General features: G+C 50.4%; 3 protein-coding genes across 3 annotated transcripts in view; 2 read left to right on the forward strand and 1 right to left on the reverse strand.

Moving 5' to 3' along the window:
• Positions 1–8,236: 8,236 nt before the first annotated feature.
• XKR5 (XK related 5) lies at positions 8,237–16,996 on the forward strand (the record flags this gene model as incomplete). Its single annotated transcript, XM_080342885.1, has 8 exons — positions 8,237–8,585; positions 9,808–9,991; positions 10,076–10,257; positions 11,915–12,124; positions 12,245–12,414; positions 13,488–13,599; positions 15,404–16,134; positions 16,991–16,996. The coding sequence occupies exons 1-8, from the start codon at positions 8,528–8,530 to the stop codon at positions 16,994–16,996; spliced, it is 1,653 nt and encodes a 550-aa protein (XP_080199011.1). The 5' UTR covers positions 8,237–8,527.
• Positions 16,997–22,914: 5,918 nt separating this feature from the next.
• TRAM2 (translocation associated membrane protein 2) lies at positions 22,915–45,852 on the forward strand (the record flags this gene model as incomplete). Its single annotated transcript, XM_080342464.1, has 11 exons — positions 22,915–23,034; positions 33,252–33,315; positions 36,561–36,670; positions 37,194–37,310; positions 40,239–40,297; positions 41,074–41,158; positions 41,296–41,366; positions 43,213–43,317; positions 43,446–43,604; positions 44,990–45,150; positions 45,779–45,852. 11 exons carry the CDS (start codon positions 22,915–22,917, stop codon positions 45,850–45,852), a joined length of 1,125 nt encoding a protein of 374 aa, XP_080198590.1.
• Positions 45,853–51,325: 5,473 nt separating this feature from the next.
• EFHC1 (EF-hand domain containing 1) overlaps positions 51,326–70,055 on the reverse strand; it is a gene marked incomplete at both ends in the record, with an annotated part of 19,975 nt that continues 1,245 nt past the window's right edge. The window contains 10 exons of the mRNA XM_080342926.1: positions 51,326–51,397; positions 53,686–53,902; positions 55,320–55,467; positions 56,068–56,281; positions 58,109–58,249; positions 59,014–59,234; positions 59,554–59,746; positions 60,856–61,005; positions 63,069–63,356; positions 64,788–65,009. Coding sequence (XP_080199052.1) covers positions 51,326–51,397; positions 53,686–53,902; positions 55,320–55,467; positions 56,068–56,281; positions 58,109–58,249; positions 59,014–59,234; positions 59,554–59,746; positions 60,856–61,005; positions 63,069–63,356; positions 64,788–65,009 — 1,866 coding nt within the window. The remainder of the gene's footprint in view (positions 51,398–53,685; positions 53,903–55,319; positions 55,468–56,067; positions 56,282–58,108; positions 58,250–59,013; positions 59,235–59,553; positions 59,747–60,855; positions 61,006–63,068; positions 63,357–64,787; positions 65,010–70,055) is intronic.

The following is a 70,055-nucleotide window of genomic DNA, read 5'->3' on the forward strand; positions in this document are numbered from 1 at the left end:
GCTGGAAAAGTCCTTGGGTCAGTGTCAGCCACCCCGATGCATCAAGACGAAGAAGCAGAGCTTGGCTTTATGCTGCCTCTGGAGGGTGGTGAAGGATGCTTGATCTCCACAGCCTTCTGGTGGCCAATCAGACAATCTCCACAGCTTTGGGGAGCATCGGGGAGGCCCAATGAGTCCTCTCTGTTACCATCCTCCTATGAAGAACTGAGGTATTGCTTTCAAACTATTGCAGCATCGCTTTGGGAAATGTGCCGAGCTGCACACAAACCGCCTTGGGCCACCTCCATTTGTGCAACATCATCTGCAGCAGCTCGGTCAAGATTTCTGTGCCATATAACCTGTGCGTATCAGCTGAGGCTTGGTGGTGGTTAATTTCCAGAATGATAAAAAGGGCTCTAGAGGCTGCCTGGATGGTCATTCTGTCCGGCTTGTTTGGAAGCTGATGCTGTGTAATGGAAAATGGGAGATAGTGGGTTCTGGTGGGATTTACCCATCAGATGTCCACAGGTACCTTTTGAAGACATGCCTCTCATTCACAACTTCTGGTGGCCACGGTATAGAAAAAAATCATAAAACTGAAGCTATCTTGAAGTCGTGTGGTTCAGGTAGCCTTAAATCATAGAATACGACATTGGAAGGGACCACAAGAATCATCTAATCCAACCTTTCTTGGAAAAAGCACACTCTAGACAAGATGGTCCAGTACCCTGTCCAGATGAATCTTTGAAGTTGGAGAATCAACCACTTTCCTGGGGAGATTATTCAAACGGCTGATTGTTCTCATGGTAAAAAATTTCCCTCCTGTGTCTAATCGGAATGTCCCCAGGAGTAACTTGTACTCATTGCCCATCATCTTTTCCATGTGACTCCTTGTGAAAAAGGAGTTTTCATCTTCTTTGTAGCTACCATTGAAATACTGCAACATGGTGCTGAGGTCCCTCCTAAGCTTCTCAAGGCTGAACAAGCCTAGTTCTCTCGGCCTTTCCTCATGTCTTGTGGTTAAGCATGAGCATCCCCAGTTGTTGTTACTCAATTTAACTGTTATTTGAGCACAGAAGTAGTTACTACTTGACGGCCGTATCTCTACTAGGGAGCTAATCTGCACCAGCTTTATCTCCAGGCCAAAAAGCAGAGTCTGAACATGTCCATACTATTAAACTCAGCCTCCAGCATGGACTGGCTTCACCTCAATTGGTGCGAATTGTCTCTGGTGTCTCACAACTTTTAGGCTGCATCTGGAACCTGTAGAGAGAGCACAAGACCCAAGTTTGTGCCAAGAACAGCTCTATGGCTAAATTGTGGAAAGATGTCACGCTTAAGCTTGACTTTACTTTTGTAACTTGAAAAGTTCTTATTTTTTTAAAAAAAACCAAAGAAGTAAATTTTAATATCATGTCAACCAGTCATTTGAGGGATGTGCAATGATTTCTAGCTCTCGGTATTAATTCTCCCTTCTTCAGCAACACACTTTAGGTTTCGATAAGGGTAGTTATGTGTATCTGAGTGTTATTAATTAACTAGCCAGTTGTTTCATTTACCAAATAAATCCCGGACGGGATTTTTCCTTAAATGCCCACGACTCGCTGGTGGGGGCGCACTGCCTCTATCTTTCTGCAAAGGTTTCTTGGTCATTCCTTAGAAATGTGAAAAATACGTCGCCATAAAATGAAAAATAACCATCAGCAAGAATTAGGTTTAAAAGAACTGCACTAAATGGGAAGTTAGGGTTTATCTGGAAGTTCAGAAACAGGGTTAACAAGTTGCCATTAATATTAATTACATCACTTCTGCTGTTGGAAAGGAAAGTTTGGACAGGTCTGTCTATTTTGATTAAGAACATGAAAAAGATCTGCAATAGGCATTGGTAGGAAAAAAAAAAAAAAAGACAAAGTAAAACAAAAATCTAATAGTTATGAGTAAAAAAGAAAAAAGGAAAATATGTTTGTTTGTTTGTTTGTTTGTTTAACTTTTGCACCCAAAGATTTTCAGTACTAAGCACCTGCACTGTATATTAGACATTTTAAGCCACATATATTTATGGAAATCAGTACTAGAACCATCCCAACAACATGGCATTTTAAATCTTCTTTTTCATTTTCCCACATGCTGGGACCTGTATTTCAAGGACTAGGTGTAAGGACTATATGGCTTGGATGGTCCCAATACCATCTTCCTGGAAAGGACCTGCAAGGCTATTCTCAACAAACTGGGTGGTCAGACAATCTTCTGTGCTTGAGCACAGCAATGTCATCAGGTACAGAGGGACAAAAGGCAAAGAAAGGTGGTTTTTGGGTGCCTCAGGGGACCCCAAAATGTGTGTCTGACGCAATGGTACAAATGCACCTTCCATGTTCCGCAATGCCCACAGGCAGAGCTTGGCCGCCAGCTCAGCGGCAGATACATAGGTTGTGCAACCCTGTGTTAGAGGAGATGAATCCATCCCTGGTGTCTTACAGCCCAGCCTCCTGGACTTCTGAGACATTGCCAGAGCTGAGGAGAAAGCAATCTCTGCCTCACAAACCTGGGGATCATTTTCCAGTGTGCTTCTTGGGTAGATGGGAAAGCCACCTTCAAGTTTCTGGTGCCCATCAGGTTTAGTCCCTGGGAACATTTGGCCATGGGCTATCAAGAAGAGGAAGGCTGGGAGATCAGCACCGTTTCCTTTTGGTGAGTCTTCCCATGCTCAGCCATGGACGTGTTTTGTTCTCCATGATGTTGGAAGTTGGTGCAACGATTTCCACAAAGTTTCTCCTGATTTACACCTCTCAGCATAGTGAGGTGCAGAATGCGGTCTTAAAGTGTAGGAGAAGTTGCTCTGGTTACACTTGCATTTTAACCTGAATGCATTTGCTCCAGATTTCTCTCCAAAGGCAGATTTATAGACCTTGAGGCCAACTAAGCTGTGGTTAGAGCTTTCTGTGCTGCCTGCCTCGAGCTCATTTCTGCACCTACAAAAGCATGAAGCAATAGCTTAGGTCTTGTGAACGATTAGTCTGTCAATGCTCAGGTGTCACAGTTGGCAAAACAGGGACTTATTGGAGTAACAATTCCGTAAAGCAAAGCCAACTGGTGAAAGACGCTCCAGAGAGCAAATGAATTAATTTAATAGCTAATGAACTGAGTGTGGGAAGGATTTCAGCCACCCAACGAAAGCCAAAGCCCATGGAGGTTTGTATCAATGGGCACCCAACTTGTAGAGGTTGAGGGACATGTGAGCAATCCCAGAGGAGTGTCTCCCAGAGATTTCTTCATGAGAAAGATCTCCGCACCCAAAGTTCTTGCTGCCACCTTTGCATGGTCATTACCTCCAAGCAGGCCAGGCCAAGAGCTCTTCCAGGGACTGCACATTTGGGGTCACAGCTTGTAACTGTGCGGAAAAATGGTTTAGAGATTCAGTGCTTGGAATTAAACACAGCAGTCAGCAGGATATTCACAGAATCCCAGAATGTCAGAGGTTGGAAGGCACCTAGAAAGCTCATCCAGTGCAATCCCCTCATGGAGCAAGAACACCCAGATGAGGTTACACAGGAAGGTGTCCAGACGGGTTGGAATGTCTGCAGAGAAGGAGACTCCACAACCTCCCTGGGCAGCCTGGGCCAGACTCTGACACCCTCACTGGGAAGAAGTTTCTTCTCAAATTTAAGTGGAACCTCTTGTGTTCCAGTTTGAACCCGTTACCCTTTGTCCTATCACTGGCTGTCATCCAGAAGAGCCTGGCTCCATCCTCCTGACACTCACCCTTTCCATATTGATCACCATGAATGAGTCACCCCTCAGTGTCCTCTTGTCCAGCTCCAGAGCCCCAGCTCCCTCAGCCTTTCCTCGCACGGGAGATGCTCCACTCCCTTCAGTATCTTTATTGCCACTGGTCTAGCTCCAGACACTGAGAACCCTCCCTTGCCTGGCTCTGGATGCTGTTTTTCCTCCTTCTTTGCAACCCCTTTCCATGTCTTATCTTGGCTTCTCTTTGCCTTCTCTTTTCAGGTAGAACCTATCAATTTGTGCACTTTCCATGGGCAAGTCCTCTTGTTTTGCCTCAGCATCCATAACTGCAAAATTAGGGATGTGGCAGGGATATCCTTGCCCATCATTTGACTACCTATTTAAGGACTTGCTGTCTGTGAATTTGTCTAACCCTTTTTGGGCCTGATGGTACTTTCCACCTGCACAGCATCCTATGTCAGCAATGCCCAGAAATTGTCAGTGCTCAGAAATTTTATCTTTATACAGTCTTTAGTACCTTGCCAGGGACAGTGGAGTGCACTGAGCTACAGCCATACCCCTGCTAAGTGCCTTCCTACTCCTCATCAAGGATTTCCCTGATGGATTCCTGCTTCCCATGTGTCCTGGTTTTGTTAAAAACAAGTTTCTCTTTTAGTGAATTTGCCTGTCAGCTAAAGCTTTCAGATTAGCTGCGTTTTCCTGGAAACCAGATATATGTTTTGGTAAACACAGCAATGGAATGTGAGGTTATTGATAAGGATGGATGCACATCTAGTGAGAGGGGCAATGAGAAACAGGTGAGCAGAAACTGACCAACGGAGTATAACATCCCATTCACGTGATAATTCATATAAAAGGGAGATCACAAGGATCTCGTCCCTTTTCCTTATGGCAACATTAGGAGAGGACCTTGCGAGTCGTCCCTGCGAACTGAGGCCAGTGACAGACTGAATCCAGTTCCATTGGCTGCAGAATACAGTCCAGGACTTTGGCTACTGGCTCTGCAGATGCCGGGACTTTCAAGATTGCTTTTGTGTATTTTGTATTATTTTCTCTATTTTATCAGCAGCATTAGTAAAACCTTTTTAATATTTCCAACTCTCTTCTCTCTGTCCTTCTTTCCCTCTCGATTGCCTGTAATTAGTGGGAAGCGGGGTGAGGGGTTAGCAATACATCTGCCACGGGTTTTATTGTCACCTCGCAATCAAAACCTCGACACCACGCATTTACAGAAATTTCTACTACCTGTTCAAGTCTCTGTTGCAAAGGGATCTTCACTTCACCTTTTAGCCCTCTTTCCTACTTGAATCTGACCTCCACGTTTCATGGGAGTTGCCGTTCTCTGTTTGCTCACCGCTGAGCTCTTCCCTGCCAGAGCCTCCCTGCGCTTGCCCTTCAAGCCCTGCAGGGGTTTTTCTTAGACCTCTTTGTTTTCTTTCCCAGCCAAAGCAAATATTTTACTGCGGTTTCTCGCACAGCCCCTGTAACAGCTTGCAGGCTGCTTTCAGGCTTCTTGCTCCTCTATGCTGCTCTTTTTGGTGCTGTTCTTTCTTCCTCTTTTCTCTTTTTTTGTGATTAAATATTCACGTGTTGAACGCATGTGGTCCCACAACATGGTTAAGTCTAATTGTACTGTGGTCACTTTTACAGAGCAGATCTCACAAGCAACTTCTGAATTAGGTCCTTTTGCACCCCTCACAACCTCTTCAAATTACGAAGGCACTTCCAACTCAGTACAGTCTTGACTGGATGCTATTTCCTACTTTAAGCATATCTGAGCATGTCTTAATCATGCAAAGGGGTGTTTCCTAAGCTCATCGACTGCCTCGGCTTTAAAGGTAAGTCTGCACTAGCAAATAGAACAAATCAGAGGTTTATTATTAACAGCATCCTAGGACAACACATGGTGTCATCCTTTCCCAATGGACAGCACTGGATGCTGTTGTGTTTCTTCTACACCAAAAGCTTCTCCAATCCTATGAGGCTGCATGTTCTAAAACACCCCTCCATTACTTTATGCTGTGCTGCATATATATAATGCATGGCATTTAACACACAGATTCATTTTCATCCCCCAAACACTCCCTAGTTTAAAAGTAATAAAAATATCACTGTCTTCATTTTGCAGATAAAAGAAACAGGTATATCTAGAGAAAAGGAATTCTTCAGCCATCCAGGTTAGGGATTATAGCTACATTTCCACCTTTCCAATGGAGTGAATCTTCCTGAGTTCTGTGTATAAGAGATTTCTTTCCACACTTGACCCACAATGGTCATGACACGGCTGTTCAGATTTCTGGGATGTGATGGCCAGCAGTCATGCCCTACACCAAAAATCGATCGTCCCCAATTGTCGGTCACAATTAAGAATGATTTTGCATGCTATTTCATTAATGATGCCCACATTTGTTTTCAAAGGGGATAAATGATTTAGGATGTCAAAGAACAAATCCCAAGATCTTGCTCCTCCTCCTGACACTTCAACATCCTGCACTCCAGTTTCTGCACCGGTGCAATGCGAGTAGCATCTCCTGCATCACCTATAAACCACTTGATTTCCTAATTCCAATGATTACACAGGAGTCTCACCGAAAGCCAGCCCCATGAAAACCACAGCAACTTCTTGGCATACCAACAAATCCCTGCGTTTTGCTGTTGTTATTTTTTATTCCTGAACTAAAAGGGTGAAAATTAATCCTGGGTGGGAGAGCTTGGCTAAATCACAACAGCAGGTACCTTCTGTTTCCTTGGCTACAAGCCTCGGTTCACCCATACAAAGGACCTTCAAATCCCCAGATGGAAGGAATGATTAAGGTTCAAATAGCAGCTTTGAGCTCACGGAGCTTGATTATTATTAAAAGGTTTTATTTTTCCTTTGGCGGTGGCAATGTGCTGTGCAATAATGTCACCTGCAGTGCACTTGCAGGACTAGATGTGCCTGGAGAAGCTGCGGCACCAAAAGCCGATGAGATATTTTCAGTGATGCCCAATGATAGGATGAGGCGCAATGGGCACAGAGAACCATGGAAACTGAGCTTTCATGTTTCAAAAACTCCCTGCTCTGCGACTCAGTGGAACGAGGGAGAAATTTTGCTCCTATTAAGGAACAGAATCCAGGTTTAGTTCGCAGGGTTGTAAAGAAACTCAGTAAAATTTCAAAGAACATGCATAAAATGCATAAAATGCATAAAATCCCTGAAGCACACTTCCATCCTACAAACATTTGGGAGCTTCCTGCATGATTTTGCAAAAGCAACGACAAAACCTTAGGTGATATTTGGGCTTCATTATAACAGCCTGCCATGGCCTTTCCTGAGGGTTTATTTTCTAGAGAGTTTATGATTTCCAGGGGACGAAGGCTGCAGGGCTGGAAAGAGGGAAAAAAGCAGATAGGGCACGTTTGTGCACAAACAAGCGCAGCTGCAACCAACAGCGGTTGGGATCTCATTTCATAAAGGTTTCATTTCCTAGGGGGGAGAGGAAAAAAAATAACTGAATTAATTTGTGGCTCCCTGCACATCGTGTCCTGACTGCCACCTGGTGCTCGGCCCTGCGGTGGGTGCACATCACTTGGGCATCGCACAAGGGGACATCGGATGGGCTTGTGCAAGTGCAAAAGGAACTGGAGAACATCAGCAGGGGCTTGTGCAGGTGTGTAAAAAACTGGGGAACGTCTGGGGGGGCTTGTGAAAGTATGCAAGAAACTGGGGAATATTGGGAGGGGCTTGTCCAAGTGTACAAGGAACTGGGGAACATCTGGAGGGGCTTGTGCAAATGCATAAGGAACTGGAGAACATCACCAGGGGCTTTGTGCAAGTGTGCAAGAAACTGGGGAACATAGAGATGGACTTCTGCAAGCATGCAAGAAGCTGGGGAACATCAGGAGGGGCTTGTGCAAGTGTGCAAGAAACTGGGGAACATTGAGAGGGGCTTGTGCAAGTGCACAAGGAAGTGGGGAACATCTGGAGGGGCTTGTGCAAATGCACAAGAACTGGGGCACATCTGGATGGATTTTTAGAAGTGTGCAAGAAACTGGGGAACATCGAGAGGGGCTTGTGCAAAATGCACAAGAAACTGGGGAACATCTGGATGGATTTTTGCAAGCACGCAAGAAACTGGGGGACATTGGGAGGGCCTTGTGCAAGTGTGCTAGAAACTGGGGAACACCAGGATGGACTTTTGCAAGTGAACAAGGAACTGGGGAAGATTGGGACTGCTTGTGCAAATACACAAGTAACTAGGGAACATCAGGACAGACGTTTGCAAGTGTGCAAGAAGTTGGGGGACATTGGGACGTGCTTGTGCAAATGCACAAGTAACTAGGGAACATCAGGACAAGTTTTTGCAAGTGTGCAAGGAACCGGGGAAGATGGGGACAAGCTTGTGCAAATGCACAAGAAACTGGGGAACATCAAGAGAGACTTTTGCAAGTGCACAAGAAACTGGGGAACATCAAGAGAGACTTTTGCAAGTGCACAAGGAACTGGGGAGGATCAGGACGTGCTTGTGCAAATGCACAAGGAACTGGGGAACATGAGGACAGGTTTGTGCAAATGCACAACAACTGGGGGATACTGGGGCGGGCTGCTGCAACCGCACGGTAATTTCGGAGGTCTCGGCAACGTGACGTCAGCTCGCCTTGGCGGGAAAGAAGCGGGGCGGGGGGGGAACTGGGGAGGTGCCGGTGGGGCTGGGCGGGAGGCGCCGGCTGGCGACTCCTTCTTCCTCCTCCTCCTCCTCCTCCTCCTCCTCCTCCTCCTCCTTCTCCTCCTCCTCCTCCTCCTCCTCCAAAGAGGTGCGCAGGATGCGCGGGGCTCTCCCGGCGCTGTGCTTGGCGCTGCTGGCGGCGGAGCGCGGAGCGGGTGAGTGAGCGCGCAGGATGCGCGGGGCGGTGCGCGGGGCTGCGCACAGGGGGACGCGGCGCGGGGGCAGCCGCCCAGGGGCACCCACGGGTCCCTGCGCCCCCCGCGGAGGGGAAGGTGCGCGGGGCTGCGCCCCCGAGACACGGGCGGCATTGCGCGGGCTTTCCGCATCCGCGCACACCCCAGCCATTGTCTGCGTTTGATTGGAAACATCAGAGTTGGACCCGATGGTCCTTGTGGGTCCCTTCCAACTCAGGACGTTCTATGATTCTATTTTGTTATTGTTATATTATTATAAATTATTTTATTGTATATTTATTTATATTTTATTGTATATTATTTTATTTTCATTTTATTTATATTTTAATTTTAATCATATTTTTATTTGATTGCTTCATCTTACATTTTCTATTCTATTTTTTTAATTATTATTATTTTCTATTTCATTCTATATCATTTTATTATTTTTTTTATTCTATCGTATTTCAGTTTTTTAATGTTATTTTAATTCATTTGGAGTATGAGCCCTTGTCCATGCTCTTTCAGTTATCAGAGCCCATCTTTGGGCCAGGCCTCTGGGCTCTGGCTCTGCCTCAGCTGACAGAGCCATCTGTCACCAGCAGCCCCAGATAAGCCGGGACTAGGGCTGTGAACACCCTGGTTGGCTGGGAGGTGAATTTGTGGGGGTTGTGGGCAGCACCTTCTGGCTGCAGCATCTGCAGTTGTGTGTCCAGCTCTGAGCTCCCCAGTTGAAGAAGGACAAGGAATTACTGGAGGGAGTCCAGTGGAGGGACACAAAGATGCTGAGGGGTCTGGAGCATCTTTGTGATGAGGAGACTGAGAGAGCTGGGGCTGTTAAGCTGGACAAGAGAAGCTGAGAGGGATGTGATCAATGGATCAGTATCTCAGGGTGGGTGCCAAGAGGATGGACCAGACTCTGTTCAGTGGTGCCCAATGCCAGGGTGAGGGGCAACGGGCACAGACTGAAACACAGGAGGCTGCATGTGAACATGAGCAGAAACTTGTTTGCTGGGAGGTGCCAGAGCCTGGCCCAGGCTGCCCAGAGCGAGTGTGGAGTCTCCTGCTCTGAGACATTCAAACCCACCCGGACCCACCTGTGTGATCTGCTCTGTGACCCTGCGTGAGCAGCTGGGTTGGACTAGGTGATCTCCAGAGGTCCCTTCAACCCCAACCATTCTGTGGTCCCTCTGCCGTTCCCCAGGGCTCTGCACCATCATCCACTACCTTGTCCGTGGACAGCTGGGCTGGTTCGGGCTGACCGTCGCCTGCATCATTCCTGGCTATGCCGCTCAGCTCCTCAGCATCCTCTGGTTCAGGACAGACGGCCACCAATGCACCTGCTGGCTCCTGGTGCTCCACCTGCTTCAGCTGGGCCTCTGGAAACGGTGAGAAATGCTCCCCGTGGTCCACCAGCTCCCCCCAAACCTGTGGAAACTGGGGTGGCCGTCCCGTCACAGTGACGTTTGCAGGTACTGGGATGTTTTACGGGCAGCGGTGAAAGCAGGTAATGGTTTCGGTGCCGGGGCGGTGCTGATGGCACTCGGGGACGTGTGCGTGCTGCGGCTGCTGGAAGCACTGCTGCGGACCCTGCCTCACCTCCTGCTGCAGGCCTACGGTGTCCTGGCCGTCCACACAGCCACTGTCATCCCTGGTGAGTGACGAGTTCCCGAGAGCGTGTTCTAGGTGTGGGGGGGGTACGTTTGGGTGGGGGATGCGTGTGCCCACGCGGTGCAGGGCGGGCTCTGCATGGAGGAGCAGAGTGCAAAGGGTGGAGAGACCCGGTTCAAAGCAGCAGGGACAAATGTGGCTTAAACATAATTTTGGTTGGGAGAGAACTCTAAGATCATCAAGTCCAACCATTAACCTCACACTGGCACTAACCCATGTCCCTGAGAACCTCATCTCCATCTTTTAAACCCCTCCAGGGATGGTGACTCCAGCACTGCCCTGGGCAGCCTGTTCCAATGCCCCACAGCCCTTTGGGGAAGAAATTGTTCCCCACATCCAACCTCAACCTCCCCTGGCGCAACTTGAGGCCGTTTCCTCTGCTCCTGGCGCTTGTTCCTGGGGAGCAGAGCCCGACCCCCCCTGGCTCCAAGCTCCTTTCAGGCAGTTCAGAGATCAGAAGGTCTCCCCTCAGCTCCTGTTCTCCAGCTGAACCCCCCAGGTCCCTCAGCCGCTCCCATCACACTTGTGCTCCAGCCCCTCACCAGCTCCGTTCCCTTCTCTCAACTCGCTCCAGCAAGATCTGCTTGAACGCAGTGGAGTCTGAGCTATCCATGGCTTTCCCTGCCCTGTATGGTCACTCCCTGCAGCATATAAGGACCTCCACAGCAGATATTGTCTTGGTTGGATTTTAACCCAACACATGTTCCTGTTGATGGTCCAGCCCTAATCACAGTGCAGTGCTGAGCATTTAGGATTTGGGGGTTGCTTCATACAAAAGGGAATCATTCAGCCGTGTTGTGCAAAGGGAGAAGTTGCGTGTGGGATCACAGTGAGCGAAGGTCACACTCGAGTCAGTGTCAGTCCCTGGTCTAATCGCAGTGACCAGAGATGGAGCGGTCTTGCCACTGCAGAGCTTTGCCCGTAGCACAGTGCGGTCAGAGGATTTAAGCCAAGCATGAAAAGGGGACCATATTTAGCAGGAATTGGTTTAAATATTCCCAGCTGTCAGGACAGCGAGGTTTCTGGCTTGTATGGAGGTGCCGTCTTAGCAACAGGTCCTTAACACTGAGTTCTGCATCCAGGTCTGGGTCCTCAGCACAGGACACACATGGAGCTGCTGGAGAGGGGTCAGAGGAGCCCCAGGAATGATCCGAGGCTGGAACAGCTCTGCTGGGAGGACAGGCTGAGAGAGTTGGGGTGTTCAGATGGAGAAGAGAAGCACCGGGGAGACCTTACTGTGGCCTTTCTGGACTTAAAAGGGGCTGATAAGAAAGATGAGGACAGACTTTTGAGCAGGGCCTGTTGTGATAGGACAAGGGGTGATGGTTTTAAACTAAAGGAGGGAGATTGAGGCCAGACATGAGGAAGAAATTATTTGCACTGAAGGTGGTGAGAGCCTGTCCCAGGTTGGCCAGAGAGGTGGTGGATGAACCATCCCTGGAGACATCCCAGGCCAGGCTGGATGGGGCTCTGAGCAACCTGAGCTGGTGAAGGTGTCCCTACTCATGGCAGGGGTGGCACTGGGGGAGCAGAGAAGGTCCCTTCCAACACAAACCATTCTATGATTCCATGATTCTATATGGTCCTACAATGCCATTGCACATCCTTCAGAGCATCCAGCTGCCCGTGTTCCCATGCAGGTGTCAGCGCGGGGATGTCCCTGCTGTCCTTTGCTTGGGCTTTGGTTTCCTACAGCTGCTTCACCTGCCTGATGAAACCCGGTCACCTCTGCCCGCCAGCCACCGCCATCCTCTGCCTGCTGCTCTGGAGAACAGGGATGCTGGCGACCAGGGTCCTGGCCCTGGTGCTTTTTGCCAGGCTCTATTCCCTCTGGGTTTTTGCTGTGGCCGGTAAGACCTGTGATCATCTTCTCCATCACCCATGTTGCTGTCAACCCTCAAGATGCTCCTGGAGCACTTTGCAGCCTTCCCCTGGGACAGCTTTGCCCTTTTGATCCCTTCCCCTTGCAGGTGCCCACTGGCTGCTCATGTCCTTCTGGCTGGTGGCCCAGCAGACGGACATCGTGGCCCAGCCCTGGCGCTGGAGGCTGTTCAATTGCCTGCTGGGAGCCGTATACATCTTCTGCTACATCAATGTTCGGCCGGGTCCCTCCAAGCACAGGATGGCCGTGTTTTATACAGTAAGTACCCAGAGTATTCGGTATTCCACATGGGTGCGTCTGCCTGGCCCATGTTGGCCAGAGGTGGTAGATGAACCATCCCTGGAGACATCCCAGGCCAGGCTGGACGGGGCTCTGAGCAACCTGAGCTGGTGAAGATGTCCCTGCTTATGGCAGGGGTGGCACTGGGGGAGCTTGGCAGGTCCCTTCAACCCAAACTATTCTATGACGCACCTCCTATGCTGGCTTTATTTTCATGGCAGCAGCCATACAATGTTTTAATAATGTTAAGCACCTGTGCTGCTCTTACAGAGTTATTTTTCATGGTAAAAAAAGGTCAAGACCTTGTGGAAAATTCAGTTCAGCAACCTTTATGTTTTAATTTATAAGTGTCGAGGTTTGATTGCAGGGTGACAATAAACCCGTGGCAGATGTATTATTAACCTCCTCTCTCCCCTTCCCACTAAGGACAGGTGATCAGGACAGAAAGAAGGACAGAGAGAAGAGAGTTGGAAAAATTAAAAATGTTTTACTAATGCTACTTATAAAATAGAGAAAATAATACAAAATATACAAAACCAATCTTGAAAGTCCCGGCAACTGCATGGCCGGCAACCAAAGTCCTGGACTGGACTCTCCAGCCAATGGAACTGGATTCAGTCTGTCACTGGCCTCAGTTCGCAGGGACGACTTGCAAGGTCCTCTCCTAATGTCGCCATAAGGAAAATGGACAAGATTCTCGTGATCTCCCTTTTATATGAATTATCACGTGAATGGGATGTTATACTCCGTTGGTCAGTTTCTGCTCACCTGTTTCTCGTTGCCCCTCTTGGAGATGTGCATCAATTCATTATCAATAACCTCACATTCCATTGTTATGTCTATCAAAACATGTATCTGGCTTTTCAGGAAAATGAATCTAATATGGAAGCTTTAGCTGACAGGCAAATTCACTAAAAGAGAAACTTGTTTTTAACAAAACCAGGACAATAAGTTAAGTGCAACACAAATCAGCAAAATCTAGAAACTGGGTGAAACACATCTAAAGCCATTGGAAGCATAAAAGTGACAGCTCTCTTCCCTCTGCTCTGCAGATCATGCTGGTGGAAAATACCATCCTGCTGCTTCTGGCCACCCGGTTCCTGCAGACAGAGCTGAGGAGCAGCCTATGCGTGACCGGGGCCGTCATGGCAGGGTCTGTCATAGGTGAGATCCGCTGCTTTATAGAGCCTGGATTGTGTGTTTTGAGAGTAGCTCCAGTAAATGAGCATCATTGGTTAAGCTGCATCAGTCTACTTGCTTTATTTCTTCCAGCTTAAGCATCTGAATGCACTTGATACATATAAATCCACTTTGAGTTTCATTGCTTCATCATTTCTCAAAGGCGCATCCCTGAAGAGGGCGGCTTGCAGAAATGATTAAGGCGTCTCCAACTGGCTCAAGTGCTGCTGCCAAACACAATATATGCAATTTTGAAGCACATCTTGGTGCTTGGCGATGGGTGCAGGCAGTGGTACAACGCAGGGGATCGCTGCAGGGAAACATCTTCATTTGAGCATATATTGAGGATTTATGGAGGTGGCTTGTGATTGATGAACCAGCACTGGGTATGTTTTGGAAATACACTGGTGCAGGACCATGCAGAACAACAGCAGCTTTCTCCTACTCTGTTTTCTTTCAAAGATCAGGGCTGCTTTTGTAAACAGCAATATTTTTTGTGTCCATGCAGAGGATTTTTTGATACATGATGGAGAACATGCTCCGTATGTTGCCCATACCCTACTCTACTCCATTGTGCATCTCCCCAGACTAGTTGCATGCAGATCAGCCGTGTTCACAACAGGGCACTTTTTGGCTGAAAAAGGAGCAATTCCTTTGTCCTTGAACAAATTTAGGACAGAAATAGAAAGATATCTTAAAATCCTGCTACATTCCCTTCTGGAGAAGAGAAGCTGAGAGGGATCTGATCAATGGGATCAATATCAATGATCTCCAGAGGTCCCTACAACCAAACCAGGCTGGGATTCTGTGATTTAATGGCTGGAGGTTTGGGATGCTGTGAGATGGGATGGATTCCTGCATCACACACCTCTCTGCCCTGTCTGCTGTCACTCAGCGCACCCATCAGTCTGTGAATCAATCTAGATTATTAGTAAATCCAGCCTTGAGACTGCTCAGCACTCCCTTACCCAAAAGCTGCTCGGGTGGGATTTTTGCATCCCTAAAAATGTTTAACAAGGTGTGCTGCTCGGACATCTGAGGCTCAGCAGCGTCTCTGCAGAGAGCCTCTTGATCTGGAGGTGGCAGCGGGGTTCTGGTTTCTCCTCCAGACCTCACTGAAATGCTGCAGGGACTCGTCCTCTTACAAGGAATTAACAATTAACTAATGAACACTTAAAGAACTAACACTTAAAGACCTCAAGAGCCAACAGAGAGCTAACCCTTAACCCACGTCACTATTGCCTAGCCTTGCTTAGCTTTGTGTAACTTATTGTACAAGAAACAGGAGTTCACTGACGCCTTGCAAAGATAAGAAACCTTGGGTGCATTCTTGGTTCATCATTGGGTGAACTAGATAACAGAAACTCGGGCACAGAACAGGAGATACGCCAGTTTAACCAACCCAGCAGTCTGAGTCAAACCAGCTCATCACACTGGACCAAAGGTGCTGTGTATAGAGAAGAGGACCCAGGTTCACAGTCGCTGAGCAGCTGAAACCAGGAGGAGCTGGAGGTGGAGACCATGGCAATGGGCTCCTGAGCTCATTGTAATAAGAACCGCCTTCTCGGGGACAGGTTATGACTATGTACAGGCGTTCCTAGAACTTTCATGAATATGTAACACTTTACTGCATTTAACCAAGCTCACGGCTACTGAAAATTTACACACGTCCTGGGTGGAGTTATCCCCCGTGTGTCCGGCACTGTAATACACACCTTCTTTACAACCTCAAGGGTTGTAAGGTCATTTCCATGCCTCAGTCCCTTGACACCTTTCTGCTCTTTTCCAGGTGCCGCAGCTCTGGTGGTTTATTACATCCTGCTCCATCCCAAGTCCAGCGAGATCTGGAAGAGCTTCCTGGACACAACCTGCAGCGCTGCGGCTGCTGGTGGTGACGAGGCTGCTGGAGACGGCTCCAAATTGGGGCAGAATTTGGGAATTTCGGGAGATGGAGAGTCCTCGGCAGGGGGAGGGACCACGGCAGATCCCAAAAACGGGCACAGCTCGTCGCTCCTGCAATTCAGAGGGTGTGTGGAGGACAGCTGGACAAACCATCACCACTGGCTGCTGGTAAAGCTGGCCTTGAAGACAGGAGATATATCCACCATCAACGCAGCTTTTGGAGACGGTGGCATGGGAGAGGTTTATCCTGGAGGATGGGTGATGGGGAAACTCACCTGCATTGAGCCTGGGGCAAACCTTTCCCTGCCCACAAGGGAAATGGGTCCTCGGGGTGTTGAATCTGGTGTGACTGATGAGAAATCGCAGGTGACGGGGGATGGAGAAGGCAGCAAACCCGGTGCTACGAGAACAGCGGGGCAGGACAGAGCAGGGCAGGAGCCTGGTTTTCACCCAGCTGTATCATTTCCCAGAAGCTTCTCCTTGGATGAACCTGAGGGCTCCTCTATATATTTCAGTGCAAAAAGCATCGCCTCACCCAACACGGGGACAGAAAAAGCAACATGCATGGCCCTGGTGCAAAGGGACAATGAAGCCCAGGCTCCTCCAGGCTGCCTGGGAGTCGGACAATGGGATTCACTCCTCGGGATCACGAGCATCAGCCCAATCTTGGGCACTTGCACCCACAAGCATCCACCGAGCAGCTCTTCCCTGGGTACCCCCAAAGAGGGGTTGGAGCCTGTGGGGTCAGAGGGTGCCCCCGTGGGGTGGCATCAACCTTGGGACATCCATCCTTGTGGCACACGAGGGACTGTGGTGAGGAGCAAGCTGAGGCCGCCATGCTTCACCTCCACCCCAAAGGCTGCCCCCCATAGCCCGCAGCGGGGATGGGGGGAGACGGGACAGGGGACAGACCTGGCTGAATTGCTGGAATGACATTGGAAATAGCTATGTTGTCACCTTAGGTCAGTGCTGGGGTGACCATCTCATCCATAGGGTACGGCAGGAGATGGTGGGATGTTAACGCTGGCCATGGAAACCATCTCCCTGGTGCCATCTGCCACCGGGCAGATGTCCTTCCATCGCTAGGTGTCACGGTCCATTCCGTGATGGACTCATGATGGTTCATTTCCCTTGAGCTCAAAGTGAAAAATTAAGGTGACCAAAATGCCAAGGGGTTATAATTCAATCAAACAGTGTTACTTTATTGTTTTGCCTGTAAAGCGGCACGCGATAAAGTAGAGAAAAAGGAAAAGAAAAAGAAAAGGGGGAAAGAGGGCTGGTTACCACCACTGGTCCAAGGGCGTCCCTATGGTCCCAGGTCCCCAACAGCATCCTGACAGCCCTGTGTTGTGATCCGGGATCCTCTGGTGGGGAGAACTCAACGGTGTCCATTTGGGAGTCATCTCTTGTGCTTCCTCACCTCCCCTCACTCCCACTGATTGAGGCCAATCTCCGCCTTTGTTTCGCAATCCAGGCTTAACTGCGCAGGCTCGAAGAGTCCCCACTTCGCTTGCCAGAGCCGGCCTCGCATTCAGGGGTCTCTTTCAGGTCCATTGGGTGACCTCAAGACCCTTGTCGAGCCCCTGCACATGCCCTTCTTCATTGGCCTTTGTAACAGGCGGGAGATGGGGGCAAATTTGGCCGAAGCAGTAGGTGAAAATCCATCTTCTGGACAGCAGCTCTTGTCCCCGGGTCGGAGAGACCCGTGCAACACAATTCTTCTCCCCAGGGCTCTCTCCAAGTCATTGTCCATCTGTTCTTGATGGCAATGTTCAGGCAGATACTGTTCTTCGGACGGACTCCTACACTAGGACATCACCTTCCCTCCTGGTGCCTCTTCTACTTGCAGCTTTGGAAAGGCCCTGACGTCTTAAAAAAATCTCAAAACTCCAGATATATGTATTTATTCAACTTATTTATGTAACAGTCCTGCTAGCCAGCTGTGGCACGCTGCCTTTTGTATATTGGTGATGACATCTTGAAGCGTGTTCTTCAACAGGCGCCTGTTCGAACTGCTGGTGTGTCCCAGTGTGGAGATGGGGCTGCTGCCTCCAGGGGCTGCAAGGAGTCTTCTTATGGCAAAAAAAGTACCGAAACCAGCAAACTAATGAGTTTTACCTTCATGTACCCTTCCTTCTGGGCAGAATAAGCCTTAAAGTGAGGCTCAGTGGTGCTTGATTTATGTTTCCCCTGCCAGGTTCATCTTGAGAGCTTTACAAACTCAATTTGCTGGGGCCACGTAGGAGCTCAGACCCTCTTCATTTTGCAGACCACAACCTCAGGACCCTGAGTTGTAACCAAGAGCCACATCCTCCTTGCTTGTCCACCATCCTGCTTCCTCAGGTGGCCTTTTCTGCCTCTTCCTTGTCTCCTTCCACCCAGCTGCAGATAATCCAGAGCTGTCTGGATGCTCCCTCCTAAATTTAACCTCGAGCCAAATCTGCATAGTCCCACCACCATAAAATCCCCATTTATTTATATCGCAAATTAAAAGCCTCAGTACTGTGGTCTCAGAAATACTTAATCATAGAATCACAGAATCATTTTGGTTGGAAGAGACACTCAAGGTCATCAAGTCCAACCATTAACCCAACTCCCGCACTAACTCATGTCCCTGAGAACCTTATCTGTATGTCTGTTCAGCCCCTCCAGGGATGGTGACTCCACCACTGCCCTGGGCAGCCTGTTCCGATGCCCAACAGCCCTTTGGGGAAGAGTATTTTCGTAATATCCAATCTAAACTTCCCCTGGCACAACTTGAGGCCATTTCCTCTTGTCCTGTCACTTGCTGCTTAGGAGAAGAGACCAACACTCTTCTTATGGTTCACAGAACCATAGAATAGTTGGAGTCGGAAGGGACTTCGTGGCCACCTGGGCACTCACTGGCTCATGTTCAGCTGCTGTCACCAACACCCCCAGGTCCTTTTCCACTGGGCAGCTTTCCAACCACTCTTCCCTGAACCTGTAGAGTTCATGGGGTTGTTGTGGTGCCTCCATGCAGTCTGGCTGGATGTGGGTTTGTGCACGGGACACGTCTTTACATGTCGATTGAGGTCCCATCAGCTGGGTTCACTGGGAGCTCGTGGCTGCCAGCTGGTGCACATCTGGCTGCAGCCTCCAGCTGTTGTCCTGCTGCAGGACTTGATGTCAAGAGGATGGAGCCAGGCTCAGTGACAAACAGTGATAGGACAAGGGGTAATGGCTACAAACTGGAAAACAGGAGGTTCCACTTAAATACGAGAAGAAACTTCTTCCCAATGAGGGTGTCAGAGCCTGGCCCAGGCTGCCCAGGGAGGTTGTGGAGTCTCCTTCTCTGCAGACATTCCAACCCGCCTGGACACCTTCCTGTGTAACCTCATCTGGGTGTTCCCGCTCCATGGGGGGATTGCACTGGATGAGCTTTCCAGGTCCCTTCCAATCCCCGACATTCTGTGATTCTGTGATCCTGTGGTGATGCCACCTGGTGGGAAAGGCAGCATGAAGGACAGGCATGCCGTGATTTATTGAAAGAAACCTTCCATGTAGCATTGACTGCTCAGGACTCATCCAGTCAGATGTTTCTTCTAAGTTGATCTCCGCAGCAAAAACCTGGTTGGTGCCGTTTTCAGCGTGAAGTTGCTTTTCAAGGTGGTGAAAGCTCCATGTCTCCCTTTGGACCCCATTGTGCTGGGACCGGGCTCTGCAGGGACAATCGCAGCAGCTTTTCCAGGCGCTCCTCTCTCTGCGTCACACAGAAGGCAGCAGAGCTGCTGCAGCATTACATAAATTTTTATCTAATTTGTTTTTTCTATTTTGATAATATATAACACCACTTAAAAAAAAAAAAAAACAACAAACTAGCCTTTGCTGTGTCTGTGTCTTGTGCCAGGGGTGCAGATAAGCCTGTAAGGTCCTCTCTGGACCTCACTGTAGGGGATGGTGGACCTTGATCTCCTGCTTTGCAAGAGAACCACTGGGTGTGACGGCTGGATGTGACATGTTTGCAACCCCATTTTCCTGTGTTCTTAAATTTTCTACCCGTTCCTGCTCTACCCACTGTTTGTGTCATTGAGCAGGGTTTTTCCCTTTCTCCAGCTGGACAATGTGCAAAGAAAGGACACAAATATGAAAGGTACGAGGCTCGATATCTCCTTCCTTGACCCAGAGTGATGCTGAACCAGGTGGTGGCTGCTCACCCATCCCCAGACCATGACCAACTAAGTCTAGGACAAGAAAGTCCTTTCCCTCCCTGAGGAGGATGCCAGAACCCAGGAGTTTGTGAAGGACCCAGGAGTTTGGGAGAGACGCAGAATTTCGGGAGGCACCCAGGAGATCGGGAAGGACCCAGGATTTCGGGAGTGACCCAGAAGTTTGAGAACGACTCCTTTTCCTCGCGCTCCCTGTGTTCAATCCCAGCACTGAACCACAGGTCTCCAGCTGTAGAAATGACTGATATTTAATTAAGGGCAATTGGAGCAGGGGCAGTGTCCAGCTGCAAATCAGGGCTGCAGATACCCCTCACCACCGTTCCTGGCTCTGCGGGGGAGCTCAATATGCTCCAGTGACATGGTGCACACGCAGATATTTTCCCCATGCTGCCAGACTGCAGCAGTGACGCTGGAGCAGGATTTTCTCCCCATAGCTCCTTGTCCTTCAGCCAGCAGAGGGAGATGCTGCTCAAAGCCACAAAACAGACGCTTGCTCCAGAGGTTGTGCAGCCACCCAGTGCTGCAGATATGTGAGGAGCGGGATGCTCAGGACACATTCTGCTGCAGCATCACAGATGGGAGCTGGTGGAAGCGTAACAGGGGCTCTGGGATCCTGGAGGTGGCTAATATACAATCATAGATTCATAGAATAGTTTGTGTTGAAGGGACATTCACAGCTCCCCCAGTGCCACCCCTGCCATGAGCAGGGACATCTTCACCAGCTCAGGTTGCTCAGAGCCCCGTCCAGCCTGGCCTGGGATGTCTCCAGGGATGGTTCATCCACCACCTCTCTGCCCAACCTGGGACAGTGCTTTACCACTCACATTCTAAACAATTTCTTCCTCATGTCTGGCCTGAATCCTCCCTCTTAAGTTTAAAACCATCACCCCTTGTCCTGTTGCAACAGGCCAAACATTCTCTCCAGCTCCAAGACGATATAACCCCCCCAAAACTTAACCAGAAAATATTTAACCAAAAAAACACCTTTTCACTTCCAAAAATATTGAAACGCAAGACTTGGATATTACAGAAAATATAAATATTTGCTCTGGGTTTGTTGTTATTTGCTTGTTTTTTCCAAGCTGAAACTCTGGATATTTTTTTTCCCCCAGTTTTGATTTGTCTCAAATCCATTTTTGGTGTCTTTAGTGTTCTTGTAAACGCTGCATCTCTGTACCCATTGCTCAAAGGCTGAACAATAACATGGAGGGGGGTGTTGCGGAGGGTTAACATGGCTAATCAGGACTTGCCTAATAAGAAGAAGTGCTTAACGAGAACGCAGGGACTGCGCTGTGCTGGGTTTGGCTGGGAAAAGGCTTCGTGTTCCCAACACCAGATTTGGGACGACTGGGTTCCCTCGGAGTAGCGTTTCTGTCCCTCTCGTGCGTCCTCCCCCTGGCCACGGGATGAGATCTGTGGGTGTGAGGGATCCATGGGGATCCAGGGATGCTGGAGATCCCGCAAGCCAAAGGATCCAGTGTTTTTGTTTGAAGGGAGGTTTTTAAAGCAAAAGCCTTGGGGAGCTTTGGGGGGCTTTTTTAGGGACCCACATGAGATGTGTGTTTGAGAAGGGGATGGGATGGGGAGGGTGCCCCCCACATCTGGGGAGGGAGATGTAGGGTCCAGCACTGGGGCTGTGGGTGTGGGTGGGGGGTGCAGAGGTAGATGAGTGTCAGGGTGGGCACGAGGCGGTGGGTGCAAATGTAGGTGGGCACCCAGACATTAGTGATAAGTGGGTGCAGGTTTGGGTGGACACCCAGAACATGTGCAGTAGGTCAGTGCAGATGCAGGTGGGCATCCAGATGTGTGAGAGAGGTGGGCACAGATGTGGGTGGGTGTCCAGATGTGAGAGGTGGGTGCAGATGTGTGTGGGCACCCAGACATGCGCACTAGGTGGGTGCAGATATATGTAGGCATCCAGAAGTGCATGGTAGGTGGGTGCAGACATGAGCGGGCATCCAGATGTGTAGGATAGGTGGGCACAGGTGTGGGGGGTGTCTGGACATGCATGGGAGGTCAGCTGACGATGTTGGTGTGTGCCTGAACATGCACGGTAAGTAAGCACAGATGTGGCTGGGCATCCAGATGTGTGAGAGAGGTGAGGTGCAGATGTGGGTTGGCATCCAGACATGCACAGTAGGTGGGTACAGAGGCAGGTGTACATCCAGATGTGCAAGGTAGGTGGGTGCAGATGTAGGTGGGTGTCTGCACATGCACAGTAGGTGGGCACAGATGCTGGTGGGCACCCAGACATTCACAGTAAGTTGGTGCAGATGCGGGTGGGCTCCCAGACACACACAGTGGGTGGGTGCAGTTGCGGGTGGGCACCCAGATACACATGGTGGGTGGGTGCAGATGCAGGTGTGCACCTAATACGCGCAGTGGGTGGGTGCACCGCTGCTGTGTGCAGCCGGGAGGTGGCTGCCGAGGCTGCCGTGTCCGCAGCCCCGTGCGTGGGGCGCGGGTGTCCCGGTTGGGGGGGCGGTGTCCCGGCTGGCGGGCCGGGGTCCCGGTTGGGGGGCCGGTGTCCCGGTTGGTGGGGCGGGGTCCCGGTTGGCGGGGGAGGGTTCCCGGTTGGCGGGGCGGGGTCCTGGTTGGGGAGGCGGGTTCCCGGTTGGAGAGGGTGGGGTCCCGGTTGGCGGGGGAGGGGTCTCGGTTGAGGGGGCGGGGTCCTGGTTGGCCGGGGCGGGGCGGGGTCCCGGTTAGCGAGGCAGGATCCCGGTTGGCGGGGGAGGGGTCCTGGTTGGGGAGGGGGTGTCGCGGTGTCCCGGTAGGAGGGGCGGGGTCCCGGTTGAGACGGCGGTGTCCCGGCTGGCGGTGGCGGTGTCCCGGTTGGCGGGGCAGGGTTCCGGTTGACGGTGTCCCGGTTGGCCGGGGCGAGGCGAGGTCCCGGCCGGCGGGCGCGGGGGTCCCGGTTGGGGGGGGAGGTGGGGGGGGTCCCGGTTGGCGGGGCGGTGTCCCGGCTGGCGGTGTCCCGGCTGGCGGTGTCCCGGTAGGCGGGGGTCCCGGTTGGCGGGGCGGTGTCCCGGCTGGCGGTGTCCCGGTAGGCGGGGTCCCCGCTTGGCGGGGCGGTGTCCCGGCTGGCGGGGAGGGGCCGGGGCGGGGCCATGCGGGCGGCGCCTGCGCGGGGCCGCGGCGGCTCGGCGAAGTTCCGCGGGCCCGGGTAAGTTTTCGGCGGGGTGCCTCCGCTGCGCTCGGGTCCGACCCGGCCATGGCGTTCCGCCGGCGGGCCAAGAGCCACCCGCTGTTCAGCCAGGAGTTCCTGATCCACAACCACGCCGACATCGGCTTCTGCCTGGTGCTCAGCGTCCTCATCGCGCTCATGTTCGAGGTGAGACCCCCCGCCGCCCCTCCTGCACAGCGCTCCCGGGACCGGCTCTTTGTGTCCCCGCCGCTGCGGTCCGTGCGCCCCAAACTTTGGTGCCCCCCCCCCCCCCCCACAAGCGCTGCTTTGGCTCAGGGGGTGTCCAGGGCGCTGCACCCCAGCGAGGTGACCCCGTCCCGCTCGGGGTGCGGGGGGTGCCACCCCATTCATTCCCTCTCTCTCTTCCATCAGCAAAGAGGCGTCTCCCCAAGAAAAAGAAATCTCAGCACAGTGCTGGTTCTTGGGGCGACACATCCTTCTGCCCCCCCAGCCCTGCCCGGGGTGGGAAGGGAGAGCACAGGGGGTGCTGAACCCCCTTTTTCTGCACACCCTCCACCACTTTTGGGACGGTCTGTGCCCCGCGCCACTTCCCGAGCACCCAGGGGTGCAGGGAGAAGTCAAACCCTCGCTGATACTTCCAGCTACTGCAAAGGGGGGGGTGTGTGTGTCTTTTTTTCCCCCCCTTTTTTTTGAATATCAGCCGTTTTCCAGGTATTTTCTCCGCAGCACCGTGGGTCGAGCACCCGGGGGGGCTCCTGGGCCTCGTCCGGACGCCAGTGGCTCCTTGGCCGTTCCCCATCGCGCTCCATCCCCAGATGCAGCCTCTGCTCCCCCCCGGGAAAGCTTCGCCCAGCCGGGCCGTCCCAGTTCCGTGCGAACCGTGTCGGGAATGCCGCTCTCCCCTTCTCCGGCTCCTTCTCCCCCGCTTGCTCTTTTCCTTTCCTCGTTCCTGGGGGGGAGATGGGGAGGGTTGGAGGCCACCAGCACCACCACGGAGCTTCGCTTGGGCTCGGGGGCACCTCGGCCGGATCGGACCCCCCTCGTTTCCCCCGCACAAACCCTCCCCTGGAGCGCAGTGCCACGTTTCAAAGCGAATCCGGATGGGAAAGGGGCGGCCGGGGGAGGAAAAACTCCTTCTGCAGCAAATCGCGGGAGGAGGAAACCCAGTTCCTTAACACCCTCCTGGTCGCACCCCTCTTTTTTATTCATACCCCCCGAGCCTTCTTTTTTTTCCTTTTTTCTGCAAATGCATTGAATACACAGGTCGCTTCTAGTGCACAAAGCCCCTTTGATACCCTTATGCATGTATATATATTTATTTAAGGGTCAGAAAAGTTTCGAAACGAACCCGAAAGGGCCAGCTGTGTTCCAAAACCACATGCAAATGCTGCGAAGTTGGGCTGCAAGTTTCCTAGTCGTGCTTTAAAATAAAACAAGTCGCTGAGGTTGTGTCTCTCTGGCTAGGTTTGTCCCCACAGCTGGTTTTGCGGGGTGCTGGTGCCTGTGGTTGTGTGCGGGGAACCCCCATCCTGGTGAGGTGGTACCCAGGATTTTGGTTGACATGATGCTCAGAGGCTGTTTTTGAAATGCAATGTGTTTAAACCCCACCGTGGAGGTAGCAGCAGGGATGGTTTGGTGGCGTTTCTCATTTTTTTAACAATGTCTTTTAATTAAATCTCTGGTTGTTGAGAGGGAGCAATTTCCTGGATTCAGGGGATGGTGCTCGTCATGGATGGGTTTTGGCACTCCTCCCTCTTCATCATCCAGCTGCATCCCTGTTGGGCAGCATCTGCCCCTTTGCATGGAGTTTGGGACAACACTTTTGGTCCTTGTGTATTTTTTTAAATCATTATTTTATTTATTCCTTCTGCTTTCTTTCTCCCTGGAGGGGGAGTCAACCTCTGCTCTTCCCCAGGCTTCCAAACCACCCATGCCCACCTGTACCACCTCTGTGGTGAGTATTGGTGGCAGCTTGGGTATTTCTGCCTTTTGATGCGTTTTCGGCACCTCGTCTGCCCTACTGGGCAGGACGTGTCTGTCCCTTCTCCTCATCCTGATCCCCACTGTACTGCTAGGCTCCCACCTTTCCCAACGGCCATGGAGACGCGGAAACGGCCGAATCCTGCTCACAATGGGCTGTTTCCTGCAGGGGAGGTTTCTTTGGGGAGGCGCAGATTGGATTTTTAACCTTTTCCCAGGCAGTCCATGGCAGTTTTCTCCAGCGCTGCACTCGTGGGGATGCTTGAGGGGCCACCACGGGTCTGTCCCTCTGTCGCGGTCCATTCGGTGATGGACTCATTGACCTTGATCTCAAAGTGCAACTTCGAGACCGACTCTTACACCCTGCCCAAGCACGGCACGAGATGCACCCTGAGCATCCTTTTGGGTGCTCAACCTCCTCCCCATCCAAACCGATCAATGGGCTCCATCCGCCAGCCCAGTAATTTCTCCGCAGCGTAGAGCGGGTACCGGTCACGATGGAGTTACCAGTCACAATGGAGTTACCATTCACACCTTATTTGATGCCCGACATTATTCGACGCGCCGTTAGCACCGCGCCGGCTCCAGGGAGGGGATGTGGGGGCACGTTGTGTGAAGCTGCTCGCAGGTGTTATGGGCATGTTGGACTCGATTATTTGAGTGTTGTGCATGTTTTAGGTGTTGCTCGTGGTGGGAAGCCCACTGCTTCATAGAATACAGAAAGTCCTGAGTTGGAGGGACTCAAGGATCAGTGTCGAGGTTTTGATTGCGGGGTGACAATAAAACTGTCGCAGATGTATCGTTAACCCCCTCTGCCCCCTTCCCACTAATTACAGGTGATTGGGACAGAAAGAAGGACAGAGAGAAGAGAGTTGGAAAAATTAAAAACATTTTACTAACGCTGCTGATAAAATAGAGGAAAATAGTACAAAATACACAAAACCGATCTTGAAAGTCCCGGCAACTGCAGAGCCAGCAGCCGAAGTCCTGGACTGGACTCTGCAGCCAACCGGAGCTGGATTCAGTCTGTCACTGGCCTCAGTTCACAGGGTAACTCGCAAGGTCCTCTCCTAATGTCGCCATAAGGAAAAGGGACGAGATCCTCATGTCTCCCACTTTTATATGAAGTATTCACGTGAATGGGATGTTGTGCTCCATTGGTCAGTTTCTGGTCACCTGTTTCTCGTTGCCCCTCTTGCGAGATGTGCATCCATCCTTATCATAACCCTGGATTCCATTGCTGTGTCTACCAAAATGTGTATCTGGTTTTCCAGGAAAATGCAGCTAATACGGAAGCTTTAGCTGACAGGCAAATTCACTAAAAGAGAAACTTGTTTTTAACAAAACCAGGACAATCATCAAGTTGAAATCTTGCCCACCTCTCTGGCAAACCTGGACCAGGCTCTCACCACCATCAGTGTAAAAAAAAATGTTCCTCATGTCTGGCCTGAATCTCCCTCTTTTAGTTTAAAACCATCCCCCCTTGTCCTGTTTTCTGCCTTCCCATGTGAAACAGGTGCTCACGATCCCCACTCAGAAGTCACTTTGCATATCATCGTCTACCCTCTTTGCAGAAGAATGAAGCCAAGCTTAGGCTGGGTTTAACCTGCAGCTGCCTGGTCGCCTGTGTCAGATTGATCCGCCTCCGTGCGGGTTGAGTTTGGGATGACCTCGCTGGTTTTGGGTTTTCTGCATTAGATGGGGTCTGCTGTTGTGACCTGTGTATGATGGGGAAGCTGAGGCTCAGTCTTCTCCTTTATGCCAGAACTGGCTGTGACAAAACAGGCGCCAGGTCCTGATGTCTATGCATGGAGTGATGGGAATAAAGTTATAAAATATTATATTATAAGAGTTGCCGTGCCCTTGCTGGGCTTTCCTCTTTACGCCGAGCCCGGTGGTGAGTCACGATCTCCCAAACCCCACGTTGTGACACTCAAACGAAGGCAGCTGACGAATGAGCTGCTATTTCCAGGCTTCCTGCTAAATATATTTTCCCCTCCCTGCTCTCCTCTGTAGCACTCTGCAAAAATTACAGCCTTCCCATCGCTAACGAGGGACAACAAGTTGTGTTTCTGCCTCCCCCAGGTCTCTGCCAGATGTGGAAGCCGAGGTGTGTGAGCAGCTTGAGGGCCCGATAGTTCAGGGAGAGCATGGGGGGGAAGAAAACAAGCAGAATTTAGGTTTGCTTTGAAAAAGCGAATAAACAAGGTGGTGATAATTGCGTAGCGCTGGGGGACGAGCGGAGGGGCTGTTTGCTTTTAAGGGCTTTGGTCCAAAGTTTGGCCTTCAGTTTACTTATAGGGCCTGTGTCAATCCATACCGTGCATCGACGGGTTTTTCTTTCGGTGAACACTCCGGCTGGTGGGGGAAAAAGCAAAAACCCGAGTTGTGAGAAAAGCCTTCGGACAGCGTTTTATCTTCAATTAGAGTTGTTTTTCAAGCCCTGGAGATGTTTTCGCGGCTCAGACGGCAGAAACTCCCCCAAGCCTCCCCTGCTTCCTTCCTCCGAAGCTGTTTTAACCCAGGCAGGACCACGGGGGCACCGAGCGGGGGGAAAACAGCACAAATCCTGCAAATCTCACTGGGCTGAGGCTTTAGGGAAGGGAATTGGGTTTCTGAGAGTGACCTGGTACCCCTGGGAAGGATGCTCAAAAATGAGCCCTCGCTCCTGAAAACATCAGGGGTTGAGAGGTGCAGCGGGTGGGTTTTGGGGGAGACGTTATGCCGGGATTGGACTAAATGACCTTTGAAGATCCCTTCCCGTCCAAACCGTACTATGATTCTAAAAGCCACTTGCATGCCTGCAAAAGTGGAATTGGGACTTTGGTTTGGACTCTTATGTAGTGGGGAAAGGAAAACAGCATCTTCTAAAGAGATTGAGGGGAACTTGGCTGTTTTGTAGTAGGCAACAAACTCCAAGCTGATAGGGGTGTGAATTTTTCCGGTCGGTGCGTTATTGGGGAGCAGAGAGAAAGCTGGAGATAAAGGGGGAAAACCAGCAGCTTGAGGAGTTGGCCTCACAGCATAACCAAAAAGTGTAATAATATCTGGAGAGCCCCACTTGTGTCCCTGCCTGCAGCAGCTTTTCCTGGCGCTTCCTTTCCTGTACCAGCACCTTGTATTGGAGCAAACAGACAGCAAGCATCTTGTGCCTCTGAATGATCCCCATGTTGCTCTTCCCATTGCAAACTTCTCCTCAATGTGAGCTCTAAAGCTTTGCTGTTCCCGGTGCTCGTGGCTCCTTCCCAAGCCGAGAAAACCTGGTTTCTGCTGGAGGTGCCGTTGCTGGAGGTTGTGGTTCAGGTGTGTCCTGTTAAGCTGCTCCGTGATGGTTCTGTCTCTATACGCTATGCAGGGCTCTATAGCACTGGTGTATAGCATCTCTAATCCTGGGGTCATTTCTGAGCCCCTCACGCCAATAAAGCCCTTGAGGTGCTGGAGCAAGTTGAGAGAAGGGAACGGAGCTGGTGAGGGGCTGGAGCACAAGTGTGATGGGTTTAGATTGGGTATTAGGAAAAAATTCTTCCCCAAAGGGCTGTGGGGCATTGGAACAGGCTGCCCAGGGCAGTGGTGGAGTCACCATCCCTGGAGGGTTGAACAGACACACAGATGAGGTTCTCAGGGACGTGGTTTAGTGCCAGTGTTATAATGGTTGGACTTGATCTTGAGGGTCTCTTCCAACCAAAATGATTCTGTGAAACAGCAATGGGTGCACTGAGGGTGCTCGCGTTGACAGGATGGAGGGGATGCTGTCGTGGTTACTGCTGCAGTGTGGCATTATGGAGCCTGATGTTCACGTGATGGAATTCAGCTATGACCTTGGTAAAGTCACTTATCCCTCCACAGGTCAGGGTCGTGTTGTGAGCAACATCAAAAGGATGCAAGTCCCTCTGTGGGTCTGCAGGTTGTCCTTGACCTTCAAGGCTGGAAAGATGTCACTGGTGTCCTTCACCTCCAAGGATGAAGGGATGTCACCTTTGTCCTGCTCAAGCTGGTTTCTCCTGTAGGTTTCATGCTCCATCAGCCTTGGCCACTGGGAACCACAGCTCTTTTCCTATCTGAACTGAGATGTCCTCACAGTGGTTGCAAGGAGGTAGAGGTGACAAGGGTTTGCGGTGTGATCAGGACCATGGTGGGTCTCAGAGGACAGAGCTAAGCTGGACAATGAGTGTGCTGATCTGGATTTCTCATGCAATTGCAATGAAGAAAGCGTGGAGGTGTAAAAACGCTCACAAAATGAGATGCAACCAGTTGTTTGAGGCCTTGAAAGCCCATCTGAAGATGCTGCCTTGGCCATTGAAGTCCTGCTGGTGCCCACAGGAGTGTGTGTGGGAATGATATCCCGCACGTGTTCCAGTGTTTCCATGGTCAGTGTGAACATCTCCTGATCTCTTGCAGGAGAAACGATGCCTTTGATACCTGAGAGGAGATGTAAGGTGTGTGAGATGTCTGGAGGTGGATGAGGAACCCAAGGGTTCAGATTTGGGCCCTGGAGATGCTGCTGTGGCCCTTAGTGAAGGGCTGCAGGTGTGTGCTGGGGCCTCATCCATCAGATGGAGTAGAGAGGTAGTTTGTCTTTGGAAACTGGTCTGTCAGGAGCCTGTCTGCATCCAGGCAGTCACATTTATCTTAGGCTGTAAAACATTTTACGCAAGCTTTAGGAAACAACCCACTGCCTCTCTAACGAAAGGTGGAGGAGAGCAGAGGTGGCCCCGGAGCTCCTGGTGGCCAGTGGGAAGCAAAGGCAGATCACAGAATCCCAGAATGTGAGGGGTTGGAAGGGCCCTGGAAAGCTCATGCAGTGCAATCCCCCCATGGAGCAGGAACACCCAGATGAGGTTACACAGGAAGGTGTCCAGGCAGGTTGGAATGTCTGCAGAGAAGGAGACTCCACAACCATCCTGGGCAGCCTGGTCCAGGCTCTGACACCCTCACTGGGAAGAAGTTTCTTCTCATATTTAAGTGGAACCTCTTGTGTTCCAGTTTGAACCCGTTACCCTTTGTCCTGTCACTGGCTGTCACCCAGAAGAGCCTGGCTCCATCCTCCTGACACTCCCCCTTTCCATCTTGATCCCCAGGAATGAGTCCCCCCTCAGTGTCCTCTTGTCCAGCTCCAGAGTCCCAGCTCCCTCAGCCTTTCCTCACACGGGAGATGCTCCACTCCCTTCAGCATCTTGGTGGCTGCGCTGGACTCTCTGCAGCAGTTCCCTGTCCTGCTGGAACTGAGGGGCCACAACTGGACACAAGATTCCAGGTGTGGTCTCCCCAGAGCAGAGCAGAGGGGCAGGAGAACCTCTCTGACCTACTGACCACCCCCTTCTAACCCACCCCAGGTACCATTGGCTTCCTGGCCACAAGGGCCCAGTGCTGGCTCATGGTCATCCTGCTGTCCCCAGGACCCCCAGGTCCCTTTCCCCTACACTGCTCTCCAACAGGTCATTCCCCAAATTACACTGGAACCTGGGGTTGTTCCTGCCCAGATGTAAGACTCTACACTTTCCATGGTTATATTTCATCAAATTTTTCCCCATGTGGAGATGGGACAAAACATTGGTTGACCTTTGAGCGGATAGGGGAAACCTTCCTGCCAGGCCCTCTAGGTAAGAAGAACAGGAGAGTCCTTGCAAGCCATGTTGGGGCTGAGCACCGTGAGGGAATTTCTCCACACCCAGAGATGCTCCAGGGTCATTTTCTCAGACCCACAAGTGTGGCTTGTGGCCTGTCCAGCGGGTTAGGAGACTTCTCCTGGAGGTGATCTCTTGTTTCCAGCCGTCAGCCAGGATGTAAAACTGAGGCACGGAGATGACCTTACAACCCTTGAGGTTGTAAAGAAGGTGTGTAGTACAGCGCCGGACACACAGGGGATAACTCTGCCCAAGTCCTGTGTAAATTTTCAGTAGCTGTGAGCTTGGTTAAATGCGGTGAAGTGTTACATATTCATGAAAGTTCTAGGAACGCCTGTACATATTCATAACCTGTCCCCAAGAAGGCGGTTCTTATTACAATGAGTTCAAGAGCTCATTGCCATGGTCTCCATCGCCGGCTCCACCTGGTTGCAGCTGTGCAGTGATCGTGACCCTGCGTCCTCTTCTCTGTGCACGGCACCTTTGGTCAGTGTGATGAGTTGGTTGGACTCAGACTGCTGAGTTGGTTAAACTGGCGTATCTCCTGTGCCCAAGTTTCTGTTATCTAGCTCACCCCAGGATGCACCAAGGATGCACCCAAGGATTATTATCTTTGCAAGGCGTCAGCAAGCTCCTGTTTCTCGTACAATAAGTTACACAAAGCGAAGCAAGGCTAGGCAATAGTGATGTGGGTTAAGGGTTAGCTCACTGTTGGCTCTTGAAGTCTTTAAGTGTTAGTTCTTTCAGTGTTAATTAGTTAATTGTTAATTCCCTGTATCAAAACCTTCAGCACCTGCCGCCGTCAGCGCATCCCGACGCGTCCGCCTGTCCCTGCGGCATTGTGTGGTTGTTTCATTCCCTGCGCTGGCTTGTGAGGAGGTTTGGATGTAAAGTCCAGGTCTGGTTGTGCTGTACTGCTCTGGGATGAAGCAACTTCGCTTTTCGTAGCCAGCCAGGTTGGCAGGAGCTCAGTGTCTCCCTAAGGCAGCGTGAGGCCGGGCGATGCGCCTTGTCCATTACAGCCGCAAACGCTGCCTGTGGTCAGTTACCCAGTGCCAGCTCAGACCTCAGCACTGTGAATCTGCCGCTTTCGCCACCACTGAAGAGGCTTGCAGACCTCACCAGCCTAAGGTCAGAACACAGTGAGAGACAGAACAATTTGGTAGGGAGGAAAGAAGGCAGCAACTATATTAAAAGTGAACGTTTCTTTCCAGTGGAAAAGCTAGACTGAATTTTTTAGATTGGAAAGGTAATGAGATACTGTAGCAATAAAGGAAGGCAATAGTGCATATAGCAGGATGGAAAGTTGTACTGTGCACTGGGTGAACACACGTTTTGTCAGTGCAATTGCTGCAGAAGGAACAGATCTTCCTTTTCCTTCCACAACAGTAAGGGCCCAAAGGCAGGACATACAGTGAGCTTCTATTTCTCAAGGGAAGTCGGCAGAGCGCTTCTCACATCTCCATTCCTCCACAAACAGAGCACAACAGATGGGATTTCTTTATTTAAGTGGAAAACAATAATAATAATCCTTAAAGATCATGAGAACAGGCTGCGGAGTTTGCTGTTGTCCAGCGGAGCCACCGGCTGGTTGCTGAGCGCTCGCGGGGGTGGACGGGAGCACTTGGCAAAACCCCCGTGTCCCCTGGCAGCTCCATCCTGCAGCACGTGCAGCAATATTTCCAGCTGTGGTTTTCATAGCTCTGAAACAGTCGCAGCTCCGACTGCGTGAAATGCAGCTCATCTCCATCAGTGTTTGATGGGCATGCGAGTTTTTTGCGGGGGCTGGTTCTTAGGAAGCTGGGTGTGTGCAAAACGTTGGGAGGGTGGCTGAGGAGCTGTCGGAAAGGTAAAAATCTCTTATGATCAGCTGCCGGTGCAGGGTAGGATGGGATGGGGGCATGGACAGAGGTTGACATCAGGTGTTTTGCTGTGGACCCAGCTCAGAGTGTCATCAGTCTCAGAGATGCTGCTTTGGGGTGTCCTGGAGATGCAGCAAGATGGGATCATGGAGTCATAGAAGAGATTGGGTTGGGAGGGACCCTCAAAGCTTATGGGATCCCACCCCTGCCATGAGCAGGGACATCTTCACCAGCCCAGGTTGCTCAGAGCCCCGTCCAGCCTGGCCTGGGATGTCTCTAGGAATGGTTCATCCACCACCTCTCTGGCCAACCTGGGATAGTGTGTGGTCTCTAGAGGGGTCCAGCTTCACCCATCCCAGGGCTCTTATTACTAGAAGCATCTCTGCAAAAGTGCAGGGGCTAAATACAAAACCTATGGGGCTTCGAAGCCACCGAGCTCGCTCAGGTGCTGGATGTTGTCATTTCTACCCACCCCGAGCTCCCGGAGTGAATGGAAATGAGGGATGGTTTTAATTAACACAAAGGTCTCTCTGGGCCATGCTCCCAGTGTCCCCCAAACAGCAGGTCACTTGTGACGATGGTCCATGCCATGGAGGGATGATCACCCCAAGGCAGAGCAGGGACCTTCCCCTGTCACTTTGCCTGGTGACGATGGTCCATGCCATGGAGGGATGCTCACCCTGAGCATCAGCTTAACTGGTGGCTTTTCCAGCTGCATTGCTTTTCCAGGTTTCTCCCTCTTTTATCCACCCCTTTCTCCTCAAACCCCAAGTCCCTTTGGGCACACTGCTTCCCTAGCAATCCCCTTGCTGAAAGGCACATCTCCCTGGATGCTTTGCCTTTCCCAGCGATGTCAGAAAGGGGAATAAATAGTGGCAGAGGAATGAATTTAACAACTGATTTTCATTTTTTTCTCTCCTCTGTGTGTCTTTGCCAGGTTACAGCCAAGACTGCCTTCCTGTTTATCTTACCTCAGTATAACGTCAGCGTGCCTACAGCAGGTAAGAGATGCTGAGATAGAAGGGGGAAAAGTGAAGTTTGAGAGGCTCAGAGCATTCTGGTTGTGTCTGCCAGTGCTTTTTTAGGGTTTCCTGCAGTGGTCAGGCCGCTTGGTGTGATTTGCAGGGCAAGGATTCTCCTCCAAACCTGGTCCGCGGGATCAGATGGCCCGATTGCACGTCCTGATTGCTCTGTACCCTGCCCGGGAGCAGGAGGGATTTAACTCTTTGTAAGTGGCGGGAGCCATGCAGGTGATTGCTGTCTCACTCTGTTTATCAGGGATGGGACAAGGTGAGAGTGCAGAGATGCAGGTGGTGCACAGCATCCCTGCTGGAAGCAGCTTGTGGTCCTGATGCATATGGAGAATAATTCAAGGAGACTCCGTGCTGCTGCAGGTCCAAGCCCGATGGACCAGAGGATGTGCCCCAGTTTGTATTTTGGGTTCTAGTTGCTCTGTTCCTAGCCGAGAGCCCCTCCAGGACGGGCAGAAATCTGGGCACTGGTTTGGGGGCAGAACGAGGGGTTTTGGATAAAACCTTGGAGCCAGGATCTGCCAAACGCCCGTGGCACAGAGCCTGGCATGGTGGCACAAAACTGCAGTTAATTAGAAGCATTTGAATGATCATCAAGGGAAGAGCGGGTTGTTTGGATTAGTGGATCCAGGATGAGGCAGACACACGGGAGATGAAAGTTCTGCCCTTAAAATATTTGAATTGAATGGCTGAAGACATCATCCATCTTCCAGATTAAATCATGGTGCGTGCTCACTTGTGGCACAGTGCAGATGACTTCTGCCTTGGTGCCAAGGGATTTATTCTTCCCTGTTACCAGAAATCTCAAGGGGACACACAACTACACACAACCATCTCGCCGGGACCAGGTATTAGGTATTGATGTAGGATCGAGGGCACCCTCAGTGAGTTTGCAGATGACACCAGGTTGGGTGGGAGTGTTGATGTGCTGGAGGGCAGGATGGCCATGCAGAGGGATCTGGATCATTGGGCTGAGGCCAGTTGTCTGAGGTTTAACAAGACCAAGTGCCAGGTCCTGCACTTGGGTCACAATGACCCCATGAACACTACAGGCTTGGGGAAGAGCGGCTGGAAAGTGCCCAGTGGAAAAGGCCCCAGGGATGTTGGTGACAGCGGCTGAACATGAGCCAGTGTGTGCCCAGATGGCCAAGAGGCCACCAGCGTCCTGGCTGGTACCAGCACTGGTGTGGCCAGCAGGCCCAGGGCAGTGACCGTCCCTGTGCTGGGACCTGGGGAGGCCAAACCGCAAATCCTGGGGGCAGTTCTGGGCCCCTCAGCTCAGCGCACAAAATGGCAGCATCAGGGGCATCAGAATCACCTCAGGGCTCAAAATGGCGGCCCCAGGGGTGGCGGCATCACCTCACACACAAAATGGCAGCGTCAGGGGCAGCAAAATCACCTGAGGGCTCAAGAAAGGCCTTGAGGTGCTGGAGTGATTTGAGAGAAGGGGAAGGGGCTGGAGCACAAGTGTGATGGAGCGGCTGAGGGACCTGGGGGGTTCAGCTGGAGAACAGGAGCTGAGGGGAGACCTTCTGAGCTCTGAACTGCCTGAAAGGAGCTTGGAGCCAGGGGGGGTCGGGCTCTGCTCCCCAGGAACAAGCGCCAGGAGCAGAGGAAACGGCCTCAAGTTGCGCCAGGGGAGGTTGAGGTTGAATGTGGGGAACAATTTCTTCCCCAAAGGGCCGTGGAGCATTGGAACAGGCTGCCCAGGGCAGTGCTGGAGTCACCATCCCTGGAGGGCTGAACAGATGTAGATGAGGTTCTCAGGGACATGGGTTAGTTCTAGTGTTGGGTTAATGGTTGGACTTGATGATCATGAGAGTCTCTTCCAACAAAAATGATTCTATGATTCTGTAATGTTATTTCCTTTAGTTTTGCAGTTCTTTTATCTTATACTGGAGTTATGAGCTCTGTGACACAGGCAGCGTCATGGTTTGCACAGCCGGGGTGGCTCCTAAGGACCTGGTGTTTCCACATCCTTACGCCAGGGGTTTTCATAAATCCTGTTCAAATCTCATTCACGTAGCTCACATCTTAGAAATCTGGACTGCAGCTTAGTTCGAGGGTAAACAGGGCCAGTGACAGACAAGCCACTTCCCAGCAGTGATATTAGTGGGGGATGGATCAGGGTGAGGGAGAGCGTAGTTGGGGTGGGCTGAGCTCCCCATTGCAATGCTCTCTGCACCGAGCCATGGGGACAGCAGCTTTCCCGACTCTGCTGCTTCCCTATATGCTGTAGGGCTGCAAATAGTTGCCTAAACACAGATGTCTTAGGTATTTTGGTTGCTGTTGGGTCTCCTGTTGCTGCAGAAGAGCAAGGCATCCCATGGGTTGTATTTCTCATCCGCCAGCGATGTGCCGCTGTTTCAGATCTCTTAATAGTGCACATTGTCTGCATTTGGGCAGCTGAGTCCTGCTCCAGCAGCTTTGAGAGTGAGTGCGAGAGACTCGGTGTTGAAGGATCACAAAGTCATAGACTGGTTGTGGATGAAGGGACCTCTGGAGATCATCCAGTCCAACCCAGCTGCTAAGGCAGGGTCACCAGAGCAGATCACACAGGTGGGTCCAGGCGGGTTTGAATGTCTCAGAGCAGGAGACTCCACACCCGCTCTGGGCAGCCTGGGCCAGGCTCTGGCACCTCCCAGCAAACAAGTTTCTGCTCATGTTCACATGGAGCCTCCTGTGTTTCAGTCTGTGCCCATTGCCCCTCATCGTGTCATTGGGCACCACTGAACAGAGTCTGGTCCATCCTCTGACACCCACCCTGAGATATTGATCCCATTGATCAGATCACAGAATCCCAGAATGTCAGGTCCCTTTCCCCTACACTGCTCTCTAATAGGTCATTCCCCAACTTACACTTAATCCCTCTCAGCTTCTCTTCTCCAGCTCAACAGCCCCAGCCCTCTCAGTCTCCTCATCACAAAGATGCTCCAGACACCTCAGCATCTTTGTGTCCCTCTGCTGGACTCCCTCCAGTAATTCCTTTGTCCTTCTTCAGCTGAGGAGCCCAGAACTGGACACACAACTCCAGATGGGGCCTCCCCAGGAGACAGCCTCCCTTGACCTGCTAACCACACTCTTCCTAACCCCAGCCAGAGCCACTGGCACAGCCTCTCTTTTCATCCAAGCTGCATGTTTGGAGTAGCCTCCCCCTACTAACCCTCGAGTCATTTGGATCATGGGGATTTGACCCAGCATTCGGTCTCTTGCAGATGGGGAGCTGGTCCAGTATCACTACGGGCCCAAGGATCTGGTCACCATACTCTTCTACATCTTCATCGCCATCATCCTGCACGCGGTGGTGCAGGAGTACGCTCTGGATGTGAGTGATGTTGGGTGTCCCAAGTCGCCGAAATATCTCAAGTACCACAGGGGGATGTGGTCCTGCTGCAGTTAAATGCTGGTCTGGGGGTCGAGCTGGTGATGAATGAGCCTCTGTGAAGGGGCTTGGTCTCTTCTCACAAGTAACAAGTGATAAGATGAGAGGAAGCAGCGTCAGCTTGTGCCAGGAAGGTTTAGATTGAATATTAGGGAAAAATTATTTCTAGAAAGGCTTGTTGGGCATTGGAACAGGTGATGGAGTCACTGGCCCTGGAGGGTTTAAAAGACACTGAGATGAGGTTCTTAGGGACATGGTTTAGTGACAGCGTGAGGTTTATGGTTGGACTTGATGACCTTGAGAATCTTGTCCAACCAAAACGATTCTATGAATTGTTTTGGTTGGACAAGACTCTCAAGATCATCAAGATTCATCTCCGGGGGCTGGTTGGGATGGGGAGGAGGATGGAGAGTTGTTGACCCACTGGTTTATGTTTTATTTTCCTTTTCTCTCTGCACCATCGCAGAAAATCAACAGGCGGCTCCATCTCTCCAAGGTCAAACACAGCAAGTTCAACGAATCGGGCCAGCTGGTTGCCTTCCACCTCACCTCCATGGTTTGGTGCCTGTACGTCGTGGTGACGGTGAGGAACGGGGCTGGACGGCCTTTTGGCTTTTCCGTGTGGGAATTGTGGTTTCTGGAGCACAAAAACCCAATGGCAGCAGAGTCCTCACCCAACCCCCGGGCCAAGATGGGCACATTTCAGTCAAGATTAGTTCTCAAGTATGGTGGGTTTTTCCAGCAGTTTGGGGAGGCGCTTCTCCTGCTTCATGAAATATTTTTGGCACTGGACCCCAGACATTTTGCCTGACCCGTCATCTCCATCTGCTGTTCCAAGACCTGCCAACTTTCTCAGCCCCTTTATTTTCCTCCTTGTTGTTGTTCAGGGTTTTAGGGTTTTAGGATGCCCTTTGCAGGGTTGTGGGGCTAACACGCGGACTTTGTGGTCCCTGTTTGTGGTACCTCAAAGGAACACATCCCTTCACTGCTGCCCATGGAGTCCAGCCAGCAGATCACAGAATCCCAGGATGTCAGGGGTTGGAAGGGACCTGGAAAGCTCATCCAGTGTAATCCCCTCATGGAGCAGGAACACCCAGATGAGGTTACACAGGAAGGTGTCCAGGCGGGTTGGAGTGTCTGCAGGGAAGGAGACTCCACAACCTCCCTGGGCAGCCTGGGCCAGGCTCTGACACCCTCACCGGGAAGAAGTTTCTTCTCAAATTTAAGTGGAACCTCCTGTGTTCCACTTTGTACCCATTGCCCCTTGTCCTACCATTGGTTGTCACCAAGAAGAGCCTGACTCCATCCTCCTGACACTCCCCCTTTACATATTGATCACGATGAATGAGGTCACCCCTCAGTGTCCTCTTGTCCAGCTCCAGAGCCCCAGCTCCCTCAGCCTTTCCTCACACGGGAGATGCTCCACTCCCTTCAGCATCTTGGTGGCTGCGCTGGACTCTCTGCAGCAGTTCCCTGTCCTACTGGAACTGAGGGGCCACAACTGGACAGAATAATCCAGCTGTGGTCTCCCCAGGGCAGAGCAGAGGGGCAGGAGAACCTCTCTGACCTACTGACCACCCCCTTCTAATCCACCCCAGGTACCATTGGCTTCCTGGCCACAAGGGCCCAGTGCTGGCTCATGGTCACCCTGATGTCCCCAGGACCTCCAGGTCCCTTTCCCCTACACTGCTCTCCAACAGGTCATTCCCCAACTTACACTGGAACCTGGGGTTTTTCCTGCCCAGATTCAAGACTCTACACTTGCCCTTGTTCTATTTCATTAAATTTTCCCCACCCAACTCTCCAGCCTGTCCAGGTCTCTGAATGGCAGCACAGCTTCCAGTGTCAGCCACATGTCAGATCTCATTTCTGGGATCTGCTGGTGCTGCTCCTGCCCTGTGGGGAGGGAAGCTTCGAAAAACAGTCAGTGACACTGTGTTTGAGCTGCCCGCGCCCTGTGCAGACGCGTCCGTCACCAGTTGTAGGGCTGTGACCTCCTGTGCCAACCCATGTTACTGTGCTGCCCAGCTGCCCCACGTGTGCAGAGCAGGTCACCTTTGGCAGCATTTGTGTGTCCCCTGGCCTCCCCCCACAGAAACGAAGGGCTCAGGGCAGGCAGGGCATGGATGATGGTGGCAGGGAGGGGCTGGGCAGGATGAATTCCCCGTGCCAGCATCTCTTTGCAAAGCCCAAGGTGGCACCTGTGTGGCAGGAGCTGTGCAACTGCGGAACGAGGAGGGAGCCCCATCCTGCAATGTGCCCTGCAAGCATAGGACACGAGGCTGAAGACAAGTGCAGGCAGGTGGAAAATTAAACTATGCAGTGTGTATTAGTTTTGTAGGTGTTTTCTGTTCCACTTTCTCTTCAGAAGTGCTTATTTTTGTGTAAGTGATACTGGGGCTGGAAATGCCAGTGAGGAGGAAGCTTCCCCAGTCCATGCACACAGTTGCCTGGAGCTACAGGCATCTCACCCCACACCTCCATAGAGTCATAGAATGGTTTGGGTTGAAGGGACCTTCCCAGCTCCCCCAGTGCCACCCCTGCCATGAGCAGGGACATCTTCACCAGCTCAGGTTGCTCAGAGCCCCGTCCAGCCTGGCCTGGGATGTCTCCAGGGATGGTTCATCCACCACCTCTCTGGACAACCTGGGAAAGGCTCTCACCACCCTCACTGTAAACAATTTCTTCCTCATGTCTGGCTTGAACCTCCCTCCTTTAGTTTTAAACCATCACACTTTGTCCTATCACAACAGGCCCTGCTCAAAAGCCTGTCCCCATCCATCTTATGGGTCCCTTTTACGTATGGAAAGGCCACAATAAGGTCTCCCTGGAGCTTCTCTTCTCCAGCTGAACAGCCCAACTCTCTCAGCCTGTCCTCCCAGCAGAGCTGTTCCAGCCTCGCATCATTTCTGGGGCTCCTCTGGCCCCTCTCCAGCAGCTCCATGTGTGTCCTGTGCTGAGGACCCAGAGCTGGACCAGCACTGCAGGGGGGTCTCACCAGAGCGGAGCAGAGGGGCAGAATCACCAACCTCAACCTGTTGCCCATGCTCCTTGTGATGCAGCCCAAGATACAATTGGCCTCTGGGCTGCAAGTGCACATTGCTGGCTCATGTCCAATCTTTCACCCCCCAGCACCCCAAGTCCTTCTCCTGGGGGCTGCTCTCCATCCTCAGCCCATACTGATGCCAGGGGAACATCCCTCCTGCATTGCCCAAACTCCAAAACAACCTCTCCTGAACTCAGGACCTCCTGTGCAACCAGGCAAGCAGCCTTCAGTCCCCAAATGCGAGGGGTCTTGTGAAACTTGAGCAGGATGCTAGAGACCCCTGACAGCGGCGGAGCTTTGGGGAACTCAGCCTTGGCTCTTGCAGGGGACATGGTTTTAACGAACGCTGAAAGGACCCGAGTGTCACCCCCAGTTCCTAATTTCTGTGTAGCATTAGCCCTCCCCATCATAACCACGTGCTGCCTGTTTGTTTTGCTGAATGCTCACGTCTCTTCTCTTTTTCAGGAAGGATACATATCAAACCCCCGGAGTCTGTGGGAAAACTACCCGCACGTTTATCTTCCGTAAGCACTCACAAGGGCATTTTGTTCTTGGGCTGACCGCTTCCTCTCTCTGGCTTTTCCCTGTGGTGGGGAGCGGGTGCTGACAGCGCAGCGCCCTTTGTGTGCACCCTGCTGCAAGGATGCTGCACTGGGACCCCAGGAGGTGGGGGACACCTCATTCTGTGGCCCTGGGGAGGGTGTTCACAGGGGAATTCTGCTGCGAGGAAGGTCCTGTGGGCTTGGTTACTCATCCTGCCTGCATCACTTTGGACAAGTCGCTATTGCTGTTGATTTTTCATAGGAGAAATGAAGTGGGGGATAATGCTCCCTTCTTGGGTTTTTGCAAGAGTGAGATTTGTTGAGGGTGTGGAGACTGTAGCACAAACATCTGGGTATGGATAGCTTGGTTCAACATGTCATTTCAGCCCAGAAATGATGCCTCCTAAATTATAGTCATAGAATAGTTTGGGTTGAAGGGAACTTCCTAGCTCCCCTAGTGCCACCCCTGCCATGAGCAGGGACATCTTCACCAGCTTAGGTTGCTCAGAGCCCCGTCCAGCCTGGCCTGGGATGTCTCCAGGGATGGTTCATCCACCACCTCTCTGCCCAACCTGGGACAGGCTCTCACCACCCTCAGTGCAAACAATTTCTTCCTCAAGTCTGGCCTGAATCTCTCCTCTTTTAGTTTAAAACCAAATCCCATGGCTTTGAAGCAGTGCTGAGGTTGCCTGGTGCCTGTATCCTCAGGGTCACACCGTGGCCCAGGCCAGCTCAAACAGCTCATCCGTGCATTTCAGGTTCCAGGTGAAGTTCTTCTACCTGTGCCAGCTGGCGTACTGGCTGCATGCCCTGCCGGAGCTCTACTTCCAAAAAGTTCGCAAGGTGAGAGCCAGGTGGGTGCTCCCATGCACCCTGGGGGTGCTTGAGGTGGTTGGCCCACCGGCTTTGGGGAACACACACGTCACAAGAGGGCGGGCGGAGAGGTGCGAAGGGCTAACGCGTCTTTTTGCCCCTGCCAGGAGGAGATTCCGCGCCAGCTGCGCTGCATCGCGCTCTACCTGCTGCACATCGCCGGCGCCTACCTCCTCAAGTGAGTTGGCTGCTTCGACAGTATGTCCCACAGCACGGGCGGCACTGAGCACGTCCCTCTGTGGTGCGAGTCACCCGGGGAGCCTCAGCAGGGCTTTTGAAGGGGGTAAAGAATCACAGAATCATTTTGGTTGGAAGAGACCATCAAGATCATTAACCTGACACTGTCACTACCCCATGTCCCTAAGAACTTCATCTCCGTCTGTTCAACCCTCCAGGGATCGTGACTCCACCACTGCCCTGGGCAGCCTGTTCCAATGCCCAACATCCCTTTCCATGAAGAAATTGTTCCTAATATCCAATCTAAACCTTCTCTAGCTCAATGTGAGGCCATTCCTTCTCACCCTACTGGTTTTTATTTTTAATTTTTCCCAAGTAGGAAGCAATAGAACAAGCGTTTAAAAAGCAGATGGTATTGAAGTTGACCTCCCAACTGCAGGCCCTTAGTCAAACAGTTCTCACGGACCCACAAAGCTGATTTTGAGGAGGTTCAGCGATGTCATGCGCATGTGCAGGCAGTCCCTGCTGACAGGGCATTGCAAAGCAAATGTTAACCGGGGACCCAAAACACAGGCTGAAGGTGCAAATCCCCTGGGTGCGGGAAGCAAGCTGGGATGTTGTCCCAGTGCAACGTGGGCAGGAAAACACTTATCCTGCCTCTGAGTGTGTGCATGGAGCAGCAAGGCCAGGATAGGACTTTGTGTCGCACGCATCCCAGCTCTGCTGCTGCTTTGGGCTGTTTGATCACAGAGTCATACAATAGTTTCTGTGGGAAGGGACCTTCCAAGCTCATCCAGTGCCACCCCTGCCATGAGCAGGGACATCTTCACCAGCTCAGGTTGCTCAGAGCCCCGTCCAGCCTGGCCTGAGATGTCTCCAGGGATGGTTCATCCACCACCTCTCTGCCCAACCTGGGACAGGCTCTCACCACCCTCACTGTAAACAATTTCTTCCTCATGTCTGGCCTGATGTTCTGGGGACAGGGATTGCCCCATCACAATCCTGCCCCACTGCTGTGGGATGTCTGGCTTCGAGCTGGCACTTGCTGCAGCGCTGGGGTGGCATAGATGCTGGATCTTCCAGTATAAGTTGGGGAATGACCTATTAGAGAGCAGTGTAGGGGAAAGGGACCTGGGGGTCCTGGGGACAGCAGGATTACCTTGAGCCAGCACTGTAACCTTGTGGCCAGGAAGGCCAATGGTACCTGGGGTGGATTAGAAGGAGGTGGTCAGTAGGTCAGAGAGGTTCTCCTGCCCCTCTACTCTGCCCTGATGAGACCACACCTGGAATATTGTGTCCAGTTGTGGCCCCTCAGTTCCAGCAGGACAGGGAACTGCTGCAGAGAGTCCAGCGCAGCCACCAAGATGCTGAAGGGAGTGGAGCATCTCCCGTGTGAGGAAAGGCTGAGGGAGCTGGGGCTCTGGAGCTGGACAAGAGGACACTGAGGGGGGACTCATTCATGAGGATCAATATGGAAAGGGTGAGTGTCAGGAGGATGGAGCCAGGCTCTTCTGGGTGACAACCGATGATAGGACAAGGGGTAATGGGTTCAAACTGGAACACAGGAGGTTCCACTTAAATTTGAGAAGAAACTTCTTCCCGGTGAGGGTGGCAGAGCCTGGCCCAGGCTGCCCAGGGGGGTTGTGGAGTCTCCTTCCCTGCAGACATTCCAACCCGCCTGGACACCTTCCTGTGTAACCTCATCTGTGTGTTCCTGCTCCAGCGGGGGGATTGCACTGGATGAGCTTTCTAGGTCCCTTCCAAAACCTGACATTCTGTGACTCTGTGATCTGGAGGACTGAGGTTGACCAGCCCGGTGATGCTTGTTTTCTCCTCTTCCCTCCTAGCCTAACCCGCCTGGGGCTGATCCTTTTGCTGTTACAGTACTTAGCCGAATTCTTCTTCCACATGGCCCGGCTGGTCTACTTCACAGATGAGAACAACGAGAAGCTGTAAGTAGCCACACTGGCCATGGTTCCCCACTCCAGTGCCCGGGAGAAGCCATCGGAACAAGAGTGGCTCGTTCTCACCTTCCAGGTCAGTGCTGCTCCTGCTGACACCTCTGCTTGTCCTCCCGCAGGTTTAATGTCTGGGCTGTTGTGTTCGTGGTCACCAGGCTCTTCACCCTCACCTTGTACATCCTGGTCATGGGCTTCGGGCTGCCACGGGTGGAGAGCCAGCCTCTTGACCCCGAGAGGGGGAACTTCTTCAGCTTTCTCTTCAACAACATCCTCTTCAGGTAGGAATGTTCCCTTCCTTGGTTTGTGTTAGTCCAAGGTGGTTTTGGCTGGATTTGGGAATGTCAGTGGGGATCTGATCCAGGTTCCTTGAGCGGTGAGAGCCTGTCCCAGGTTGACCAGAGAGGTGGTGGATGAACCATCCCTGGAGACATCCCAGGCCAGGCTGGACGGGGCTCTGAGCAACCTGAGCTGGTGAAGATGTCCCTGCTCATGGCAGGGGTTGGACCAGATGAGCTTTGAAGGTCCCTTCAACCCAAACCATTCTATGATTCTATGAAGGACTTAGTGTGGAGGGAGCGAGGATGCTGTGGAGCCACAACAGGAGGCAAAACGCAGCAAATAATTTGTTAATGGAGTGAAGTTGTAAAGCACAAGCCTGTCTTAGAGAAAGGCTCGTGGGCTTTCCCTTCTGCACCTGTGACTGTGCTTACATGGCTGTGGTCAATGAAAAGGAGCTTTCCCTTCTGCTTGGATGTGTTTTGCTGCCCGTTGACGTGGAAGGCAGAGGATGGGATGGGTTCCTCAGGCCTTGCGGTCTGGTCTGTCGACACTGGGAGCCTTTTGCACCCACAGCAGCTGTAGGTTCAGATCAGAAGCTTTTTGGAGCTGTGAACTGGCAGGCCTGAGGATTTGAGGGATGGGGAATTCTTCAGCTCCCTTCCAACCACATCCACTTTTCAGTCTTGCAGAGCAGCTGGAGACATTTTATCTTGACTGTGGAGACTGTGGTTTGGGCGTTGGTGGCTGAGATGATCCTATTCATCCATTCCTGCCCTAAAGTGTTAAGACTCAGCAATGCCCTGAGCACCCGAGAGCTTTATGGTGGGGAGGGAAAGGGAATTGGCTGCCTTGAGCTTGGGATATGGCAGAAAGCAGAGGTGTCCTCAAGTGTGGTGGAAGTGGCTGAAGGACCTGTGGTGTTCAGCTGGAGAACAGGAGCTGAGGAGAGACCTTCTGATCTCTGAACTGCCTGAAAGGAGCTTGGAGCCAGGGGGGGTCGGGCTCTGCTCCCCAGGAACAAGCGCCAGGAGCAGAGGAAATGGCCTCAAGTTGCACCAGGGGAGGTTGAGGTTGGATGTGGGGAACAATTTCTTCCCCAAAGGGCTGTGGGGCATTGGAACAGGCTGCCCAGGGCAGTGCTGGAGTCACCATCCCTGGAGGGTTGAACAGAGATGAGGTTCTCAGGGGCATGGGGCAGTGCCAGGGGTGGGATAATAATTTGTCTCTATTATCTTGAGAGTCTCTTCCAAGCAAGATGGTTCTGTGGTGGCTGTGGGGACAGCACCTGCTGCAGCCACCCAGAGGACGTTGTATGCGGGTGGGATCTGTGCTGGTGGTGGCCGCGCTGCCCTGTTCTCAGCCTGCCTCTTCTCCGCCCCACCAGAATGAGTGTGCTGCTGTTGGTGTGCCTCTTCCAGGCCTCGGTGATGTGGCGCTTCATCCACTTGCAGCTGCGGCGCTGGCGAGAGTACTGGAACGAGCAGAGCAGCCGGAAGCGAGCCGCTGCCACCAGGCAGCCCACAAAGCCGCCCAAGAGGGACTCAGGTGAGTGCTGGGCCAATGTGGCTGTGTTTGCACCACTGCTGCGGGTCAGCATCCCCATGCAGGCGGTGCTGTGGTGGAACCTCCTGTCCCTCCGCGATGAGCGTGCGGGTCCGCAGTGGGATCATCCCATGGCAATGGCTTTATCCATGTCTGCACAGCTCTGCTGTGGGACGGGCTGGGAGAGCTAGGTGTTCAGCTGGAGAAGAGAAGCTCGGGGAGACCTTAGTGCAGCCTTTCCAGACTTAAAAGGGGATGATAAGAAAGATGGGGACAGACTTTTTAGCAGGGCCTGTTGTGATAGGGCAAGGGGTGATGGTTTTAAACTAAAGGAGGGAGATTCAGGCCAGACATGAGGAAGAAATTGTTTATAATGCAGGTGGTAAAATACCAGCCCAGGTTGTCCAGAGAGGTGGTGGATGCCCCATCCCTGGAGACATCCCAGGCCAGGCTGGATGGGGCTCTGAGCAACCTGAGCTGGTGAAGATGCCCCTGCTCATGGCAGGGGTGGCACTAGGGGAGCTTTGAAGGTCCCATCCAACCCAAACTATTATATGATTCTATAGGCCAGTCCCAAGAGAGTTGAAGTTTTGGCCTGTGCAAGGCACAAAGTTTTTCTCTCTGCCCCCAGGTTACCATGAAAACGGAGTGTTGAAAGCAGAGAACGGCACCTCGCCGCGGACCAAGAAGCTGAAATCGCCGTAGAAGCAAGGGCTGGTCTGGGGAGGAGGGTGAGATACCGGGACTAAGCAGCAGCCCCTCCTCCCGGCCCTCACAAGCGGCACCTTGAGCGGCAAGGAAACCGACGTCTTCCCAAGGTGTCTCTCGCTCTCCTCCCTTTCTTTCTTACTCTCTTAAACCATTTGCAATAAAACCAAAAAGGTCCTTTTTTCCCTTCACCCTTCCCCTCATAGGAGCCTTTTCCAACACTCCTGGCTTTTCTTTTCCTCTATTTCACTGTAAATCAGCGTGCAATTTTTTTCTTTCCTATTTTAGTGTTTGGTTGTTTTGGATTTTTGTTACAAATGCATGGTAGACGGTTCCAAATAATTTTTTTTTTTTTATACAGCGTGTTCCTCCCCTCCCTTCATGGTGCTTCCCTGAGCCCCTGTGTAAAGGGCCAGAGCAGCTTTAAGGCTGTTTTGGGAACAGGCTCTGGGGGATGCGATGGGGCTGTGACCCTGAGGCTCGGGGTGCTCTGGGGTGCTCAGGGGTGCAGGTTGCCTCTCCTGGGCACGTCTGGCCAGCAAGTGCTGCAGATAGAGACCAGGGGCTGAGGGAGGAACCGCAACCATGTCTTGTCTCATGCTGGACTTCTGGTTAAGTGGAGTCCCTCCAGCCCTCAGTTTTGAATTAATTTTGGCGAGCTGGGCAGCAGAGGAGGGAGGGAATTTCCTTCTTCACTTCGGACCCACCTCCAAGCTCTTCTGGTACAACTGGGTCCCTCTTAACCCTTTTGGCTGCAGGAGGTAAGTTCTTCCAGACCTCCCAGCCCAAGAGGTGGGCTCGAGGGCAGCAGCATTCTCAGGTCTGTCTGAACCCTCAAGTCCTGGCCTGGCTTCCGTCAGCCCTTTGCTGGCTTGTGTGTGCCCATGGTCTCGGTGTTCTCGCGGCTCTTGGCCACATCTGAATGAGCAGACCGGCTGCTGCTAAAGGGTTTTGCATCAATGGGACTGTGCTCCTCTCATCCCCACCGTACCGGTGCAGCTGTGCCATCAGCAGCCGCCAGCTTCGCTCCTCGTTTCCGAAGGATACAGAGCTTGTATCCACCCAAGGTGCTATCAAATGCAGGGTTTTTTCACAAAAAACCTTAACCCTTCATCCCTTTCCGAGCTGTGAACGGGATGACAGGGAAGGAAGCTGAAGCTGCAGGAGCAGCTCTCACATTAGGAACGGCCTGAGCTGTGGTGCAAAGCCGCTGGCAGGTGGAGTTGTCTCAGATCTACCTCAGAGGCCATCTCTTGCTGCAGACCACTTGTCCCCTCGCCTCCTGCTCGCTGCCACCCACATGAGCCGGCACGACGTTCATGCAAAACCCCAGATCCCACCGGCTCGGTCCCCTCTTGCCTCTTTGCTGGGGAGCAGCATCTCCACGAGGTCAGCACCAGATCGCTGACGTTCTTTGGGGTGCCGTGCACCAGTGGTAATGTGTGGCAGATAGGTGCCTCTCACGCCTCCGCTCCCTCGGGGGCGGTTTCTGTGGCTGGTTTTGCTGTTGGTGCCTCTCATGCAGCAAACCCGCTGGAGCGTTAGTTGCGCTCTGCCCAAGCGGCGGCTGCTCCCTGGGCCGGGCGAGAAGAGGGGCGCAGGGTGCGAGGAGCTGCGGTCGCTCTTCTGTACGCGAGATCCACCTTCCCCATGGACCAGGGAAGTGCGTGGTCCTCTCTTTGTTCCTCTCTTTGCTCCTCGCTCTGCTCCTCACCCTGATCCTCTCCCTGATCCTCGCTCCGCTCCTCGCTGAGCTTTGGGCATCTCAGCTCGGGCTCCCTGCGAGTGCAATTCCACCGTGAGGCCAGCGCAGTCCTTCATATCGCTCGTGTTTTGAGGCACAAGTGACAGTTGATTTTTCTGCCCATCTTTGAGTTCGGTTGGGTATTTTTCCTCCTGTAGGTGTCTTTTGTCCCTTCCTCCCTCTCTCCTTGTTGAGGCGCAGCTAACGCTGGGCACCGCAGAGAGAAAACACACAGGGACATGAGGATGGTTGGTCAAATTCCACTCTTTCCTCCATCCCCGTGACCCCTGAGTCCCAAATGAGATGTCAACAGGATGCCAGGACATGGATTCCCCCTTTTTCAGGGGAACCAAGGAAGAAAACGTTGGAGGAGAGCCTTCAGTGGTCTCTGTGGTTGCTCCTCATAGCCCTTGCTGGGTAGATAATACCCATTTTTGGCTCAGAGGCAGCAACACGATGAGAGGGGGTAAAGAGCTTTACATTAGGAAGGATGTGGAAAGGATTTAGTGTGAGAGGTTTTTACCTTTCTGCTGCCTCTTTCCAGCCATCCACGGCCCCAAAAAGCGGCTGCTGAACTATCCTCCTCCTGCCCGCTGGGCTTCAGGCAGTTCTGCCACTTGCACAATCCCACGTCTTCATCAAGGAGCTAATTATAATTACACCTCGTATCCCAAGTGCCTTATGTTATAGCCTTTTGTACGCTTGATCTGTGTCCTATAGGAGTAGCTGAGCGCCCTCCCTCTTTACAATGTATGCACAGCATATGCTACATTTACATGTTGGGTTTTTTCTGTTTTCCTTTTGATAGAGCTACCAGTAAAAGGGACAGTTTGTTTCGGGAGCATTTCCGTGTGTTATTTGTTTGTAACCTATAGATGATGGGGCTTTTTTTGCCCTCTATCTTTACTCCTCAGAAATCCTCATCCTCCTTTCATGCCCAAGTGTGGCAGGATCCCTGGGGGTCTATATTTTCGTTGTTTTTTTGAGCTGATCCTTTGCTGGAAGGTCCGCAAGCCCCACTCCACGCTCTGTGTCTCATCATGCGAGCGCCGTCCCTCATCTGCAAACCTGCCATAAACGCTGCTGCGTCCGCGTCATTTCTCAGCAGAACAATCCTTCTCTTCAGCCCAAAGAGCTTTATTTTTCTCAGATGAACCATTTTCATGGCAAACCCTTCACGGTCAAGTCTTGCCTTGACCGCTCTGCATACAAAGATGCTCGTTTTCTTTGAGTGGATGCTCTTCTTGCCCCATCTTCTCAAGCCTTGTGTGTTCTGCATAGAAAAACCCCAAAGATCCATCCCAAACAGCTCTCGGCCACCGCAGTGCAGAAGGTGTTACAGACTATGGAAATTTCAGCATAATGCTGTTGCTCGCGCTCTTCCCGCGGGGTTGAGGCTGTTTTTGTAGCCTGCGCCCATTATCCAACCTGAGAAGTTCAGGGATTGAGCAGTCTGTGATTTTGAGGTGTTGAGCGTAGCATTTTCCTGCCCTGGCCTAGAACAGCTGCGAAATACCAGCAGTAGTTCTCTCTTTTTGTCTTAGATACTAAGAATGGGCTTGGGAAGAGAAAGGGGTGGAGGAAGAACAGATGTAGCATTTCACATATTGAGTGACTTACGTTATGGGGCATTACAGTCGTGTTGTTTTTTCGTTGGTTTATTTAGAATTCTTTCTTCTTCCTCATCATGTTTGGGTTAGTAGTAAAGAAAACAAGTTCCAGTCCCCTTGTAGGTCACTTTACCCTTCACTCACTATTTTATAGTGTATTTTTGGTTGGTTTCCCAGAGGGAGGGAAGAATAACCACACTTAGATGCCTCTTTGCTCTCCCAGTGCGTGGGGTTTGCAGCAGCTTCTGTCTCTTGCCCTCTGGGTAGATGGACCCTGATTTGCATCAACAGGAGATGGAGATGATGTGGTTTGATTTCCAGCCTTCTGGTGAACTCCACAAATGTGTAATAGATGATTTATTTGGTAGGTTTTATACTTAAACTGTGTTATTTCGCCTCGGGGCTGTGTGGGGTTTTGCTGGCAGTTGGAAAAGCCAGAGGCACGTAGTTTTCCTTCAAATGTGTTCAACTCGCCAGACCAAACTTCAAAAGAATTTGAGGAAAAATTCTGTTCTTCCATATTGATGCTTCAGTGCAAATTTCCTAATTTTGGAGAGGTCTGATATTTTTATCCGGTTTGTTTCATTCTTCCCATCACTTCAGTTTTTGTACGGATTTTGTTGTTGTTTGTTGTTATGTGTCTTTTTGTGATAAACTCGACAAGAAGTATTTTTCTGAAATAAAGCAATAAAAGGCGTAGATTCTTCCACCGCTGCCGTCCCGATGCTTCATCGCTGCACTAAGCCGAATTAATTTCCAAAGCCAGCCGCCGTGGGTTGTCCCGTCCCCTTTGCCGCAGCATCTCGTGTTGTATTCCCTGCAGATGAGCTTCATCTTCTCACATTTCAGCTGCTTCTGAGCGAGTTTTCTGTGTCTGCGTTATCGTTGGGAGTGGAGGATGAGGCTGTTTGGAGGATATGATTCATCTGGTGTGGTTTAGGTGCATATGGTGAGCTAAAATGTAGATTTTCTGCAGCTGAGCATGCTGCACGATTGGGCCAAGTTTTAGGTTATAGTTTTGTAGCATGTGCAGAAAACAGTTTTGGACTTTTCTACATCCAACCGTCATTTCATCTCTGAGTTCTCAGACTGGAAAAGCTGATCCGCGTGGCCTTTAGAATCATTTTGGTTGGAAGAGACCCCCAGGATCACCGAGTCCAACCATAACCTAAATCCAGCACTAAACCACCTCCCTAAGAACCTCATCTAAATGCCTTTTAAACCCCTCCAGGGATGGTGACTCCACCACTGCCCTGGGCAGCCTGTTCCAATGCCCGACTGCCCTTTCCATGAATAATTTTTTCCTAATATCCAATTAGGATTAGCTCCGTGGACAAATGAGCGATGCAACTCCAAAGTCTCATAACTCTATTGCTATGCAAACTGCTCGTTTTTTCCCTTTTCATTGGACCTGTCTGGTGAGGTCTAAGATGGGTTTAGATTGTGTTGCAGTCCTAAACCCGTTCTCCCAAGCTTTTGTTAGCAAATGCAAAGCTGCTGTCAGATTTGTAGCTTAACTCACCACTCCCATAATCACACTTTTAGAGCACTTTTCCCCCTCACTTCAATCCTTAGCTATTCCAGCCATGAGGTAATTTATTTAAAGCAGATTTATTAATTTTTTAGCAGCCATGCATGACTTGCTTACATTCCGACTCGCAAAAGTGAGTTTATCGTAGTTAGATCATCCTGCAATGGAAATAACAACGAAAATAACAATTGAAACTGGCAGTATTTGCTGCTTGAAGATGAAAAGCACCTTTAGACTCTGTAAGAGAAATCTAGAGTGGTTACGACTCCAGGCTTTAGATAGCTTCAGCTCTAGCAAACCTTGTGCTGTATTAACAAGTTGAGAAATCAGCAGGAGAACCTGGCTTTGGTTCTCCAAATTTCTTTCTCATGTGGGTTTCATTTCAATATCCAGTTGTGAGGTGAGTTTGGCGGCAGCTAAAAGGGCAGGGAGAGGTTTCGAAGGAACAAACGTCAAAGTGAGGGTGGAATTTGTTGGTTCTAGTAGGGACAGAAAGGGGGACAGCGAGTGAAGCAACGGTGACGACCAGAGCATCCTTTTTGAAGTACGTCTTAAACTCAACTCTTCTTCATCTTCTGGGGAAGATCAGGAGGGTAGAGCTCTAAGGAAGTCACGGTAGTTTATCTTGTCTTCTCCACAAGAACATAGGTCAATCAACTGAGGAAAAAAGAGAAAGAAATAAACAACATGAAGAGCTGGAAGCTGCAAATTTATTTTTTATAGGGGAAAGCGCATAGAAGATCTTATTGCCCTGCATGGAAGCGCCTACCACCTAGTTCTGAATCACAGGGAATGAGAGCTTATAGATGGCACCTACGCAAGGAGAAGAGTTAAAGAGTTTGAGTTGATTCCTGGTTGCTTCCAGGTATCACCACAATGGCAACAAATCCACAAAAATAATAAAGTGAAGCCATAGAGCTCCTTGTAAAGATTCTTCTTTCCCTTGTTGCTGGGGGACAACATTTAACTAGGGTTGCTCTGGTGTGACTGATATCTGCACTGCTCTCCAACCCAGACAGTGCTTAACTCTCTGCCATATGTTTAATGTATAGCACAGCTGCACTCCTGAGAGCTCTGAGCATGCTATCAGTAGGATTTAAGAGAGAAGAGGGACGCTTTGTAGTGCTTAGGTCCTAAATGGAGATTGAAACGTGGGGGTTCAGCCTCAGTTGTCACAGGTTCCCCACGTGCTGTTGGGCACCTCGGTTATCTGCCATTCTGGGGACAAGGACATGTCACCACATTGTGACTCCCCGGGGCAGAGGGGTCTGTGCTGAACTACATTAAGAGACATAAATCCCCCGCTTGTGTATGTTTCTAAGCAGGGCTGTGATGCTCACAGTTGGCTGGTTTGGAATTTTGTAGTTTTTTTTAATCAAGGGAGCTACTCCCTCAATTTCCACATTTCTTTAAACTCCAAACCTGCCTTTATTGGCCACTAATCTACTGCATATCACGTCACGCTAAGCAAGCATCCTTGCCAGCCGTATTCCTGAAGGATCCTCCAGCCCCGCTGCACCAATCTCCCTCTTCACTTCCCTCATATTTTCTGCTCTGCAGGCTGTGGTCTCCATAGAGCACCCAGCAAGCCTGTGTTTTAATTGTGTTAACCAAGCACTTATGACTCTAATTTCCTTTTCTTTTGGTTTGTTTTTTTGGTACAATACTTAGGGTCAATGGGGCAGAGTCCAGTTGGAGGCCTGTATCTAGTGGAGTGTTCAAGGGTCAGAACTGGGGCCAGTATTATTCAATATATTCATCAATGACTTGGATGAGGGAATAGAGTGACTGTCAGCAAGTTTGCTGGTGACACCAAGCTGGGAGGAGTGGTGACACTGGAAGCTGTGCTGCCATCAGAGACCTGGACAGGCTGGAGTGTTGGGTGGGAAAAATCTAATGAAATAGAACGGAGAGTGTAGAGTCTTGAATCTGGGCAGGAACAACCCCAGGTTCCAGTGTAAGTTGGGGAATGACCTGTTAGAGAGCAGTGTAGGGGAAAGGGACCTGGTGGTCCTGGGGACAGCAGGATGACCATGAGCCAGCACTGGGCCCTTGTGGCCAGGAAGGCCAATGGTACCTGGGGTGGATTAGAAGGGGGTGGTCAGTAGGTCAGAGAGGTTCTCCTGCCCCTCTACTCTGCCCTGATGAGACCACAGCTGGAATCTTGTGTCCAGTTGTGGCCCCTCAGTTCCAGCAGGACAGGGAACTGCTGGAGAGAGTCCAGCGCAGCCACCAAGATGCTGAAGGGAGTGGAGCATCTCCCGTGTGAGGAAAGGCTGAGGGAGCTGGGGCTCTGGAGCTGGAGAACAGGAGACTGAGGGGTGACTCATTCATGGGGATCAATATGGAAAGGGGGAATGTCAGGAGGATGGAGCCAGGCTCTTCTGGGTGACAACCAATGGTAGGACAAGGGGCAATGGGTACAAACTGGAACACAAAACGTTCCACTTAAATTTGAGAAGAAACTTCTTCCCCAGTGAGGGTGGCAGAGCCTGGCCCAGGCTGCCCAGGGAGATTGTGGAGTCTCCTTCTCTGCAGACATTCCAACCCGCCTGGACACCTTCCTGTGTAACCTTATCTGGGTGTTCCTGCTCCATGGGGGGATTGCACTGGATGATGTTTTGAGGTCCCTTCCAACCCCTGACATTCTGGGATTCTCAAATCTTCAGTTGGTGTTAAATCCAAAATGCGTCCAAGCATTCCCAAGCACCTCAGGGTCATCGCTACTCAAGCCCAGGTGTGTTTAAGTCATGACAGACCCTGCAGTAGCCTATCACGATATACAGCCTCCGCTGCTCATGTCTGAGACCCGAACCAACATAAAACAGTGCAGCCCAACACCAGGCTGCTCAGTTTGGGGGCAACCTGGGTAACATTTCTTCCCTTTACTTAAGGACAGCGATTATTATCTGTTCCTTTAATATGAAGCAGCTGTTCCCTCTGACCTTGTTAACCAGCAAGGCGTTGGTCGGCACACATGTGCTCTCAAGGGCAGCTAAAAATGTCCCTTTGTCCACGACACCAGAGCCATCCTGGTCGCACTGAAGAAGCTCCTTGCGAACGTTGTCGATGTTCAAGTGCTTATGGAGCTTCAGCTCTTCCCGAACCTGCACAATTAAGTCATCCAGTTCCTGCCTGCTGGTCTCAAGTGCGGGGATGTCGCTGTAGGAGAAAGGAAGAACGAGAATTAATGTAAAAGCCTTACTGCGACATTTCTGTGCAGGCTGCCCAGATTCTATTTCTGGACACACTGCAGGCTTCTGGGTGGTTGTTCTTTACGGCAAGATCATCAAGCTCATCTCAGTTTGGACTTGGAGATGAAGCTCAGTCTTGTCCTTGGAGCACCAGGTAAACTATTTTCCTTTTTCAGGACATTTCCCCCATTCACTTTTTCCTGCAAGTGTTTTGGGACAAGAAGCGCTGCCTTGTGTGCTTCATGCAGCCCCAAGAACCGTTTGAAACTCTGATTTCAACCAGAGCCCCTGAACTACCACGATACTGACTCCCAAATGTCTTGTGAGGTAATAAGGTTGTTACTGGGTCACCCGAAAGGGGTCCAGACAGCTAAAAAAGAGGATGTGGTCTAGGTCCTCATAGGCTGATAAGCACAGCCAGAGCAAATGAAAAAATAAAAGACTCCAGCAACTCTTCGCTGAGCCTGGTACCATCTGGTAGCTCGTGCAGGTACTGTCACAGCAGCTGCTCAACTGAACTGCTGTCTTTGGGGAAAAGATGACTCTGAACGGATCACAGCTGCTGAGCCAGAGCCGTTGTCCTTGTTTTGTTAAAATGAAGTTTCTCTTTTAGTGAATTTGCCTGTCAGCTAAAGCTTTCATATTAGCTGCGTTTTCCCAAAAACCAGATACATGTTTTGGCGAACACAGCAATGGGATGCAAGGTCATTGGTAAGGATGGATGCACATCTCACCAGAGGGGCAACGAGAAACAGGTGACCAGAAACTGACCAATGGAGCACAACATCCCATTCATGTGAATATTTCATATAAAAGTGGGAGATCACGAGGATCTCATCCCTTTTCCTTATGGCGACGATAGGAGAGGACCTTGCGAGTCATCCCTGTGAACTGAGGCCAGTGACAGACTGAATCCAGTTCCATTGGCTGGAGAGTCCAGTCCAGGACTTTGGGTGCCAGCTCTGCAGTTGCTGGGACTTTCAAGATGGGTTTTGTACCTTTTGTATTATCTTCTGTATTTTATCAGTAGCATTAGTAATACATTTTTAATTTTTCCCACTCTCTTCTCTCTGTCCTTCTTTCCCTCCCGATCACCTGTCCTTAGTGGGAAGGGGGGCGAGCGGGTTAACAATACATCTGCCACGGGTTTATTGTCACCCCGCAATCAAAACCTCGACAGCTGTCCCGCAGGGTTTTTGGTCAGCAGCAGCCACCGTGTCATGTTGTATAGATGTGATTCCCTCTGTATGTGTCCAAACACGGGCTCTTGGAGCTGAATGATCAGCGGAGCAGCCGCTGCACAGCAGGCTGGAGGCTGCTGAAAGCTCCCTTAGCTGTCAACCTGAGCCTTATTTAGCTCCACAACACCATCCTTTGAAGCCTACCTGTTGGCAGCCTCCTTCCCCACCTGCTGCGGGCGAATATGATCCCTCAGGGACTGCAGCGTGGCCGCAGGGAAACGCTCTGCGTTGCTCTCCATGTAATTAAGCACGTATTCATCGGCGTCGGTGATAATAAACCTGTGGCCAAACACTGGGGAAGAGGCGTTAAAGAAAGCAGCGTTACTTGCCTTTCAAGTCACTTCAGCATCCAGGAGAGAAGACGGTTTCTCTCTTGTGGCTGGGCCCAGGTTTAAGCAAGCTCTGCTCTGTGTTTCAGTCCTCAAAGTGAGGAGGGTTTCACCAACTCAAAGGGAGTTTTGCTGCAAGAAAAGCAGCTGCTGAGAGTAAAGGCTCCGTGCTTGGGCCTGCAGTGACTCCCCCATTAGCACTGGTGTGTTTCTAAATATTTCAGTGTTACATTTATTTTCCATGCAGGATAGATTTACAGTTTTTGCTGCTGGTAGTCGTCTGGTGTAGATTTACCCCTGTGAATCCTGGCACGTCCCAAAATGTAAACTGAACACATACAGTGGAGAATGTAGCTCTTTTCCTAATTATGGCAAAGGTCCGAACATTGACACTAACAGAGTTATATTAACATACAGCATTTGGTTATCTGGAAACTCAAATGTGATGAGACCCAGAAGGAAGAAATGTTTCAAGTGAAGGAAGGTGTATGCACTGTCTGTGCAATAAATGACATATCCGAGCAATGCACAGAGAATAATTATCAGTCCAGGCTGGATTTTACCTTCAATTGTTGAACCGATGATGAGGTCAGAGGGCTCATAGTACGTGGCGTTCTCTGTAGTAGAGCCTGGCTTGGCGACTCTGGTCTTTCTTAAGTATTTGCCTCCGATGATGCCAGAGTTACGGACTGGGGGTTCATAGATACTGATCATGTCATCAGAGAGGAAATACGAGAGGATGAAACGACGCTTTCTGTCCTCAGGGTTTGGTGATTCCTAGAGGAAAGGTAAGCAAAGTTTTAAGCAGGTCTTTATTGCCTGTGTTTAGAAATACCTAGTGTTTAGAAATACCCAGTACCCCACTCAGAAGCACCGAGAGTTCACAGTTATTTTAATAGCTGACTAAACAAAACACTTGATGTAGGCCAGATGCTACAGATATGCTGACATAGCACAACAAAGCCCTAGACAGTGTGGAGTATCTGAATTTCAAAGGCGACTTGCTCTGGTCAGGCCAACAGAAGCAGAATCTGGGCTACAGTCACCAAGTATATTCAGTGTTTCCACAGACTGAGTAATCCAAGAGAAAGGAATATCTTGTATGGAATTTAGCATTAAAATTTAGCATTAACATTACATTTTTGATTATACTGAGTGCCTGAGAGAGGTTGGTACTGCTCTTAGTCACAGCAAGACACTCCCCTGACACACCAGTGGGTTTATTAGTTTATTAGTTATTAGTTTAAAATTAAGTGGATCTGGACTTGTTAGCTGTGACCTTTAGGAACTGCAGCACAACAGGGAAAAGAAATCAGCCCTTATTCACCCTGGGCGTTTGGAGAGGGCTATGACCAGGCAGTGCAGGAAATGCCATTGCTGGATAGGCCAGAGGCTCCTTGCATAAACCAACGGTAAAGCCAACACAGAAGCCAGACTCTAAATGCTGTGGGTGGAAAACACAGGATTACAGAATCCCAGAATATCAGGGGTTGGAAGGGACCTGGAAAGCTCATCCAGTGCAATCCCCCCATGGAGCAGGAACACCCAGATGAGGTTACACAGGAAGGTGTCCAGGTGGGTTGGAATGTCTGCAGAGAAGGAGACTCCACAACCTCCCTGGGGAGCCTGGGCCAGGCTCTGACACCCTCACCATGAAGTTTCTTCTCAAATTTAAGTGGAACCTCTTGTGTTCCAGTTTGTAACCATTGCCCCTTGTCCTACCATTGGTTGTCACCGAGAAGATCCTGGCTCCATCCTCCTGACACTCCCCCTTTCCATATTGATCCCCATGAATGAGTCACTCCCCAGTCTCCTCCAAGCTCAAGAGCCCCAGCTCCCTCAGCCTTTCCTCACACGGGAGATGCTCCACTCCCTTCAGCATCTTTGTTGCCCTGAGCTGGACTCTCTCCAGCAGTTCCCTGTCCTTCTGGAACTGAGGGGCCACAACTGGACACAATATTCCAGGTGTGGTCTCATCAGGGCAGAGTAGAGGGGCAGGAGAACCTCTCTGACCTACTAACCACCCCCTTCTAACCCACCCCAGGTACCATTGGCCTTCCTGGCCACAAGGGCCCAGTGCTGGCTCATGGTCATTCTGCTGTCTCCAGGACCCCCAGGTCACTTTCCCCCACGCTGCTCTCTGCACCGTCCCCACGGGCTCCCCAGCTCTTGCCCTGGCACTCGGGTGGGTGCCACAGCCAGGATGAGCCCAGAGAAGGATCCGGGAGCCGGCAGCGGGGGGACAGCAAGCTGCCGCTCGTGGCCGTCATTGAAGGCAGGCAGAGGCATGGTGCCCACTTGCAATGCCATATCATCTGTCACGTGCTGGTGTCAGTGGGAGTTTTTCCATAAATGGCTGTAGTTTTGTAGCGTGGCTGTTTGGTACTTTCTGCCCTTGGTTTTGTTTTGTTTTTTTACTACCTTTGCATGCTACTAATTGTCACAGCAAGTACACAAACAGCATCCCCTGAGCGGCACCGGTGTTGCTTTGGGGAACCATCTTTTCCCACCAGCACAGAGGAGAATTTGCTAACAGCCTAGCAAACTCTTCCTCTCATTCTTCAGACCCTACAGTATAAGCTGGCACTGCAGTAAAATACTCACCAGGGCCACCTGGTATCGCAGCACCTTCTTGTCATTCTCTAGCATTTTAGCAATGTCTTTCCGGGGAGGCTTTGGAATCAGAGAAAAGCAGTTCTGAAGAGAGTCTTCGAGCATGCCAAAACCATTATAGGGAGGAATTACCTGCATCCAGAAGAGATAATGAGCAGAAATTAAGACCAAGGCAGTGTTTGCAAGACAGCTTATCAGAAATCAGCTGTTTGGAAGGAAATTTTCTGTTGCCGGGTAGCAATAGCTGTTACATCCTTAGAGATGCTACTAGCCTGGCCATGTGTTGGACCCCTTACTTATAGAAATATCTAAGAGAATGTAGAAAATCTGAAATAAAGCCAGGTAATTTCTCTGGACAAAAAGACTACGGTTATATTAATAACCAAACCTTCATGTGTACAGGAACTCCAGCTTCTGTATGGTTCCCTGTTAAGCTATTCCCTGTCATGCTCTAGGACAGCCAGCACTCCAAACTATTTCTAGGCTCAATTTTGGAGGTAACAAGGACAGTGACTATCCCCAGTAGGCAGTTTGGACTTATCAACCCTGTTTTGGAGAGCGAGGGAGAGTTCAGTAGCATGAGTGCAGCTAGACTGTGCCAGCTGGCTTCCCAGCCAAAACCAAACCCTGACACTGGTTAATTTTCTAGCATAGACCTAAGCAGGGCTCTTTCTGTCACTATTAGCAAGTGCATTGTCCTTTACGGTATTAAAATCAACAGTTTCAGAGGACTTTCATTCGATTATGACCATTCTTGCCCTGTCTTCTTCAAGCATCTTTTCTTTAAGCTGAGCTTGTTTACTATAGCTTTTACTAAGCTGAATGTATGTTTTACTATAAGAGCTTACAGCAACTGCTTCCTTCTCTCCCCTCCTTTGAGAAATGGTTTGCGTTACCTGTGGAACTTCCTCAGGTGGTTTCTTCTCCATTTCCACCGGCTGGAAGTCTGTGATGCCAAATTTGTCACGGTAGAAGTTTCGTGTGAACTCATCGCAATCATAGATGAAGAAGGTGCGTCCGAGGAGGGTGGTAGACTTGCCAACCGCAAAATCTTTAGCTGTGTACCACTCCAGTACCTCATGATCGGAGATCTCCATCACACAGCTTGGGAAATTCTCTGAGGACGAGGGAGCCAAAGGAGAAAAAAATCAATCAATCAATCAATCAATCAATCAGGTAGATGTTAATGTTTCCTGGTGAAAAGGGATACAAAAGCAAAGCTGTATAAATAGCACCAGAGAACTGTTGGTACAACTGTCCCGACACAGTTTGCCAAAAGATAAAGAATTTAGTTATCATTTAAAGAACTTTGGCCAAAAAACAATGACACTAGGAGCGTTCTCAGCAGAAATTCTCCAGACTCTGTGTACCTTTGACACGGCCACCACTTTAGTGTCTGCCCACCAAGGCAGATGGGCTGGCCAATCTAAACTCACTTGTCTTTTCCACTAAGGTTTTGGGCAAGCGTTGGCGTCTTATCAGTACTGGGAATCGATCTTTGCCGTCATTTTGCTTGTAGACTTCCCGCACCTCCACTGTGTCATCTGCCAAGTAGTAATGGATGACACAAGACCGTTTCTCACCAAACATGTTGTTGGTGTCGTCCCAAATGGCGTAGAAGCGAAGGACCTAGGGTGGAGGAGAAAGAGGCAGAGAAAACAACCGTGGATTAGAATTAGTGATGCTCTGTCCAAATGAAGTGGGTTGGGAAGGGTGCGGTGATTGGAGGCATCTCAGCAACCTTCTCTACCATGTACAGAAGAACTTGTGCTGGGGCACTGGGGTGAATGGGCTGCTGCGGCAGCGGTGGGAAGGGCAGCAGGAGCCTGCAGACATGGACAGGCCTGGCTTAGCTCGAAAGCAGCAAGAGAGACAAAACAGTTTATGCCAAGACAAGAAATTCAGTTCAAGTTCATGAGGAAACATTGGGAGGGGAGGGGGAAGTGATTAAAAAGCAACAGAGAATAATTGCCCAGCAATGAGTAGGGAAGTAGTGTTAAGGGAAGTGATTTTTATAATGAAACTTGCTGTAGCAACACAAGAATCTTGTTGTGACTCTTAAACCATTCATTTCATGGGCAATTCTTCACTGTTGTCATGCTGAGGAAGGCAGAGGGCAATGCACTCGGCAGTCCTGAAGATGCTGCGTTCCCTACAGACCCATCTTATTCCTGCCTGGTGGAAATACACAGAACTCAGGTCATGTCCTGCTCCTGTTTCATTTTCTATTATAGATGTTGTCTATAGGGGTTCTTAACTTGTTGCCAGATGAAAAGAAGATCCAGAGGAGCAGGGAGGTGTTAGTCAGCCGTGTGCACAGGGAGAATTCGCTCAGAGCAAGTGGCATTTGTGTTTGTCTGAAATCCTCAACTCTGGCACCTGGCACTGATGTTTTATGGGAATAGATGAGTGGATGCAGCACGCCCATTCGTATTCAAACTGCATCTGGCCCTGCGCATTTCCCAAGGCAGGTGGCTTATCTCATCCCAATAGAAAGGGAAAGAGAGATGGTGGATATTGAGGTCAGTCTGCAATCCAAAGAGAAGCAGTTCACAAGGCACAAAGCTTGGCTGAAAAGATAAAAGATTTTGTTTGTCACTAAAGCCAAGGAGAAAATCTGGAGCCTGTTGAGTGGTCTGAGGTTTTTTAGAATGAATAAGGCTGTAGACACTCTCAAAACTTGGGTTTCAATAACACGTACAGTCTGTATCGCGGGTAATCACTACCAGCTCTCTCACCTGCTTGTCGTAAGTCAGAAACTGTTTGAATTGGTCGAAATCTGAAGGTGTGATGTACTTGCGCATAGGTGTCCGACGCATTTCTATATAGGGATCGAAAACCATCTCCTCTGGAGGGTTCAGCTCAATTCCTTGGCTCTCCAGGAACACCTAGGGAGGTCAGCTGAGGTATTAATGCTGCCGTGAGTTCTGAAGGTAAAAGGTAACTAGAGATTACAGATGGGCTGGGGTGAGTGCTGTCGGAACACAGGCTGCAGGAGTTTAGTTCTACTGCAACAGCAAATACAATAGGAGATCATAGAACCATTGCATTTGGAAGAGATCACTGAGTCCAATCATGAGCTAATCTTAGCACTAAGCTATGTGCCTAAGAACTTCATCTAAACACCTTTTAAGCCCCTCCAGGGATGGTGACTCCAGCACTGCCCTGGGCAGCCTGTTCCAATGCCCAACAGCCCTTTGGGGAAGAAATTGTTCCCCAGATCCAATCTAATCCCCACCCAGGTCTCTCAGCCGCTCCTATCACACTTGTGCTGCAGCCCCTTCCCCAGCTCCGTTCCCTTCTCTCAACTCGCTCCAGCACCTCAAGGGCTTTCCTACAGTGGGATGACCAAGATGTTTCTGTTTAAGCGGCTTCTTAGCTTTGCTTGCTCTTTAATTACTCAGGGCAGTCCTGTCCTCAACATCCAAGCTCAGATTTCACTTGAGCACAGTTTTCCTTTGCCTTAGGGCTTTAAATGGAGGATAACTGTCAGTTGGTCTCTTTTATGGAAATGAAAAAGATTAAATTAGCACATAACCGCAGATGTAGCCAGTTCTGAATTTGCAAGAAACTTGGGGCTCCCCAGTGTGTCAGACAGTGGAAGTCAGTGTTACCCACCAAGGCCCTTCAGGCCACAAGGAAATGTGGCAGCTCCAGTCCATCTTTCAGAAGTACTCTTCCCACAAAAAGAGGCCAATCTGCTTGTTCATGAAGGGATTTTTTTTACTTGACTCGGATGCATCAACAAGCCATAAGTATTACTTGTGTACTCACATCAGTCACCTCAAACTACCTCTGAAGTCAATGGACTTTTCCATTTTTGGCCTTGGGAAGTCAATGGACCTTTTTGGCCATGAAAACATTCAGTCCAGGAAGCACCTATGCAAACATCTCCAAAAGGCACAAGAGATCAACCTGAAGAGTCACAAGGCAGGTTCACACTTTCAAACTCACTATTTTCTGGTCTGGAGGGTGCCAGTTAATGATAAATAGACTAGTGGCCTTGAGATGTAGACCATGTAGCTCATGTCATGTTTTCCATCAACCAACCAACATTTACGTGAGAACCAGCTCTTCATCTGACGTGAACTGGCTTGAACAGTCATCCAGCTCCAGCAGAGCTGGCCCCACATGTTCTCAACAGCCACATATACACTTACATATTGCACATACTTAGGAAAGTTCCTGGGCACCGAGGCCAACTGAAAAGGAACAATGTGCAGCTAAACTCCCTCACCCTCCAGGACAGGTTGGCTGTACATAACTCGCCTATTAGGAATGGCACCTGGAGCATTCTAACTCCTGGGAATTGCTTGGAAGAATAATAGTTGTCCAGGGCTGAGATTATACTGGGGACAATCTAACAGGATACCATTATTTGTTATTATTTGTTCCTGGATCATTATTATTTCACTGACTGGTACAGAAATAGAAGAGCAGGCAATGAGGAAGCTTTCTTAGAAAGGTCAGTTCATACCATAATTCTCAACCCACGGATCATGACTGCTCTTCTGGCTTGGCTATAGATAGGTACAGAGTTAGGGACTGCATTCCCTTCCCCTATTCCTAAGTTAAGAGCTTTGAGTCAAAAAAAAAGAGTTAGGATCAGTAATTTCTCTCTCATTTATGCACAATGTTTCATCTGGGCCCTAACAGTTAAACTGCTGTATACGCAGACATGAACTTAGAATTTATATCCTAAGGAGAAGTCCTGAGGACAAAGGATGGACTCCCTAGGGCAAAAATATCAAGCAATTGATATGCCCTCAGCAAATATCATACCTTGACCTCCCCATTGATGTGAAGAAAGAGATCTTCATAAAAAGCAAAATGAAATATTGTAAGCAACCTTATTCTGAAAGCTACAGATGCAGAGTACTGGACCATAGCAGGTCTGGCCACCCAGTTCCTGCGATTCTCCGTGTCAATGTTCTCGGCACAAGAACCACACCTGTGTGAATGGGTCGCAGTCGACGATGCGGTACGTTCTGCCGTACATGGTGATGTTCATGCCCCGATTCAGATCTTTCCAGTGGTAATGCTCCCCCTGGTCGTTCTTGGGCACGCGGTGGCGTCGGAGAAGCGTGCCTTGGCGAAAACCCGCGTTGTCCACGAAAGGCTCGATGACGGTCATGCTGTCATCTTCCAAATAGTAATAGATACCCACTTGGCGGATCCGGTAATGCTCTTGTTGAGAGAGAGGAACATCTTCCTGGAAATAGGCATCAAACTTCAAAATCTGCCAAAGGGGAAATATCCCAAAGAGAGAGAGAGAGAAACAATTTGAAGGCCATGGTTAGTCTATTAAAACAAATAATTTGTTTGTAATGAGCTTTGGCAGGGCAAAGTCACCGGATTCTAATCTATAAAATCATCAAAGCCAGCTATAGCCTAATCTAAGAGTGATGGTGGAGGCACTGTGAGGGCTTTTATTAAGATTTGCCTTTTGCAAATGTGGTACATGAGACAAGTGTAAAAAGCGCAGCTTTTTCCCTACTTCTTGATCACCTGCTATTTCACCTACTGCCGGGTGTTTGGTTACTGCCAGTAAGACAGTTTGCTAACATATGTGACTTATTCTCACTATTGTCAGCCTTGCATACCCTGACTTAGGGAGATTTCAGTAGAAAGTGCAACCACACCTGTATATTTTAAAATCTGCACGGGTCATTTGAAGCCACGTCTATTCCTCACTGGCAGCAAAACCTAATCTGTGCTGGACAAACAGAGAGACAAATCGGTCCAGTCAATCACAGTCCCTGTGCCTGGCAGAAATACGAGGAATATTCCTCCCAAGATCATTAATTGCCCCTAAAAGGTGGCCAATCAAGCCTCGCATACCCAGCCTACATCAGGCATAGGTAATTAAGTGATAATAAAGCCAGCAAAAGTGCTTCAAAAGGGACCATGAGTTCCCCCAGCAGCACTGGGTCTCCTGTAACTCTGGCTCGAACGAAGAGAAGTATCTGACAGATGAAATGGCAAAATAGACATTATTCTGAAGGAACAGGTTAAGTGATTAACACAGCACATCTGTTTCCCAGCCTGTCGCACAGATGGGCTGAATATTGGCTGCAAACCGCTGTGCCAAGCTGGCTGGTAGCATGCAAACCCTGCACCGTCTCGGCTGTCGGCGGCTGTGGCTGCGCTCGCTGGCTCGCAACCAGTGTGACCAGAGCATTTAAAATCAAGGGTCAGCTCCAGGCTGCTCCAGCAGACACACAGCCACCTCCTAGCCCCATAAAATCACTGAGCAGAACAGGCTGTAACACGCTGCAGTGACAAACACCGGCGTAAATAGATAAACCGCAGCAAAACAGCCCCCGTTGCAGACTGTCTTGTTCAGTTACAATCCCAATAGAGTTTTGGAAACACCAAAGTCCAGGCTGTGGTTTACAGGGTTATAAACAGATGTTTTTTAGAGTTAATCAAACTTCTTTTCCAGCGCCTGCTGGAAACGCTCGAGCGTAACTTGTGGGGAATGTCTTGCATGGTTTATGTGTTATAATCCTCCTCCCGAGCAAAGAAAGCCTCTTTCAGTCTGGGGTTCAGCTGTCTCTGACTAAGGGCTGTGGCATCTGAAAACTGCTGTACGCTGTCCCATGAACCCTGGAGCTGTTTATATCTCCAAACTTGGCCGGCGGTATTCCTGGAATAAGCTGCTTTCTACCTTTTTGTCAAAAGCCACGTGTGCTGGAATGAAGCCCGAAGGTGGAGCCGGCTTGGCCGGCCCATAGGTCAGCACAGGTCTCACATTGGATAAATCATCTAATTCAGCTTGAGAAAGCTGATTGACGTGGAGCCGCTCCCCGCCGGCCCCCACCATTGGCAGCCGAGAAAAGGCGAATCCATTTCTGTAGCCCAGAGTCTGCGACCGATGGAAAGATGTTTTCTGTGGAAGGAAATCCAGCTGTTAGAACACCACATGCACTCTGAAAAGCTGAAACCACAGGAAAACACTAAGAGTGGAATATCCAGAATGCACCCCCACACACACCCCCAGCGTTTTATTATAACCTACGGCAGCAGTTATTTGCAATCAGATTTCACACTTATATTGAGAAGGCTGAAAGAACAGTAAGGAATAAAGCATCAGAGTGACCTCAAATCACAGCAATAACAGACTCCCCGAGAACTTATATCACTTAATTTCCCTATTGCCACCATTCTCAGCGCCTAGAATGAGGTGACAGCATTTTATCCGCCCTACTATTTATCTCACAAACTGTGTGTTCCCTACTCTGTGACACCTCGCTCCGTTATTGCCTTACGGTGCTCCCATGACTACCCGTTGTGCACCCTCTGTGTTTTCCATCACTTTTTATTGTGTTAATGCTCTCCTGGGGCTGATATGCACAGGATTTTCTTTGCTGTGTTAAATCAAGGTGCGCCGTGCTCTCAGAACTGCAATTATGAAACGCACCAAAGCGCATCAGCTGCTCCACCACCTCTCTCCACAACCCGTGCAAGGATCATATTAAATAACCACAACCCTCCAAGACCCTATAGCAGATTAATATTGTATAGTAGTGGCTATAGGATTTACCTGTTGTTTTTTGCTTCGTGGGTTTAATCTTAGTTTTGAGCTTTTTGAAGCATTTCACTGATCTTTGCTACCTGCCCCACGCCCTGAGCCATTCTTCAAGCTAAATAATGATCTAGCTGCCATGGGAAGGTCCCCACTTTGCTTAAGGACAAGCAACATGAAAATATCAGAGCTGTGAGTAGGATCTGAGCTCTGTCAGCCTAGTTCTTCACTACTGAAGATTCGGATCGGACTTGGGTGACAACAAGCTTCTCCTCTTGCTATCGAGTCCACCACGCCTGGCACCTCACCTGAGAGCATTTAAATAACACCTGCCTGGTTGGTCCCACTGGGCTTTCAACGCTTAATGCTCCAGAGAAAGCAGGAGAAATTGTGAGTCCATGGTAATAAAATCCCTGGATTTACTTTGACTTAAATACCATAGTTAAATACTGTATAAATATGGTAAAACACTCTCTCAGGTTGGGCAGAGAGGTGGTGGATGAACCATCCCTGGAGACATCCCAGGCCAGGCTGGACGGGGCTCTGAGCAACCTGAGCTGTGAAGATGTCCCTGCTCATGGCAGGGGTTGGATTAGATGAGGTTTGAAGGTCCCTTCAACCCAAACTAGTCTATGATTCTATGACTTTTACCAAGTAAAACAGTTGTACACATTTCTGAAGGAACAAACTTCAGCTCCTTTTCCAGACCCAGCCTCGCAATGAGTTCAGCATGTGAACCACTTCTTCACCCTCACCCCTCACGGTTAAGCCTCTAATCTTATTTATACCCTCAAAGCCCTGCTTGAATTTCACATAATTGCCTGTTTTCTCTTTAAACTGGCACTGCAGATCTTGCAACGCGGGGGCCAGAGCAGTTAGGAAAACACGTTTGTGTGAAAACAAGAGAGTTCACTGAAGATGTGTTAACGGAATGTCTTATAAACATTAGCCCTGCCGCAGAACGGCCCTTTCCTTCTGTTAAATAAATACCAATGGAAAACGGTGGGGAAAATATTAAAGGAAAATCAGGAAGTTTGTCTTTAAACAGGTCAATATCAGGAGTGCACAGGCTTTTATGGGCCCACAGTTGCCTGAAGAACAGAGCTCATCAATTCATGGGACTCCCAGGGCCCATAGGATCTCCAAAGAGAGCACAGATGCCATCTCATGTTATCAGGTGACTAATGTAAATTTAAAAGGGAAATTTAAAAGGGAAAACCCATCTAAATCTAAACTACTAATCACAGTTGCTGCCAGTCCACACCAGAAGAAATTCCACTGAATTAAGTCCTTCTTTTCGCCAAGTCTATAACGCTTCACCGATCCCCCTCGCAGTTTCGCTGTTTCTGCCACATGAATGCTAAGCAATAACAATACTATTTTATTTAAAGACAGAGGTCTTCTTCAGCACTTCTCAGCATCCACCTGGAAAACAAGTATTGCCATGCCCATGTTATAGACTGGAAATCGGAGGCAAAGCCACTTGGTAGCCCAGCCCGAGGAACACTGCAAAACCCTTTCTGGAGTCCAGATCTCCTTAAAACATAACCGATAGTTCAATATTTCAGGCTACTCTAAAATAATGATTTGCTTTGCTACGTCCCATGGGTGTTTCCTACTTACAGACAGTGCTGCTGAAGTCGGTAGAAATATTTTCCTGACTAAAGCAGGCAGGATTTTACTGATATAGGAAATAACGTTTTGCTAGGGGCAGAAATTTCCATTGCAGATTTCCAAGACGTTATAAATGACGTTGAGGAAATAATATTATGAAGTGGAGAATAATTCTGAGATAACCTTTATTACTTCAGGATTAAGAGTATTCGTTATGAGTAAATGACTCCACTTACTGTTGCAGAACTCACTCGTCACTGACTTAGAAAACAGTTTGGCTGTTCATGCTGGAAGGCACCATTAAGATTGGTACAGTGATAATCCTTGGGTAACCCTAATCCACACACAAGTAGAATAAGGAAAAGAGAGTCCTATTTAGGAAAATGGAGAGAACTGGGTTCCCATAAAAGCATCTAGAATGAACTGGACTGGGTTTCCCAAAGCCCATCACAGACCTTGTCAAGAGGATATCTGTCAAACAGGTGTTAGTGACAATGCCACCACAGGTAGGACAGTATGTTCCTAAGGGAGCACTAGATCCCTTCAGTGTTGTTAAGATCCTTTAGAAGTTCCCCCCCATTCCATCTGAGGAGCAATCGGGAGTTATAAAAATTCCTATTACAGGTTACGTAGGAAATACTGAAGTGTCCTCTAGAAATACGACGAGCATTGTGGCGGCAGGAGGTGGAAGATTTCCTCCTTTGGGAGAATCAGCATTTCCATGAGAAGATCAAACAAGCACGAGGTCTCTCTCCCAGGACGTAAAGAGGTTCTGTAAGTGACACGGGAAGAGCAGAGTGGGCTGATCCCCCTGCAGTGCTGGTCCAGCTCTGGGTCCTCAGCACAGGACACACATGGACCTGCTGGAGAGGGGCCAGAGGAGCCCCAGGAATGATCCAAGGCTGGAACAGCTCTGCTAGGAGGACAGGCTGAGAGAGTTGGGCTGTTCGGCTGGAGAAGAGAAGCTCTGGGGAGACCTTATTGTGGCCTTTTTGTACTTAAAAGGGACCAAGAAGAAAGATGGGGATAGACTTTTGAGCAGGGCCTGTTGTGATAGGACAAGGGGTGATGGTTTTAAACTAAAGGAGGGAGATTCAGGCCAGACATGAGGAAGAAATTTTGTACCCTGAGGGTGGTGAGAGCCTGTCCCAGGTTGTCCAGAGAGGTGGTGGATGAACCATTCCTGGAGACATCCCAGGCCAGGCTGGACGGGGCTCTGAGCAACCTGAGCTGGTGCAGATGTCCCTGCTCATGGCAGGGGTGGCACTGTGGGAGCTTTAATGGTCCCTTCCAGCCTAAATCATTCTATGTTTCTACGATCTGCAACAGATGTACCAAGGGGTAGAGTGGATTGGTAAGAAGTTCTCTCATCTGTAGAGCATAATCTGAGCAACACATCAAGAAGACATGAAAGTGCTTGTTGTGGAGGTGTCAGTTTTCAATGGGAATATCAAGCATAAGGAGTATTGTCCCAAGGTATTTCTATTCAGTTTTTTTTTCAGTACACCACATCCCATTACAAATGTTCCCATGCAAGTACTTGAGGTTCCATATCTTGCAGTACCAGAGGATACTAGGGCCCTGTTCTCCTGATGACAAGGTAATTTGGATGTATTGGGAGGGAAGAGGCAGAAGGAGGGGCCTCACCTGGAGTACTGAGCCCTATGGAAATGGAAAAGCCTGTTCCTGAGGATATTAAACTCCAGGGAAATGCTGGGCCTGCCCTGGTCTATCTGCTTCCTACAAAATCTGCAAGCATTGCTTCTGAAGCAGCCAGGAAAGACCAAGGATATTGGTTTCTCAAACAGACATTAGTTAACATTGAACTGAAGTTGAGAAATCAGGTCAAGACTCAAGATATTGGTTTCCCAGGGAGAAGGAAGGGCAGAGCTGCCAGGTGCTCTGAAACAGTCCTGGGAGGAACTCAGGGAGTATCAATTCCTCTCTATGGTGCCGCTTTGTCAAGAGAATATTGGGAAGATCCTCAGTGTGTGGGCCATTGGGAATGGGGAAAAAAGAGGTTGCTTCCTTGTTTAGGTATCAATTCAAGTGCAGAGGTTGAGAATAAGTGCTTCTTCCAGGGAACCTGGGAAGGGCTGAGGGGCTCTCACTTCCTCAAGAGGATCCTGGGGGCTGTGGTGGTATCAGTTCTGTGCTGGGACACCAGTTCTCTGAAGAGTATCAGGTTATCAGGTTCTAGAACTTCAGTTCCCTATGGGCTATCAAGGATTCGGTTCTTCAGAAAATACCGGGAGAGTATTTCATAGAATCATAGAATCACTTCAGTTGGAAGACACCCTCAGGATCATCAAGCCCAACCATAACCTAAGCTAACTCTAGCTCTAACGCATGTCCCTAAGAACCTCGTCTAAATGCCTTATAAACCCCTCCAGGGATGGTGACTCCAGCACTGCCCTGGGCAGCCTGTTCCAATGCCCCACAGCCCTTTGGGGAAGAAATTGTTCCCCACATCCAACCTCAACCTCCCCTGGCGCAACTTGAGGCCGTTTCCTCTGCTCCTGGTGCTTGTTCCTGGGGAGCAGAGCCCGACTTCCCCTGGCTCCAAGCTCCTTTCAGGCAGTTCAGAGATCAGAAGGTCTCCCCTCAGCTCCTGTTCTCCAGCTGAACTCCCCAGGTCCCTCAGCCGCTCCATCACACTTGTGCTCAGGTACTCTGTGGAAGTACCTGAGCTTTGGAGGAAAGGGTATCAGGAGGGTATATGTCATCCAGGAGATTGGTGATTTCAGAGTCTATCTGTCCCAATAAGGGTTGTAATTGGGTCTAGGACATTCCTGT

The sequence above is a fragment of the Nesoenas mayeri genome (genome assembly GCF_963082525.1).
Source record: "Nesoenas mayeri genome assembly, chromosome: 3".
NCBI lineage: Eukaryota > Metazoa > Chordata > Aves > Columbiformes > Columbidae > Nesoenas > Nesoenas mayeri.